At 39.3% G+C, this 72,089-nt stretch overlaps 1 pseudogene; it reads right to left on the bottom strand.

The window, feature by feature from the left end:
* Positions 1-16,059: 16,059 nt before the first annotated feature.
* On the bottom strand, positions 16,060-34,770 carry LOC118988976 (NEDD8-activating enzyme E1 regulatory subunit-like; annotated as a pseudogene).
* Positions 34,771-72,089: the final 37,319 nt, after the last annotated feature.

Below are 72,089 nucleotides of genomic sequence, written 5' to 3'. Positions count from 1 at the left end.
TGAGGCAGAGATTAAGTGAGCATGCTTTCAGATCTGTCATGTGCCATTGCATCTGCCAGGTTATTTATTTTTCAGTGCCTATCCTACAATGAATCAAAATCATCTTTAGGAGTATCCTTACTGAGTAACATTGAACAAAGCCAGAGATACTGGCCACCAATATGATTTAATTCTCTGGACAGTAAAGATATCTTAACTATTTCTTCATAGTTATAATTGCATAACTAAATGTTCCTTCATAATTAGAACTGCACAATTACTATTTGGTACATTTTGTGGTGATTCTTTATTAATAATTTAGTAAATGAGATTCTTCATGTATATAACAAATCCTTCTCCCTTCTGTCTTTATTTCAGAATTTAAAACTAAGATGGAGATACAGAGCTATCTTAAAATGTATCTTTTCCCTAAAATAATCCCAGGAATGGAGAGGAGAAATGCACACTCTCCCTAAGCACTGAACCCTTAGATTGGTGAATGAGAGGACTGCTTCACAGAAGTACATGTATCGGGGTTGCCACCATGCCTGTGCAGACTGCACGGCACACTTCCCAGGGCGCCATTCACAGGCAGCTCTCTGTGCCTCCTGAAGTACTGTGTGTGCATCCTGTACAAATGTATCCAGGGTCCCTAGGTTCTCCCCCCTTCTGCTAAGCCAATCACTTAGATGGTGAACACTGTATACAAGGATTTTGGTACATAATCTGGGAGCAAACACAGGGGTAAAAAAAAATCCATTTTAATGGCATAGAGGCTTTAGTTGGAAAGTCAGATGGACCTGGGATTAAGTTTTAGTTCTGCTGCTTACTAGCTCTGTAAATTTAGGCATACTATTTTAACTCTTTGAGGCCATCTACTCATCTGTAGAATAGAAATAATAATAATCATTTCTTACTACCATGGGGGAGGATAAAATATGATTATGTAGCAGTTTTCACAGTTCTTTGCTCAGAGTAAGCATGGATAAGTTCACCATCATCATTATTTATTTTTTATTTATTTTATAACCTCACCTAGGGATATGCTTTCATTGCTTTTAGAGAGAAAGGGAAAGAAGAAGGAAGAAAGAAAAACATCCATGGGGAAAGGAAATATCAATTGGTTGCCTCCCCATACACGCCCAGACTGGTGATTCCATGCACCTAGACAAAGGAATGAGCCCGTGACCTAGGTATGTGTCCTGACAGGGAATTGAACCTGCAACTGTTTGGTTATGGGAGAATGCTCCAATCAACTGAACCACTCAGCCACGGCATCATCATTTATGTGAGCAACTTTTGGAGGTTTCGATCTCCATTTCATTCATTCATTCATTCACTCATTCATTCATTCAACAACTTTGTAGACGATCCTACTGGAGGCAAGTCACTTGCAATGGGGAGTATGAAGACAAAAAGGACAGAAATGGTCCTGTATGGATAGGACCCCGAACAGGAGTGATCAGACATCATAACTCTCCACGGAGTTGAAAGTCCTCATTTTAATTTAATGGCCACAAAACTGAGAAGGAGTAAATCCATTTCAACTGGGATTAACAATATGGGGAGTTAACTAAAAACGAGTTTTAAAAGATAGATTATGTTTTAACATTGACGACTGGACAAAGAAGCAGGCATTCTAAATGCAGAAAAGAGATACAATATAGAAATGGAGATCACAACTATTTCTTCAGACTTTAGAATAGTAATATTCTATCTTCTATTCAGACCACAAAATGTCTAATCCAAAGGTTTTTAAATCTGTCCTGTTTCCATGTGGACTCTCATGAATGAGCGCTTTATGGCAGACACAGTTTTCAGGGAACTGTGGGCTCGGTGGGCTCCATTGCATAGTGGTTGGGGACTGTAGTGAGGACCATGGAACCCTGCAGCCCAGACACTTCCCAGCTCTGGCATGTGATAGCAGCGACCTCTCGTCTCTGAAACTTAGTGTCTTCATCAATAAAACAAAGGTAATGACGTTATCTACTTAACTGTATGAACACAAGAAAATCTAGAGAGTTTTAGCACAGTGCTGACTTTTACTAAGCTAAGTATTCAATAAAAGGTAGCGATTGTTACATAGAAACCACATATAAATACATAAAATCCCTAAATATGAAATGCTTATAGTCTTTACATGTTTATTGTAGACATTTTTAATTTTCTAAAATAAAACAACAACCTGTTCTTTTCTTTTTTGAGTCTCCCTCTAGACACCAAAAAGCACTGTGTTTTCAGTATCACACCACATGACCTTTTTTGAACGAGATACTCAATGCATTATATTTTCAAGAACTGCATTTACTCTCCTCCCTGTATAACCTTCTGGAAAACGGGGATAGTTTGTGAGTGAAGACAGTTGGGACGTCATTTTGTCCCTTGATCTCACCTTGTTCACTCCCTCACTCCGCCCATCTTCTTTCTACAGACTTGAATGTACAAACAAACATGTTAATAGGTAAGAGATGAAGTGTGAGTGTCTAAGCTCATTTTTATCTCATAAATACAATGCTCAATATATTCAATTTTGAGTGCAAACACAGAAAAATATCAGAAAGGTAAGTGGATTTTTTTTTATTTTTCATTTTCTCTTTGACCGAGCATGAAATTCTGTCTTGCGGGGGGAAAAAAAGGAAGCCTCTGCTAGAAAGAACATGAGCAGCTGAGTTCTACACAAGGTAACATGGAAACATAGGGGCTGACATCAATGGTTGGCACTTGAGTGGATAGATATAAAAACAAGGCCCCCAAATGCTAATGTATGATACAGTCCAATGGGGTACAGCAGAGCTTGGTGAGCAGTGAAAAGTTGAATGGAATTGCATAAAAGGCAGCAGAACATCACAGAGAAGTTAATTTCCCTTCGAATCTGATGTTCCAGGCTGGAGACCCCTAAAGCACCTCCACTGAACTCCACATCACCCCAAATAGCCATGTCCACTCTTCATTTGGCAGTTCCTAAAATTCATATCTTAAACGACTCTATAAAATGAGAAATTTTTCTTTAACTGTAAAAGGGAAGAGAATTTCCTACTCTAGCATTTTGAATTTTGAATCATAGCATTTGAAAGAAAAAAAGAGCAAAAAGAAAGTTAAATCTATAATTAATTTAGTCCTACAAAAAGGAAAAGTTAGAAGCCAAAAACAATTTAATTTTGTTATCTGTATCTATATTAACCAAATACTATTTGCTTCCCATTGTTACAATAAAAAATAGCATTTCTGTTTCTATCTAATGGTTGTGCTCCACAAACAGAACTGAAAGTCAGGAATCCTGAGGCTGAATCTTACTTCAGTCACTTTCTGTGCGACTGGGTATAAATTATGTAACCTCAGTGGGTCAGCTTTCTGTGAACATAAGGTAGCTGAATTGGGCAACTGCTATGTGTCCTAGAAATCTAACATCTAATGATGGTCTCTTCCTTGTGGATTTATTTCATCTGTCCCTACCCACTTTTTTCTATTACAATGAATAGCACACGATAGTTAAACAGGAATAAGAAATTGTTTTTACCAGTAATTTTCAAAGTAGGGGTCACAGATGATACTCCTTGAAAAGGGGTTCTTTAAATATATTTTCATTCTAATTATTATGCATATTATAATTGTCAGTATATATTTTATTAAGATGTAATTGATATATAAAATTATATTAGTTTCAGGTGAACAAAATAAGGACTAGATATGCACATATATTATGAAATGATCACCAATGTAAGTCTAATTAGCATCATAACAGTTACAATTTTCTTGTGAAAAATAAAAAATACTTTTATAATTATTTAATTTCTATAATTATACAAATATATAATATAATCCAAACAAAGACATTTAAGTATTTTCATCTTAATGATGTATGATAGTTTAATATATGGAATTACATGACAATTTTTTAAAAACATATATATTTTTAAACCTCCTTATTTATCTACCTACCATCTTTAGCCCCTATATATACATGTAATGCACAGTACAGACTATTAACTTTATAGATAAACACCTTTTTTATTATTTGGAAGATCATTATGTAACCAAGTCTAGTCATTTATAACTGTGTCTCTATTACACCATTGGGAACAAGTTACTACCTAAAGATTCAGCAAATTATTTCAATTTTGCTGATAAATATAAGTGGCTGTCCCATAAGTTAATTTGTCATGAATGTAAAAAATGACAATTGCTGAATATGCCTTTATGTTGATTCTTTAACCAGTTACATAGCCAAGCTCGTAAAAATTCTGATTTGAAAGCTGTTGTCATACCACATAGTTTAGTTTTTTCAGCTAGTGCTTCCAAACTTGGAGAGCACATTTTTGTGTTTGAGAAACACTGGTGTATAATATCTGTTATACGAGCTGAAAAAAAACTATAACGTAAATATAATAGTTCTTTCTAAGTATCAATAGTTTTTCCTAAAGTGTTCCTATTTAAATAATTAAGGAAAGATAGCTTATCCTAAATAATTGTACAAGAATAAAAAAAAACTAATGATGAGGATATATGTTTAACATAAACAATGAAAAGTAAATAGAAAATTAGAAAGTATATGCTACTTCTGCCCTGGCTGGTGTGGCTCAGTGGAATGAGCACGGGCTGCCGACCAAGTGGTCACCAGTTCGATTCCCAGTCGGGGCACATGCCTGGGTTGCGGGCCAGATCCCCAGCAGGGGCCACGTGAGAGGCAACCACACATTGATGTTTCTCTCCCTCTCTTTCTCCCTCCCTTTCTTCTCTTTAAAAATAAAAAAATAAAATCTTTTTTAAAAAGTATATGCTACTTCTGAAAAGAGGGAAAAACTGCATATATTTGTTCAGTTATAAAGGTCATGGTACTTACCCATAAGTCAACACTAATTCTATCTTCATTGTTTTTGAGTAACTCTATGTTGGTTTTTGGATCCTATTAACAATGTACCCTCCTGGTCTCCAGAATAACAATTGCTGTCATATGTGATATCGTATCATTTCTGTAATATCCATATAATAATCAAATATTTCTTCTTATAGTTCCTGATTTCTCTGTCCCTTTCAGGTGTCCCAGAAACTGAATGGAACTGCCCAAGTTATCTAATGAACCTGATTCTCTTCCAAATATCCCAGCAGGCTGCCCTTTTCCCAGAATGCCATCCAGATGGCCTTCAACCCACATGAATCTACTAGAAACACAATAACATTCTTAAAGTCCTTGTCCCATCAACTCCCTCTTCTTATGTTCTGTTTATTTTCTCTGATCTCACTAGCTGAATTCAGATGAGATATAGGGAAAACTCTGTAAAAATCCCAGGCTTATAGGGGACCTTTCACTATTTTTGTGTTTGTGTGTTTCTGCGGGCTTCTCTCTCAGAAATAATGAAGGAAGAAGAAAACAGATACTTTCCCCTCGTGTAAAAAATTACCCTTCCAATGCCCACGATGACCCTTCAACTTGAAAAGGCATGTAAGAAAAAACAAACCACAGCATAATGAAGATTCAGCAGAGAGAGTTGTCACCCATTGGAATAAGAAAAAACAAAACCAGTGTTTAGACCAATATCTTTAGTCCTCAGATTAGTCCTGACCAAAATGAGTACAGGTGGATTTTTTGATGGCTCAAAATTCTTTCCAGAGCTGTATTTCTCTAAGTTGAAGAATATTTCTGACTGGGAAGACTTATTAAAGGTCAGTACTTTGGGAATCATATTTACTAATAGCTATAATTCTCTAGGGCATTCATTTCTTTGCACCAGGAGAGTTCGGGAAGGAAGAAGTTCACCTTGAGGTTCCTAGAGATGACCTCTGTCCTTTTTCCTCACATCCTGCATTCACACCCCTTAGTGGCAAGTGCGTAGTACTACAAGGGAAGTCCAAGGAGGCAGGTGCAAAAAAGGTCAAAAACTTCCTCACAATTCTGAGAGCCCAAACTTAGACTGGATCCAAAATCACCATCATGCAGATGGGCTGGCTTTTGTCACTTGTTTTTAAAAATGTTCCTGAGCATAAAAACCAGCAATCAACAATTTCTTACTTTGGCCTAAGTACTGTGGGTGTTCTTCCAGTCCATTTGTTGACACAGAGTTTCCATGTTAATAATAGCTAATTATTTGGCAAAAACAATGAACAACCTATTTTCTCCTAAATCTCATATAATTGAAGGGGCTTAGAAAAGATGATTCTCACACGGCAGTGGTTACTTTTTTTCTCTAATGAGTTACACAGATTCAGAGCAAGACTATTCGATCAAAATCTGAAGACATTCTTTTGTAGCATCTTAGCCTTCAAATGTTTTAAGAAAGAGATATAGCCTGTTTTCTGTTTTTCCTTTAAAAAGCATAGCAGATACAAAGTTATAAATTGATACATTGGGAGAATACTTTATTTTATACTTAACATGTCAGAAGTACACTGTTTAGGAGATGTTTGCAATTTGCCTTGGTAAGCAACTTCGCCTTCATTTTCTTGTAGTACCTCCATTTCTTTACCTTGGCGGAGGAGGGTGGGAGGGAGGCCCAAGGCAAAAGTTATCTGCAAAATGTTTAACTAAATGAATATCGTCATCCACGCCTTTTTTAATGCCATAGGAATTTCAAGCCAAATAAGTTATGAAGTAGTTTTAAATATAAGGCAAGTTCAGAATCTATTAAATGGGGGCTACTAGAAGCCAATGATTCCCTGGAGATAACATCTAGAAAAGCAGAAAAACCAGGTGAGCAACGCCAGAAACCAACTGCAAGGACAAAAGACCCTCAGCCCCACCACTGACCAAGCAATGGAGACCATGACCCTGAAGGAAGTCTGATGAATATTTGCCTGAACCCTCCCCTGAGACCTGCCCTAAGATTCTTGCCTTCAAGAAAGGGAGAAAAGCCTCAAGACTAAGGATCCAGCGCAGTGGTCTTCCTCCGGGGAGCAGCCGTTTCCTTTCCTTTCTCTCACCCTCCACCCCGGCTCCACCTGTTTCTTCACAGGCAGGCATCTCCTAGACTCTAAGGCACTGGGCAGTGGCAGCTTGTCCCAGGTTAATCCCCTGCACCTGTCTGTACCCAAGGTCCCTTCTTCTCTGACTTCTCAGTGAGCTAAGGCAGCCCAGCCCAGGCTTTCCTTTTGCTTCTTCTATGCTAAGTCCCTCTGTGTCCCATTATCCCCAACGTTAATGAATGTGTCTTCACAGTCAAAAAAAAAAGAAAAGAAAAAGAAAAAGAAAAGGAAAAGGAAAAGGGACAAAAGAAGCAGCAGTAGATGCTGACCCTGAGTCCAAGCGCCCCTTCTCATGACCCGGCACCAGTCTTTTGTTTTTTTTTTTTGTTTTTTTTTAATATAATTTTTATTTAATTCTTGTTCAAGTACAGGTTTCTGTCTTATAATCCCAACCCTGCCCGCCCCCCACCCCATGCTCCCCGCCTCCCTCCCCTTTCCACCCCCCACCCTTAGTTATTGTCCATGTGTCTTTTATACTTGTTTATGTGAGTCCATTCCCTTTTCCCCTATGATTCTCTCCCCTCTCCCCTCTGGGCCCTGACAGCCTGTCTTTTGACTCTGCTCTGCCACTTCCCTCAGAGTCCACGCTGCCCTTTTTCTCACCAGGGAGAATGACTTGTTCCCATTCCAGGACGGCCGGCTTTATGAGCCTGGGCATGATTCATAAGCGCAGTTTTCTTTGAATGCTGCCATCCTTCTGTCACCCCATATTCTCTGCTGGGCTTTCTTGTCTCACTGTCCTGGTGTGTGACATATCCGTGCTACTATCCACACTCTTACTCACTCTATGTTGACTCTTCTAATAATCTTACTTTTAAAGGAAACTTGGTATCATATTAAAGTGGAAAACCACTATTTCTCTGATACGGTAGTCTCAATGTTTTGGTTCACACGTCTCATCAATAAAATTTTTAGTATGTACATATGTATTGTTTTATTTATAACAACATATATGTATTACTACACAAGGATATAATTCATATTACAACAACCAGAAAAATATAAAGGATCAGTTAAGAAAGGAATAGAAGTTCAAATATTATCTTCTTGTACTGACTTAGATCATCCTGTCTAATTCCTAGATTATGCACGTCCAACTTTGGTGCCCATGAAAACATAACTAAAAAATGTTTAAATCTATATATTAAAATCTTCGAGAGTACCACCAGTAGTGTGAATATCACCCTTTTCCATTTGCAGAGGGAACCATCAGCATAAGAAAGAGATTTTCCTTGTTCTCAAAGAATACGTCCGTCCTTTCACTTTCAAACCCTTAACTTACTGGATGATTCTTTTCAACTTTTGAATCAGGAGAAGAGTGACCCTCACGGAGTTGGAGTGTTCCTCCTATTCTTGCATCTTCCAAATCGCTCATGCTGACAGCCACAGACACAGATGTTATCGCCGCTGTGCCAGACAGGTCTATCTTCAACAATTGCATAAAGCAAGGATTCCCCGCCTCCAAAGGATAGTGACTGTTTCCAGCGCTTCCACAACCAGAGAAGAAGCTATGGATGCTGAGATCCAGAGAAAAGCCTACAAAGTGAAGTCTTTTTCAATTTATAGAACTGATACATTTGGTGTAGGCATTTGGAGTTTTTTTTGGGGGGGGCATGGTTTGTTCTTTACTTGCTTTTTGCATTTTGAAAATCGTAGAAGGGGCACATCAGAAACAATTAGGAAATATTATTGATGACTAATCCAAGCACTTGGGTTTGTTCTGATAAGAAAACTAAGGGTGAAGTTGACTGATCTAAAATCACACACTGAAGCCAGGTTTCAAAAACCAAGTTTATTTGTATTTAAAACTTCAGATTCTTCTCAAATACATAATGGTGCCTCTTTGCTTATTCCAAAATAATCCTATAGATGTTTTACAAAGCTTCCTTGTATGTTATCTTACTAAATGGTTTGCTTCAGAATTTCATATATTGCATGAAGAATATTATATATAAAAAGTGCTATTTAATAAAATCACAATATCAAAAAACAGCAACTGCTTTCATTTTTTTATGTTCTCTTTTGGTTCAGTGTCATTCACATAAAATTAACTAAAACACAGTTATTAAAGACAAAGTTTGTATTCAGATTTCTTGACTTAATATCACATGCCTTCCATATTCCTATAACATCAACAAACTGATGGTTTTAATGTTTGGATAATCTACAGATTTCATGAATTATGATGTGGTTCTATCACTAAGCATTTAGATTATTTGCAAGATCATTTTGGTACATGAAGCTTTCTTTTTCTTTTAATTATTTCCTGATGGTAAAATCTCAGAAAGAGATTCTGTAACTCTTGACCTACGACTTTCTCAGTGCAGTACCCACCACACTGCTCCCAGAGCGCCCTGCCAATCTCACTACAACACTCCAGCATGAAGAACTCCCTTGTCTTCCTTCCTTCCTTCCTTCCTTCCTTCCTTCCCCGGCCCCATACCTTTCCTCACCCCCTTTTTCTCTGCCTCCCTACCCACTCCCCCTTCCCTCTTTTTCTTTTCCTTTCTCTAACTTAAGAGAAGTAAAAGTGTTACTTTTATGTGTAAGGCACTTCTTCTTTACTAAGAAGGATCAACAACATTCTATATATGTACTTCTTAATGTGTCTCTCCTTTGTGAATGTGAGTTGTGGCTCTATGTCATTTTCTCATTCACCGTTTGATGGGATCAGGCCTTCCTTACTGAATGCATCTGTAATGTTTTTGTTAGACGTTATCATTCATTGATGTATGACCTTGGACAAGTTATTTTAGCTCTCCTATTACTGGATTTCTAATCTGTAAAATGAGAATAAGCATATCATGAAGTCATTGGGACATTAAATTGAATCAATATATTCCAAATTCACACAGCATTTTCTGTTCTCAACAAACACAGTATATTTTATCTAAAATATTCAATATATTGCTTACTTGTGAAAGCAACTCTTTAGTCTGTTTGGCTCTCTATTAATTTTTGGTTTTTTCTATATACTTATTAATTTAACTTGCCAGAGTACATAATTTTGCACATGTTTCATCCTTGGTAGAAATATCCTGATTTAATAGACTACTTTATAGACTGTTGAGAAACTTCAGGATTATAGAATTTCAGGTCCAGCAACAAGCTATCAGGATTGTATGCGGAGATCTTGGAGTTCTACAGGGCTGGCCATCTACCCATAGTGTCACCAGGGGCACTGACAGTTACAGGCCAAGTTCAAGACATGGGCTTCTATGCAAGAGTCATTTTAGTTGGCCCCCCACAGGCCTTCGAAAGAATGGTTATATGCTGTTTTACAAAATATTTCTTAAACACTCCCTATGTATACATTAATGAAGCATAAAGAAAAAAAGGATGAATTCTGTATTTTTATTTCTTCCTGAATTTACCCAGAAAGATTTCCTGAATCTTGTGTTTCATGCATGTCTACCCTCACAGTGAGAAATACAGAGGTTGTGCAGGTTTAGAGGATGGGGTTAGGAAAATGCTGAATTCACTTGGAAATATGAGACTGAGGGCCAGAAAGATATATTGAGTAAGCAGTTGTAAAGATTGGCCTGGAGGTCAGGAGTGTAGACGAGAACCACAGACAGTAGCAAAGTCGCAAGAATGAGTGGGATCAAGCTGGGAAGCTGTGTGGTGAAAGAAAAGAAAAGGACCTAGAATGGAGCCCAGCGAAGACAGATGCATAGAAGATGTGTCTGCAAAGAGGCTGAGGAGGAGTCGAGGTAAGTGGGGAAGCAGCAATAAATCGTCAAAGATTGCTAGGGAAAAGAGAACGTTTTAAGAAAGAAGAAATAGCTAACAGCCGCAAATCATTGTAAGAGGTCTAAACAACACTGGAATTACAAGTGGCCTTTAGATCTATAAAAATGAAGAGAATTTGTGGCCATGACAAGAATGCTTTCAGCAGAGTGGTGAAGACATGGAGAAGGCTGAGGAACAAGTGGTAATTAAGGAAACGGAGCAGACAGAGACAACTGGCCTTAGAATTTTTGTTCTGAGAGCTGGCAGGTACATGGAGTAGGAGCGGAAGGAGGCATGGGATAGAAGGAGGGGTTTTTTTGTCTGATTTCTCTGTGTGTGTGTTTGTGCGTGCAGATTTATAAAAATCTTTCAATGCGTAGTAAACATCTATATCTATATTTAAAGAGACATTAACATCTTCTGATTTTGGAAAGCTCAAAAAGCTGAAACACACTAAAAAATGTTAGATAAAAACATACAGGACTCTCATAATCAAAAGAGATTTTACAAAGTCATGCACTCAAGTTTCTGGGCCCCAGTATGTAAAAAGAACAGATTTGTTGTCAGATATGCCCAAGGACTAATTTGAGGTTACTACTTATGCGCCTTTGGATAATTTACTTACACCAAGTCAGACTCAATTTATTAATCTCTATAAAAGGGATAATATAATTTTTCTAGTAGATGCGTGTGCTGAGCAAATAAAAATATTGGCCACTTTACTGTTCACGGACCGTGAGCCTGGCCTGTGCATCTCAGAGACATCCGTTATTGGCAGTACAGAGAGGTGCATGTATATGACACAGGCGTGGAGTTTGAGTGGGTATTATTAACCCTGGTAGGGACCCTACAATTCACTTTTTTGAAACAGCCCCAGATGTCACCTTACCTTTAACCATGGCCTGTGTGTCTCGGTTGGGACGCACAAATGCAGCCCAGTGAGTCCCATGAAAACCTTCCTGGCCTAATCCTTCCAAGTCATGTAAAGAAACTCACTTTATCTTTGACACTTTGCACAAATTTTTAAATAAATAATCTTTGTGTTTCTTACCTTTTGGTAGAGAAAACTCAAAATCCATATTATATAATGACTTATGAGCTACACCGAGTTATGACAGACTTTTATACAAATTATCACTTGGCAATGGTATGGCTCAACATCACATAGTGGCATCTTCTACCTATGAAGGGGGTAGCAGAAAGGGGCAAAGAGGGGTTTGCCAAGCCTTTCACAAGGGTGCACACCAGAGACATCCTGCGCTTTCTTATGTGGTTTCCTCTGGGTGGATTCTTCTAACCCTAATAACACAACACAGTTCAGATCTTAGGTATCGTCATTCCTATGGGACTTCTGTTATTATCACCCTCACTGTTGACTTTAAAAACCATAACCATTGCTGATAACCATTAGATATTCCTGCTTTTATTCTGTTCTCCCTTCTCTTCCTCTTTCCTGTCTACTATTTACTTTTATCTCCATTGAATTTGTCAATTATGGCAGAAATGGTTAACCTTCTATAAGCACCTTTCTGCTTACATAGACATATCTCTGGAGTCACTAATGTTCCAACAATTGTCTGACAGCTGGGATTGTACTACAGTATCAAAGGTAATAGCTTTAATGTATAGAGCACTTGCCATGTGCTCAGCGGTGTCCAGCCATGTGATATGAAAAACAGAGGCATTTATTGAAGAAGATACAAGGTACAAGAAACACTGTACATAGGACAATGATGCGTCAGTCCCCTTCAAAGTAGGCACCTTGGGACCCCACACAGTTCTCCCAATTGCCATCAGCCAGCCCATCATATTTTCCTGAATCTCATCAACAGTCTGCAATCTCTTCCCTTTCAAAGGCACCTTCAGTTTAGGAAGAAGCCAGAAATCACAAGGCGCCACATCTGAGCTATAGAGGGGCTGAGTCACCTGGGTGATTTGATATTTTGCCAAAAATTCTGCATGTGGCGTAATGCACAAGCGGGCACATTGTTATGATGAGTAGGCACGACTGCCCATCACCAGCTGCCCACAGCCGAGGCCTTCTGCATCGTCCAAATAGTTTCCACAAAGGAACCTTCAAGCTTAATGCAAAATATGATGCAGATTCATCGCCCTCCCCACACAGTCATTTTGAATGCGACAGCCACACAGTACAACTGCTCACTCAACAGCATTTACTACCCGTGATGACTAGTACAAACGAAGTCATCATTGTTCACATATTCCAATTCTGGCCCATTCTCCTTGGCTACCAGGTTACATTGATGTCACACAAACTGTTCTTTTATATTAACAATGGCTAGACTATAACATGTATTCATCTGCACCGAAACCCTATGAGTTAGATGCCATGATTATCTTACCCTATCGATGAGGCCAATGAACTGTAGCCTGATTAACTCAATTAGTTACTATCCCTAAGTCACCCAGTTAATAAGTCACTGAATACTGTTAAGCAGTTCATAATGTACTTGATGATTTTCCTGCCTCTGATGTATAACCATTTATTTGAATTCTGAAATAATCACTCTCTGAGTTAGCAATCCTCATTATCATCATCTCAACTATTGCTCTTATTAACTTGGGCGGGCTTCCTTAAATGCACATGTCGTACACTCAGAAAACCACCACTGAACCTGCCCTCGAGGCATCCGTAGCCATTTTCCTGAAATCTACCACCCTTTGCACATACCAGAGTATGTCCCTCACAGTGAATGACTCCATAGGTATCCAGCGCTGCTTTTCAAACAATAAATTGACACATGCTAATAATTTGGTTATGATGTCCTTGAATTCATTGGATAATACATATAATGAGCTGATAGAAACCACACAAATTAGAGGCCTTGATAGAGAAGCTCAGAAGTATTCAGGCAAATAATACAGAACAACGACGGGAGAAGATGGTTAAGAACACTAGATCTCTTTTTAAGCATTTACTATTTCTCTACTGAAAATAGAAAAAAATGGTGATTTCAGGATATTTGTAAATAAAAAGGAGCACAAACCTCAAACTCTCCTCAAATCAGAGCTGTGCCTGTTCCCCGGAGTTATGCTGGAGGATTAAGTTGAGCAATGCATACCAATAGCTCACATCCTGAGCATCAGCAAAGTTTTCTCGTTTCTGTTGCTTTAATTCATATCCCCTTCATTAGTGCTATGCAAAATTTCTGTGTTTCAAGTTGTTGTCCTTTGCCTGATTTTCTAAAAATGGGTTCATGTTTTGCTAATTGAATTATTTATTTGCTTTGGAATACATAAATACCACCATACGACTCAAACATCAAAATTTTAAAGGAAAATGGACCCATGGACAACAGTGAAGTTATTGCTGGGGGGAAGGGAGTATAAGGGGACTTAAATGGTAATGGAAAAAATACAATAAAGATTAGCCTTGGCTGGTGTGACTCAGTGGATTGAGTGCTGGCCTGCAAACCAAAGAGTCACCTGTTAGATTCCCATTTAGGGCACATGCCTGGGTAAGGGCCAGGTACCCAGTTGGGAGTGTGCAAGAGGCAACCAATTGATGTATCTCTCATACATCAACATTTCTCTCCCTCTCTTACTCACTCCTTTCCCCTCTAAAAATAAATAAATAAAATCTTTTTTAAAAAATCAAATCAAAAAATGTATAAAAACATATTCAGTAAAGGGTAGCCTATCCAATATTAGATGCGTGCCCATGACCCCAACAGGCTACTATTCTCCTTCGTTTCTTATTTATACTGACAGGGGAAGAGAGTGTGCACACACAACCCAAACACACACACACACACGTGTATATGAGTATGCATACATATATGTTTGTGTGTATATACATATATATATATATAAATTCTTCTCATCTTTGTATAAAAATCATTGCATACCATATGTCTATTTAATCCATTCTCACTGGTTTTCTTTTTCAAAAATTTCCTGGATATTCTTGTTGATTTTCATATGAATTATACAATCAACTTGTCTAGTTTGGGGAAAAAACAGACTTGGTATTTTTATCGAGATCATGTTAAATTTATAAGTAAACTCAGGGAGAATTAGCATCTTAATGATGTTCAGACTTTCTATCCAAGAACATGCTATGCCTTTCCATTTGTTCATCTAATCTCTTGTGGCCTTCAAAAGTATTTTTTAAAATTTTTGTGTAAGTCTTACATTTATACCTTCAAATTTCCTGTTTAGAAAGGTAAAAAGTATTGAAATCTGTATATTAATTTGTCCTAACAGATGAATGATTTTATTGTTGTAGTTAATTTTAGTTGTTTTTCTTCATCTGCAAAGCAATTGTATCATTTGCAAAGTAATGCTTCTGCTTTCTCATTTCCAATTTTGTTATTTTCATTTCTTCCTCGTCTTTTTGCACTGGCTAGTTTACCATGATTCTTTTCCTTATTTCGTTCTTTTTAAATGTATTGGGATGATATTGGTTCATAGGGTCATATAGTTTTCAGGCGCCTTTTCCTAATTTCTAACAAAACTAGGAATGCTTCTATCTTTTTCCCCAAAAAGCATGATGATGGGTTTGGGTTTCAGATGAATATGTATTTTATAGATTAAAAAATTAGAATAAATATTAAATTGTGTAACATGCCAGTTTAGTGTTTGTCAAAATGGTTATATATTTTTTCTTCTGTCAACATTATATTATTAGATATCCTAATACTAAACCAGCCTGGTAATATGGTATTATTCTTGTAATATGCTGCTGGATTCCAAATGCTAGGATTTATTTAGGAGTTTGGTACTGATCTTCTAGGCAGTCATTGATCTAGAACAGTGATTATCTAATCTCACTACATAATTCAATGAAACAAATCAATAACATAAGACACAATCAATAACAACAGACCAATACTGACCTACTCCCACCATGCGCCAACGCATTACACCAGAATCTGTGGAAGCGAAGCCTGCATATTCGGGGAAGCCAGTGTAAAGCCAGGGCTAGAAACATTGGCCTATCATTTCCGCTGTATAAATTCAAACTGTGTTGTTGCTGTTTTTTTTTTTATTTTTTTTATTTTAAGATTTTATTTATTTATCTTAGAGGGGAAGAGAAGGAGAGAGAGAGAGAGAGAGAGAGATATCAATGTATGGTTGCCTCTCATGTGTTCCCTGCTGGGAACTGGCCTGCAACCCAGGCATGTGCCCTGACTGGGAATCGAACTGCGAACGTGTGGTTCGCAAGCCTGCACTCAATCCACTGAGCTACACCAGCCAGGGCTGTTGTTGCTGTTTTAACAATGGTATTGTGTTCATTTTTTTTACAAATGAGAAAAATGTTTATTAAGCAAACAATGTAACAGTTCTCCCTTAGCAAAAGTTTACATATTTTATCACAACCTGAAGGCAATTAAAATTCTAATTAATACACTATATACGGTGCTTATTCTACAACTGAAAAGTTGCTTACATTTGTGACATGCCACAAAAATGTACGTATTATTAAAAATTACAAAGAGTTTGGTGATTATTATGATAACCTCTTGAGTGGCAGCTCCTCCTAAGAATGCAGCAATGGTGTGCAGCTCAGCAACTCTGTATCGGCAAAATTCGTGGACATAATCATCTTTCACCATTGCAGATAGTCCATATTCTTGAGGGAAGCTGGTGAGGCAAGACTTCAACTTTCCTCTATTTTCTTCAACTTGATAGGCCTATACCCCTGGATATCTACCATGTCATTTACGAAATCTATCCACCTCCCATAACATTAAGTAGAATATCACCTCATTATCTGGATTGTCCATGCTGGACATAATTTCATCCCTGCTAACTATATTCAAGCCATATTCTTCAGCTGAGGATCCACATCTTACCACTCAGAGAAACACAGAATTGCTGCAGAGTAATTTTAATTCTTTCTCTGGAATGGACTCTGGCGCCTGGACTACAGACTGCAGCAATTTGGCAACATGATTCCCCACAGCGGCAGCTTCTTCCTTTGCTTTTTCATGGTAATTTATTTTTGCAGTTTCATATATTTGGCAGAATCTGCAATCATGTCAGGAATTGTGCCTGGGAGAGGCAAATTTCCTTGACCCCCTTTGGCCACAAAATCCTTTAAGGCACGAGCTAAAATCTGAAATGACGGAATGGAGTCTGTTTGGCGATAGTTATGCGGAGATCATCATTAAGAACATCTTCTGCTTGGGATCTGAGTCGAATTTAGTGCTGCATTCACATTTTTAACAGCTTTTTCAAAATTCTCTTCGTCTTCTGGAGCCTCACTTTAATCCTTTAGCATTCCTTGTCTAATCAAATCTCAGAACTCTTCTTTTGTTTTATACATTTTAGGCATTTGTCCATTTGTTTCACTGTACCACTGCATTTACTATTTAGCTATAATCACACTCCATGGAGTGTGGCTATGGTCTTTTTTGTCCATAGGATCCAAATCATAAGACTGAAAATATTCTTGCAGTTCAGGAAAGGGCTTACCCAGTCTTAGACCCTCTAATGCATTAGCTGGATGAGATTCTATTACTGTATTTCTTCTACATGATCCTCCTATAACCAGTTAGTGTGTATGTCCCACAGATCAAAAGAGGGATATGGAAATTCCAGAGGACATCTGGACGTAGCAATGCACTTTCAGGAAGCTGAGTTGCAACCACACTCGTAAACCTACAGAAAAATGAGGGGTCACTGTCCACAAAGTTTTCTGGACTCTCAGCTGCTGGTCATCCTCGTGGTCCTTGAGCAGCGTCCCCGTGTGTGCCAAGGCCAGTCCCCTGCGGAGTACTGCCAAGACCTTCAGGAGCGTGCAGGCGCACTCTGCGTTCATTCCTTTAAAATATTTTGGCATTTTTCTTGCATCATTTTTGTTCCTTGTCTATTTTTCTAAATCATTAACTCCTGCTGTTCTTTATTTTTTATATTTTTTAGTTGTCCCTTCTAACATTAGATGATGAATTTTTCTAGTTTTTATTATTTATTTACAGAGGAATTTAAGATTGTGACTTTTCTTTGAACATCACCTTAGCTGTATCCTATCAACTGTAATAGGTATTGCGGTGTGGCCATCATTTGTTCTACATATTCTGAAATTTCATTTCAGTTTATATTTTCTCTTTGGCCCCAGAATGGAAAGATCTTCCTCCAGCAAGTAGGAAATTTTATTTTCTCGTTTTGTTCCGATTTTGATGTGAATTTTGTTGCTTTGTAATCACAAAATGTTTACTTTGCTATTTACACATCTGGAGACAATTGTAGTTTCCTTGGTTGCTTAGGATGTGATCTGGGTAGGGGTTCATGGTTATTGCAAAATAGTGCTTACCCTTATTTTTATAAAAGAAAAATGAATATACAACACATATATCCATATTTTGTCTTCTCTATACCTGTTTTTTTACACCATCTACTAATAAACTAGAAGAGGTAATATATTATTGTATTTCTATTTTTCTTTACATGGCCTATGTTTTATATATGTTGATGCTATGGTATTGGTGCACAGAAAATTATAACAATTACATCTTCATTGCAGTTTCATCCTTCAGCATTTCAAAAGACCCTTCTTCATCTTATTTATATAATGCCTTTGGCCCAAATGCCTTTTTGTTTGATATTAATACCGTGTTATCATCTACCTTTTCTGTTTACATTTATATGGCAGATCTTTGCCCATCCTTTTAATTTTTCTAAATCATTTTGATGCATACTCCCTTTCTCTGTTTCTGCCATAAGTAGAAATGCTGCTAATGTTCTCTCAGAAAGCATACTGGTTGTCCATACCTAATGGTGGTTCTCATCAGGGTTGAATTTGCCCTCCAGTGGAAATTTGGCTGTGTCTGGGGACAATTTTGATGATCAGAATCTGGGGGTGGGGTGGGGGGGGAGCTACTGACACCCAGTGGGAATAATCTCGGGGTGCAGATAAACATCCCACAGTGTACACAGGACAGCATCTGACCCCCACACCAACCCAGAGAATTTCCAGCCCAAATGTCCAAGGTGACGAGGTGGAGAAACCCTGACATATGAAATGGGTCTGCTCTGTGATCCAGATTGAAATTATTTGCATTTTAATATTGACTTTAGAAGACTTATTAAGTACATTATTTATATGATAAATATAGTTAGTCTTGGTTGTCATATCACTTTATGTTTCCTTGTACTTACTGTTTTTTAAGTCCTTCATATGTGATCTGTTTTCTTTTCTAGGTTTGTAGCCCTATTATTAAAGAACATGGTTTTTAATTTGTTTTAATAGTTACCTTCGCAGTTATATGTTTATATAGTACCTTTGGTCCTCTGATTTTGTGGGTGCTATCATAGTAGTTCCCCACCATGATCAGTGAAAATTAAATCATGCTCTCTCCTCCTTGGCATTCTAGCCTGTTCCCCTCCCACTTGATTTTGGCCAACCGTATTATATGTCTTGATGTTTACCTCTATACTACTAAGTGGCTATATTTCTACAAGTTGATTTATCAGTGGTATTAATTCATAGCTATTATAAAAATAATCCCACATTTTATTTTCAATCTGCTTTCCACTCCTAATTTTATCGGTTGCATAATTTTTACAATGATAACCTTGCTACCCAAAGCATAGGCTAGGGACCAGCAGCATCCACATCACCTGGGAGCTGGTCAGAAAGGTAGAACCTCAGGCTTCACCCAGACCTAATTTTTTGAAATTTGCATTTTAGCAAGGACCCTGGGTGAGCCAGCCTATAAAGTTCACATTTGGTCTGTCACTCTCCTTCTCAGGTTGGTTTTAGTCTTCGTTCTATCAGCTGCATGGAATATTCATTGCCAATCCTTCTGCTGTGTTCCCCCAGTTATCTCTTGTTTGGCTAAAGTTTATTTTCCAGTCATTTCCTCCAGAAGAGCTCATTGTAAGAAATACGTTGACTTCTCGTAGGTTTAAAATAATTGGTTTACGGTTTTTATGCTAGAAGGAAAGTGTAACTAGCTATAATATACTTCCTTCATAGTTTCTTTCTTTAGATATCTTGTACATTTAATGGCATTATCTCTGGGGATTGAAGATTGCTGCAGAGTAATTTGAGGACAGCCTGATTTTTAGTCCCTTAGATATGACGCAATCTTTTTGGCCTAGTGGCTCAAGTCCTAGAGCTCTGCTAGAATATTCTTGATAGTGACTGAAATGGGTCAAATTTCCTGGCACTGGAGCCCATTCAATAGGTAAGTTCATTCTTTTCTTTCAGAAAAAAATGCGTCAAGTTGTATTCCAAAACAGTGGATTCACTGCATTGGCACCGTGTTTTCTTCCACTAGGAATCCAAATAAACATATGGTGGAGCTCCTTTTCATGTCTTTGATTTCTATCATCTCCTTTCTGATCCTTTTGATCTCTTTCTTTATACCTGTGTCATTTCATTTGTCTTATTTTTATCCTGGGTGCCCTTGTCATCACCTCCACAGCGTCTGTTAGCTTCATGATGCTTTCCATCTCACTTTTTTGCCTGTATTTCATTATTTTTCTTCCTCCTCTTCCCTGAGTTATTCCACCTCACTTTACATGGCTCCAATCATTTCACAATTTCTTCCTGAATTCTTGCATTTCTGTATTGTTTTTTAAAGATATGATGTTTTAAAAGTAATGTCACTGCATTAATTTGCAATTCTGATCCGTTCCAAAAACATTGTTCTCATGAATGTGTTTTTCTCAATAAAGGATGATGCTCTTTTCCTCCTTTACAAATGTTCTCTTTTATAGATGCTCTATCCATTTTCTTGCAATGTTTATATCCGTGTCATATGAGTTGGGGTTATCCGGAAGAGCTGTTTGTGACAAGTTGTTGTACCTGTGGGGGAATCAGGTGTGCCCCAGGATGGCTACTTTTCACAAGGATCTCTTCTCAGATAATGCCAGGCTCCTTCCTGTCAGTGTGGCTTGTGTGCAAGTTTCTTCACACTACTCCTGCCTCCTTAGGGTTTGTGCACATGGTGAAGGCAGGCTCCGTCGCCTGTCCATTCAGTTCCACCTGGGAAACCTTTGCTGTTCAGGTATCCAGCCACCGTCCTTCAGGTGCTCCTCACTACAGGAAGTCCGTGTCACAGAGTTATAGCACCTACTGCTGTTTGTCCTCTCTCTTCCACGTCCTTGAAAATGGCTACTGTACAAACACGTTTCCTTTCAGCAGCCCTTGCGCACATTCTAGTCCGTGTTCCAGTTCAACGAAAAGTATCAGCCAGGTTTTTGCTTTCCTTCTCCATGTTGGTTTTTGAAGGTTTCCAAGAAGACAAAGAAAGAATGTTGAGTTTATGAACACATGTTCCCGGCAGAATCCTTCCCTTTCTGATTTTTAAGAACACTCTTTATTAGCATTAACACTTTATGTTTTTAAATATTTACCTGGATTTTTACATTTTGTTTTTTTCCATAAATAAAAATTTAATTTTCATACAAAAAAAAAACATTTAATTTTCATCTGTCTCCTCTCTTTGCTTTTATTCTAAAATGGCTTTCTCTATTCTGAGATCTAAGTTGGTAACATACTTTTATCTGGTTATTTCTTCTAAATTTATTTTTTACATATAACTTTTTAATTGATCATCAATGTATGGGCATATATTGTGTGAGGTAGAGAGATCTAAAATATTTTTGCCCCAAATAATTAATTTTGCAATGCAATTTTGTATTTATCCTTTCTCCATTAAATTGATATGCTCCCGTTAGCTATATAAAGTATTTTTACTGTTTAATTTCCATACTTATATTTTGCTACACTGAAATGTCTATTTCATCTTATATTATCATTGTCATTTTAATTATTGCAGTTTTATAAAGTGTTTAGTGCAACATTACCGTATCTCTTTCTCTTTTTTTCTTCCACAAATTACTTTGTTGTTGTTAAATTACAGTTGTCTGCATTTTCTCCCCACCACTCCCCACGCCAACCCCATCCAAACCCACCTCCCTCCCTTGCTTCCACCCTCCTCCTTGGTTTTGTCCATGTGTCCTTTATAGTAGTTCCCGAAAACCCTTCTCCCCATAGTCCCCTCCCCCCTCCCCTCTGGCTATTGTTAGATTGTTCTTAATTTCAATGTCTCTGGTTATATTCTGTTTGCTTTTTTCTTTTGTTGATTAGGTTACAGTTAAAGGTGAGATCATATGATATTTGTCCCTCATCTCCTGGCTTATTTTGCTTAGCATAATACTCTCCAGTTCCATCCATACTACCACAAAGGGTATAAGCTCCTTCTTTCTCTCTTTTTTCAAAATTAATTATCTTTATATGTTTAGGTTTCTTTCTAGAAAATAATTACCAGCTTGCAGATATTCATTCTCTCTACATATAGATATAGATAATCTCTTGTAATTCATTATTTGACACACAATGAGTACTTCCAAGAAAATATAGGTAGCAAGAGAAAAATCAGGTTACATTAAAAAAATTAAGGGTTAGGATTAAGAGTATGGAAATAAAATCAAGACAGTGAATACTTTAGAATTACTTCTCTCTTTACCTTCCTCTCTCCACTATATTTCACACAAATACCATTACACCTTTGGAGAAAAAATAATGTTTTCTTAATTTTAAAGTAAGTATAATTTTTAATCTCAGTATGTTTTCCACAACTAGTTACAGAATTCAAAAAAAAAATAAATTGTTCTAATAACTTAAATATCTGAAAAACCAGGGGGAAAATATCTTAAAGGATAAGTGAGTACATAAAAGAACTGTATGAAACACAGATTACAAATACATTAGGAAATATTTAATGCAACATAAGAAATTACCACCACATAAACAATAACAACAATCATAAAATAATAATAATTAGTAGCTGTAATATGTCATTGGCTACCATTTGCTGAGCACTACTGGCCTGCCCAGCACTGTAGATTTCATAACGCATTTCATTGAATTCTTCACAAAACCCAGGAGACAAGCACCTTTATTAGCTCAGTTCCATAAACAAGAAATGTAAAGCTTTGGGGGACTAAGAATGTGCCTTGGGTTAGCCTGGCATGGATGGGCAGGGAGAATCAAACCCAGATCTGCCTGATCCAAAGCCTACTGACTTAACCACGATGCTTATTTGAATGACTCAGGGAAGTGAGTATCTCAGGGAAAGGATTCCTGAAGGAAATGGTTTCCACGTGAAAACTGATCAGTAGGCCACAGTGGGGTTTTCCAGCAGTTCCCAGAACCCTACTGCATGCATGTGGTTGTCTTCAGTCACATACTAAACACTGGAAATCTTCCTCTCTTCTCCTTTCCTAGCACAGTGGATGTGCTTTGGAAAGTCTGGCCACCGTGGTCCTAAGAGTGCTACTCGTTATAAGGGTATACGAGGTGGAAGCAGTCAACTCACCAGGTTATGAAAAGGCAGAGGAGGGCACATTAGACAAGCCACCAGTCATTCACTTGACATTCCAGAGATATTTATTAAGAGCCCGCCTTGTCCCAGACACTCTTAGAGAGCTTGGGATTCATGAATAAAACAAACATCCCTGCCTTCTTGGAACCTGCATTTGAGTGAGGGGAGATTAAACAAAAAACACCACCAATAAACAGCAAATTCAGTAGATTCAAATGTAATAGAAGCTATGGAGAAAGGACAAGAGTAGGGAAGGCAGGAGAGTGGGGTGCGGAGCAGGCAGCAAGTGTGAGGGGAGGTCCTGTCAAAGCAGCTTCCACTGTGGAAAACTCACTCACATGCCTAGGGTTTTGGAAGTGGTACAAACACTTGCTCTGTTCTAGTCTGTTTTCCTATGACAATTGCTGAAGTCCTTACTGGTATCGATGTTATCATGGTCACCATCATCAAGATATTATTATTATTATTGACTCATTTAGTAAGCAATTATGACATGTCAGACACAAAAATGCAAACCATTTTAAAATATGATTTTATTTAGTTAGCAAGCATTTTATGGCGTCTCTCCGGGTGCCTTTCATTGGCACTTTTGTACGATATGTTTGGCCCATGACAGTGGGACACAGCAAGTCCCATGATCCTTCTCTTCATATTCCTCCTGGGACTTTGCACAAGACTAGACCCTCAAGCATAGCGTACACCAAGGACAGACACCTGGAACAGGTTTACTGACGATTGCAAAACAAATACAGATCCGTGGAGAACAGTGGAGAGGACCAAAAACAGTGGAGAGGACCAATCGAGGGCCGGGGCCTGTGTGCACAGCCCCAGGCAAGCCTGGGAAGCAGGGCCCCTAGGACTCAGCAGGAAACAAAAGCAGAAGCCATGCTGACCACCAGTTCTTTGCACTCCCACTGTCCTCCTGTTGCCATTTCCTTTTCTTTTCCCTCTTTCCCCGCCTCCCACCCCTTAGACAGCTCACTTGCCAGGGATGCTGCCTGAACTGCTCCGGAGCAGTCTGTGCTTGCTCATAATTGATAAATGGAGGTGTTTTCCAATAACCTTATAAATCACAGCATGCAAATGGTTACAGCCAGGATGGGGAAGAGTGAATCTGCTGGGTTAGAGAAGCCATAAGTATCTTGAAAATAAAGAATACCCCTTGCAAAATGACAAAGATAGTCTCTTTTAGTATAATTGTCTGCATAGGTATTAGCCATGAAATTACAGGAGGGAAAAAATAAACAAACACCAACAACAGGCATGCCTATTTTCCGAGAAGAAAAAGGCATGATGTATTCCAAAACAGTTTGTGATCACTAAATTACATAACCTGTTATGTTTTATCCCTAAATGGCTTATTTTTCACTGTCTCTTATCCTGTTTGGTGCTTTGAATTTTCTCAGAAGTAGGTGGAGTAAGATCTTAAATTAATTTTTATTACATAAGAGGAAAAAATCATATGCCAAAGCCAGAGGTCAAAATACAAAATTATTTAGCTATTTCTCACTATGAGATGGAAAGAGTTAACGTTAACTTTTTCAAATCTATGACTTCTATAATTGTTGAATCATTATTTTCAATTCAGCACTTCATATTCATGAGAGGGGCTTCTTTAATTTTGTGGGAAGCTTTGCTGAGTATTAAATATCCCCAAGACTCTTTACAGTCAGGAATTGTGGATTTTTATATACAGCATGCTATTGTTATAATTTAACCTAAAGAAAGCCAAATTAAAACTGATTTACTAAATAGGTTAAGGATAGCATGCTTATTCACGATTTCAACCCTATTTCATGCTTAGACAGGCAGATCTTAATTATACACAAAAGAATACAAATGTTATTAGCATGATAATAATTATTTAGAAGATGTCCTCTTTTAAAAAAAAATTAAACCAGTATTGTCATCCGTGCAGCTACATTTTTCAACAGAATGACAGCTTTGCTAGTCACAGATATGTTCAAAGTACATATACAATATTCAGAGCTGTACAGCAGACATGTTATCTGCATGAGCTCGGATATGCAGGGCCGGCAACGACTGCACACTAATCATTGTGTCCTACCCACGGTACTACATGCAAATACAATCCTTTGTGACATTTTGTCAAATATTTGGAGGATACTCCATACTCCTTATCACACCTCCACCCCCATGTCCTCATCAGCAATCAGGCCCCCAGAAATCAGTCCCACGCATGGTGCGGACTCCAGCTAGTCACCAGCACAACACCATGCCAAATTAGTGACAAGGAAATGAAAGATTTACATGTAAGTGGCTAACAGGCAGGGCGGGCACAGGCAAGGCAAACTCAAGTTTACATTTACCGCCTTGCCGGCTATGTACTGCAGAGGCAGCCCTGGGAAAAGCAACCTCACCTTGTATTTGTGGAGCAAGAAATACAAACATTACGTATAGTGCCCGGCATATGACATAATAAATAAAGCAATGTATAGGTCCTGCAATTGGAAAACCTGTATCATGGGTCGATACCGATTGTCAATGAGCCCATATATGATCAGGCTGAGAAAATGCAGAAATGTCTCAGGGTTAGAGTTGGCTACAGAACAAGCAATGCATTTTTGAACATTGATTTGCCAGAAGTGTATCTGTTGTCTGTTGCTCCAGGCTGGCATTTTTAATTATTTCTGGGACAAATGGATCAGTGATACACAGAAAATCTGTAAGGCTTCTTGTCAAATTAATAAAATAATAATGAAAGTAGTCATCTCAGACTGCAAACTGTCAAAAATCCTTGAGAGATCTCTAGTTATCTACACGGTTAAACAAACTAAAAGGCTCCTGCATGCTGTTTTAAATCCTAAATGCGGTGACATAAAATAGATTGTGTAGTGTCCATTGTATACAATGACACCTACTGTGACAAAACCCGAACAAGTTTAATGACCTTTTTAAATCTTATACCTAGAGTCCATAAAAGCATTGTAATTCAGTTGTAAAACACACTTTAATAATCAAAATGCAGCTGTTAAAATAGCATTGCTCATAATTCTAACTTGAGGCAATTTTTTTTGTTTTTAATGCAGAAGAGCAGACCACAGTTTAAAATTCCTATGAGGTCACTATTGGCCATTACAGTGTTTTTTTGCAACTTAATAATAGATGTTTTAAAGTTTAAGTGCAGCCTCAGGCACTCATAAGCATTTATTACAAATCGCTGGTTGCCTCCCTTATGCAGAGAGGAATAACATTTACATACAGTAGCACGGATTAATAAGATAAAAAATTTGAAAAAGCCGTCAGTCAGGGAGTGAAACTGGTGCTAATAAAGCCCACTATATTCTTTGGAAATATCAAGCCGTCTGTTCCAATATTTTGCCATTCCCCATGAGGTATACAAATCCAAATCAGATAAGTCTCAAGCAATGCCAAAGACATGCTGCTCGGCTCTCCAGTGGCACCCGGCTGAATCTTTTATTTATCTTCAGAGCAATTGTACATTCTAGTATACTAAAGACTGAAATAAACTGAACATCACTCATCAGAAAGTTTCATAAAACAGGGCCCTCTCCTTCCTTGTTTGCTAAACCATGATTAGTGAGAAAAATGCACTGCGAAGTATGTATCATGGTCAGGAAATATAATAGTAGGCATGGGACCTCTGTAAGCAAGGGCTAGTTAAACAGAACCACGTCTTGCTGGAGTTTCAAATGATGTTCGCATGAAATCAGACCTAGAGGAGAGAAAATGGCTTTAGGAAAGGGAGTCCACAAGCCTTGCCCACCCTCCGTTTTGGTGTGGCTCAGACCCAAAGGTGCAGGGGAAAGCGAAAGCAAAAAGAGCACACATAATCTCACACGATGATGAAACTGCAAAGATCCTTGTTATAACAAATCACTGTGTCACTCTCCCAAACTGCAGCATAACAAAACTGCACATAAAATCACTTCTGCCCCTCAGAACACTGCTAATTAAAAAGTACAACCGTTAGTTTCTGATTGGGGATGAGGCTGCCCGTTATTTGCAGCCCAAGTGAACATTGATAAAAGAAAATTTATTTATTTATACATAATTATTATTGTTACCCCACTGAACAGTGCTGGGAATTTAGAGAAATGAGACACCACAGTTCTAATTTTTCTTCAAGAAGTCTGCCATATTAACTCCATTGAATAATTACTGAAAAGTAATACACTCGTGTAATATTACCTTATGCAAAATTACATTAATCAAAAAGTGAGCCTGCTGCAATCAAGTAATTTGGGGGTGGGGAAGGCATACATGCATAGCATATTTTCCTCGGGACTTATTTTCCTTACAGCAGGGTATTTACTAATAGTTTTGTAGCAATGATCCCACGGAAAAAAAGGGGAGTAAATCAGAGGGCGAAAAATACAGCCCTCCTCTTACGTAGAGAAGGCCACATAAATGGCAAAGGCATGGCCAGTTACTATCTTGACAGCCTATTCCATGGCTCCAACTCTGTACACAATAAAATAAATCCCGCTTGACCTCTCCAAGGAGACAGACCATTGTTCCCCACACGAAGAAGTAAACGTAGATGCTTAATTACGCCCAGGCAGTTTTATAGAACATGGGGCTTATGGTACAAAATGAACAGTTTCCTGTTGTGGTAGGATTTCTTCAGAAATTAAGGAGAAGGGAAAAATGTATACATGGGGCAGATCATTCCAGGTGTGCATGCAACGTGGCAAATTAGTAAAGGTTCCTGTGCATACATAATGTCTCATAAATACCGGAGTCCTAACAGCCCTAATGCAAGTGCAATCATTTTTATAGCCTTTTGTCTTGTAAGTTTTGCAGAGAAGAGTAGAAGGGGCCTCTCAGATTAGGATCTAGCCCTGTGCGATCACAAGGGACGAAATAGCATATGTTAGAAATATGCATTTCATTTCTCTATTTCTAAGAGGCCTGGTGGCAGGGTGGCAGGCTGGGCTGCTGGTTACGGTGCTGCTGTATGGGTTGTTGTTTTCATTGTATTCTTCTCAGTGGCCATGGCTGTGAAGTGTGGTTTCTTCCACCAGCCTCTCCCAGGCTAGCTGTGAATAGTGCCCATTTTGAGATTAGGAGATTAGGTTATTCATCACTGGAGATGCTCCCTGCTGTGCCGCTACTATCAGAGCGCAGCCAAATCAAAACATCTCTGGAAGGCATTTCAGAATAATTGAATGCATCATAATTTCCCTATTAATACATATCTCATATTACAGATTATGCATGAAATGTTCACATTATCTGTTACTTTTTGTTAACGTCTTGCTCCTTGCCAGTAAATTTAATACACAGAGTGAATCAGCATGCTATGATGAAGGGATAGGTTACTGATAGCCATTTTTTTTTCAGGATTCGGTAGAAAATTAAAGTAAATCGATCATTTTATAGCCCCACTGGAATGGTTACAAGGGCATGTTGCTAAGCAAATGGTAATTTAAATGTACTGTGTAATTTTTCTATGCAATTTACTCAAGGCAGATTTTATTTTTCAGTTAATATCAGATGCTCTTTATCTGTTAGTGCATGATGTATCTGTGATAGACAAATTATTAATCTTTGTTTTAATCAAATGCTGCAGCTTGACAGCTGGTCATGTCGGCGCGGTAAGAGTTAAATCATGTACCTGGAAAAACATGAGTATTACTCATACCTGAAAAAGGATGATTAACTCAATATTCACTTCTATAAAAAGCATGCACTAAATTATAACAAAAAGTAATACACGCAAATCCTAATGAAATCAAATAAAAATGTCCATATCTCATAACAAAAAGGGGTATTCAGTGTTTTCAAATTGATTGCACATTTGCATTTCATGAAAGTTATCTGGCCACAAAAGATGTTCTTCTTTAATATTTTATGATTTTGACAACATTTTTAATGTAATGTGGAAGGGTATAACTGGAAATGTCATAAACATTTGAGGACAATCACGTTACCCATGGTAAAAACTGGCCTTCTTGGGAATATTCAATTAACAGACAATTATTTTTCTTTTTCTGTAAAAGAAAAGCACTTATTCTGTATACCAGAGTAGCTTTCATGTTATAATGAATCAAACATTTCATATTTTAAGACAAATAAGAATACATAAAAGAATCTCTGTTTGATGAAACCCATCATTTTTATGAAATTAAAAAAGGAAAAAAAGGAAGGCCCCATTTACCCTTCAGGTTGCTAAAGTCAAGGCAGGCCCCTCCTGCTGCTGGTGTACAAAATGTATTATTGTCATTAATGAAAAAGTTAATGGGCCATTTTCTTATAGATCAATTTACATTTTACAATTTGAGTATACAAATGATATGTACAACAGAGAGCTGATTATTTTTGCTCAAGGAAATAGTTTTAATGTGTTTTTATGGACATCAAATGTTGTGAATAATGATGCATCCACAGAATGCAAATAGGCTGACAGCTCTTGGGCTGTGATCAACAGTCCTTGGACAAAAGGTCTGCTGGGACAGTAATGTTCTGTGCAGGCCCTGAACAGTAAAAATGGGAAACAAGGAGGCCACCGGGCTATTTGAGAGGTACATAGGCAGATGGGATTTGAAGTATGTCACTCTCATGCAGACATTGGATAATATTCCCAGTATTAAGAGAAAAATGTGTTTAAAAGAGAATGTGTCTATATAGCCGTGAACTGCAGAAAGAAAGTTATTGCCCATTCTGGTTGATAAAATCAATTTCCTGAAATTAGATATGGCCCACCATATAAGAACTGCATTTTAATAACACATTTACACTACAGTCTCAGGTCACCTCTGGTTTACTAACTTCTATGCGTGGGGATGATTTTTTCTCACCACTTAAAGGTAGTCACTGCTACAGACAAGTAGGAATGTCTCCAGGAATACTACACAACAGAGTTCTCTGGAGGAGATGGGAAGAAAAACTTCTTGATTTGACATAAACTGATTCCCTTCTGCAAGAGGCATGGAGTAATGTCAGATCTGCTGTGAGACCACAAGCGCAGTCCCCAAACAGCCCATTCCTTCTTTCCGTCATTGCAGTTTGTGGAGAGGTGCCATCTCCACCTTACAGCCATACATTCTGCCCCGATACACCTGTACCTGTAAAGATAACTGAGTATCCTGGTGAGCGGCCAAAGCCACACATGCCTATCCATCCACTATCCCAGAATTGACCTCATCAATTTCTACCTGGGACTGGAGAGTTGCAACATACGAGCCCTATAGCCACTGACACACACACATGCATGCGTGCAGAATCAGGCTATGCAGGCAGAATGCTAAGCTATCTGGATGGAAATGAAAATTTCAGTCAATCATTTCCCATTGTCATCTACATATTTGGGAAAGAGGACTCAGCAACTTTCTTCCATCAATGACAATTCTCATTAAAAACAACAACAAGGAAAGATAGAAGTGAGGCTGAGTTACCTACTTTCTCAAAAACAAAAACAAAACAAAAAAAACTCTGGTTGATAACTTCCTAGGTAACTAAATGTGAGTTAACTTGAAAGAAATGCTTCTAAGTCCATGTAAATACAAAACAAAATGTCGAAATGTTTCCCCCAAATTTCTTAACCTGCTTCTTATGATTTTGGAAGAGAAAGGGGCCACAAGCAGAAGCAAGCATGGCCTTAATATAGCACCTGTGATAAGCTTATAGGGAAAATTAAAATAAAGTGGGAAAAATTCTATACCAGTTACATTTTTATTAAAATGTGGCAATTTCCCAAACCATCAACAATGTGGCAAGACCAGAAAGTATATTATGCCTTCTGTATATAATAAGAGACAGCTAAATGTAAAGATACACCTACCCACACGTGAATATGAATAAGAAGCCTAATAGAGATGGACAAATTGCTCTTCAGGGTGAAATATAGTGACGCAAGTGGAAATGCATTGCCCTGGGATTCCAGGATTATCAAATCTTTTTCATTTTTTAACAACACAAGAATTGACAAATTGGCAAGGCTTTTGTTCCAAGATTACTTTCTTATATATTTTTTTCGCCACCTCCTCCTCTGCCACCAAAAAGCTCATCTTGGAGTGTTGCTTTTTAGGCAATGATAAGAAAGTTCCCCGCCCTGCTTTCATCAGCATTGCCTGGAAAAGTGCGCAATAAAAACCACCACAGTCACCATGAAAAGGAACCCCACCTTTGAAACTTCCTTCCCCCTAACAGGGGCAGTTACAAGTCTCAGGAAAGGGGGACCCATATGCCTGCATTGAAGCCTAGATAACTGGAATTATTTGAAATTAGAAACACCAAGCACAAAAATAATTAAATTTGGAAAGGCGCCTAGAAAATGATGTAAGCTCCCGAAGTTACTTCAAGGAGACCGTCTTTCCCTCCCACCTCCATCCAAAACAAAGTTGCTTCTTTAATTCCTTCCTCTGGTCTAGAAATCAACATGCCTACATCCTCTTATATTTGAATTTATCTTCTCTGACAAAATCCAGCACCAATGCCTTTAGGTTCACACAGGAAATTAAATGGGTTGGGTCTGCCATCTTTAACCATTCTTCTAAGCATAAGTAAAAGCTTAGGAGAGTTAACTGACCTCATATGCACATAAACTAATTGTACAATAAAATTGTTTTTTTCCAAAAAACACTATGTATATAGTTTCTTCATATATATAAAAGACACGTAAGCATAAGGGTTTCCTGAAAATTTTTATTACACTACAACAGGTCATTTAGTTAGTGAATGCTTTTGTTATGTAGCTTAAACTAAATTAGTTTTAGTATAGTTGAGAACACTATTTTCAGTGTCATTTAGAATTTACTGAGTTTATTTCCTTCACCTGATTAGTATTTTGTCATAATTGAAAGGACAGCAGAAATAATTTGAATTTCAGCAAAACCTGCATTTTACCTTTTCATTCTGGATCTAAAAATCTCATGCTTTCTTCATAAAAAAGTCGATGTGGTCATCTCTCACGGAATCAGGCAAAACTCAGAAAAATCCAACACGTGTTAGAGTTTCCCTCAGAAGGGCAGAAAAGGGCGAGATCACGGTTCCACCCACCTGACCGCGCCCCTGTTTTACAGGAGTAACCAGGGTCTTTTCTCCCCATCACCAACGTTATAAAATTAACAGGATCAAAGAATTGTTAGAGCCACCTATTATCCCAACCCTACAAAATAACCGATATTATTTCTTTCACAACAGCATCCCGTTCCTAAGCATACATACATTCTCCATATTGTGGACAGCGTGGGCATTATACTTTTCTGCCTAACACTGTGGACTAGGCATTCTTCTTGCTTATCATAACTGAATGGTCTTCAAGGAGACTATCTCTTTAAATAAGTGAATAATTTTTCTACCAGAAGCAGGTCTATCAGTTTGTCTTTAGAGAGGAAGTTTTTACTCTCGGATAGAAAATACAGAAGTCACGTGAAAGCTCGATATCTTCCGCGCTGAGGTCAAGTACCAGGGCCGGCCAGCCTCCCTTCCTACCTAACGGAGGAGGCGCACTGAGGGGGCGCACTGAGGGGGCGCACTGAGGGTCCGAGCTCGGCACCGGCACTCTGATCTCACTCACGCTCCCACACTGTATCGTGCAACTCTACTAGGTTGCATGGATCCCCACCTCTATCTAACGGACAGAACGTCCACAAAGGGTTTCTCCAACAGAGAATCTGTTCCAAATTCCAAACTCTCCTTTTGAAGCTGTTCTCCAGGACACCGGAGCAGTTCAGCAGCCTAGGAGCAGTTTGTGATTCTGTAGCCAAATGAAAAATACTAAGAAAACATCTCGCAAAAATGGACCAAATCAATAAAGCAAATAAATGCTTCTCTTCAGCACTCAGCAGGTATAGCCTTATTTTCCACCATTCTACAGTATATCAGCAATCTATCTTGAAAAGTAAAAAGAATATTTTACCACAAATTGACTGCATTTAATAAAATGCAAGCTCTCCTGCCCAGACAGAGAAAATCTGAAATCAATAGTCAAATTCCCCATCTTCTTTTAAGTGAGAGAAACTCACATATAACTTCATTGTTGACCCATGAATTATCCCATGGTTCTTCATGCTGTGCCAAGAACACTGCCAATTCTTCACTTTTCAGGTAAAGAAGAGAGACAAAACACAGGAAGTAAATCAACAAATGACTGTCTTTTTTGGCAAACAGACAGATTAAAAAGAAAAAATAATTTCCTTGTTAAGAATATATTCAGGGCACTAATACTTGAAACATATCGTTAAAAAAGCAACTATCATTTTTTAAATCAAGGGGATTTCCTCTCAAATAAGTTTTCTGTGCACTTTCTCAAAAACAAAAACTCCCGACAAGCGTTGAATTAGTTAAAGGGGGAAAAAAAATAGAAGTTTAATACGGTGCTTCAACCACCGGGGTGGAGTACTTTCAAACTGGCACCAAGATGGACGCTTGGGAAAACACAACCTGTGGGCAATGTTTCATGATTCCAACCACCATGGTGATGTCTCTGCCAAGTCAGCTTGGGAAGAATGCTCCTGAAGGCCAGAGTTTCCTGGCCTGCTCAGTGGACGGGGATTTGCAAGTGAGGAAAGGTCCCAGGGCAAAATCTGTGGCACTTCGGTGCCCCCTTGTGTCCAATTGGGCACCAGCATGAACTACACCGGGTCTGTGTAGAAAGTGGTGCAGAAAGTGGAGCAGGAATTTCTTAAATTCCACCAGCGTGCAGGGTGGAGTGGAGAAGAATTGACATTTTCTACCTCAGTGTCTGTGAAACAGTCAGGTGCTGGTGCAATGAGAGATTTCCACGCCTCCGCTTTCTCACGCCCCTTCAGATGCACTCCACCTGAACCTCTTGGCTGAATTTCATCTGCAGATAAACCAGAACGGTTTTGCCTCTCCGGCTCCCAAATCCCCGTCAATAAGGAAAATCATTTTTGATTGTAAAGTGCTATGTTCTTATTACCAAGATATAGAAAAATTAGAGCTAATATTTAAAGTCTCTTTGACAGATCTTACTTGGCCTCAAATTCCTCCCAAAGTTTGAGCCTTGCCCGATTATTTTATACATTGTCATGACAAAAACTATTTTATTCCCCACCATGATTCTTTTTTTGTACATGTAAAATGACTGTGTAGAAAATTGGGTCACCGGTGGATGCAAGAATGTAACTACATTTATCAGCTCCATTCTCATTCACCTACACACACCTCAAAGCATTAAAAACCAATTCTACACGTAATAAAGCTTGGAAATTTTTCAAATTCCATGTTGGGTTGAGGGCAAAGGACAATTTCTCCCATCAATACAAATTTGCTTGTGATGTTTATCTCTGTAGATGGCTTGACTGCAGATCCAGGATTGGATTGCAGTTCTGTCCACAAGAATTACCAGGGAACCATCTACTCCTTCTCAGCACATTTATTCACACCGCTCTGAAGACATTCCAAAGTGGCAGTTACATGCTTTCTTTGAAAGCACTGTTGGAGGCTTCAACCTTCATATTGTATCAAAGGATGGGAGGATAATGGAGCCAGTGATAAATCAGAGAAACAAAAGGCAGGGAAAGTAAAGCAGGGTGAAGGGAAGCACATGAATGAAAAAGGGAGAGAGAAGAAAGTGAATCGGGCCACAGATCTTGGTGAGAAATGCTTGTTCTGTCTGAAGTGGAAATAGAGTACACTTGTGACCCCCTCTTTGCTCTTTTTATGGAAATCATTAGAAGTTCCTGTAGGAATTACGAGAATGCACGTATGGCTGCCTTTCAGCGTTGGTAACACAGTAGGTCTCATGGATGATGGACATTCCTCTGTTCACCTTCAAAGGCAGGTAGACCCCGGGGATCCCACCACCACCGCTGCTCCGTGAATCCCTCCTGTGAATACCCCCGTGCATTCCCAATAGGGCGGAGAGGAAAATCCTTTAGTGGTTCTTCAGGATAGTAAATTACTTTTGAAGAGTGCTTCCCTTGAACATTTCCATCCAAAAGAAAAGGAGAAAAAAAAAGCTACAGATTGAGGAAAGAGCAATAATGTTTCTTCTCTGATCTCAATCCCAGACTCCTTCATATCTTGCAACAAACAGCTTGTACGATTTCCATCATGATCTGCTGTGAACCCTTTGTTTGCTTGGCATGCTTTTCCTTCGGTCAGAATGGTTGGTACTTCTGTGCCCAGGACCCCCTCTTGTTACTTAAAAAGCCTCACTCGGAGGAGATTTTGAGTCCCTGGGAGAATAGGAAATTCCCTGCCACAAATAGGGAATGAATCTACCACCTTGACCTCCCTCATGGCACTTTGCAGCTCAGGGTTTGTCACCTTTTCTTGACCAGCGTTGTGTCTAGAATACTTGCAAGGTAAAGTCGAAAGTAATGTGTTCTGCTACTAGTGAAACACAAATGTTTGGGAGTGGTTTTCTTGACTGCATACATAAATGAGAGTAGCTTCGAGGTTATCCATGAAGTAGAAAACCTGTAAATTGCATTCCAAGTGTTTGTTTGGGAAGATGGGAGAGAAAGATGTGGAATTATATTTGGTGCTAGAACTCAACACCTATCCCCTTGACCAGGAGTCACGCTCAAGGATAACTACCAGGGAGAATATGAACCAGAAAAGTTCAACCATCTTTTCCTGTAAAAGAGAACTTCAGTACCACGTTGGCCTGGAAAAGAGACAGCGATCCTCAGTGACCTACACCTCAGGTGGAGAAGACTAGAAATACTCCAAGTGTCTGGGTTTAAATATCTCAAGTTGGACAACCTGCTAATGGTATCACCTACATTCTGCCTGGAAACCTCTTCCCCCAGACTGCCTCATCACCTATTCCCCTACTCCATTCAGCTCAAAAGCTGCCTCTGCAAAGGCGTTTCCTGACCACCCTGTCTAAAAGAACAATCCCAAACAGACACTCTCAGTCTTTGTTCGCTGTTTTCTCTTTCCCCACGGCACTTACTAACACTTGACACTGTACCATACTTGCTTATTGACTCGCTCATCCAATGGAACTTAAACTCCACCACGGCTTTGCCCAACATTATATCTCTAACAGAAGAGCATCTGCACAGTAAGACTACAGCGGAGTGGCCAACTGAATGAACTTGGGGTACATCCAAGTAAGTACCTCCACATGTAAACACGCCTTCTTTTAAAAGCTGGAGAATCTCTGCTACAATCAACTGTCATATTCTTCTCCAATTTGGAAATGATATACCTGACAGTAACCACAGCAGAAGCACTCAAAGCCCCAGGGTTAACAAAGCACAGTATTTTGATTTATGACTCTCAAACCTGATGGTGCATGTGTATCACCCAGAGAGCTTGTTCAAAATCAGATAGCTATCCTCTACCCCCAGAGAGTCTAGTTCAGGAAGTGGGTGCCAAAGAATGTGAATTTCTAACAAGTTCCCAGATAATGTTGATACTACTGGTTTGGGGACCACAGTTAAACATCGCTTATTCTCTAAAATTCAGCAGTCATGGCTGCAGATTGGTTAAGTGCTTTAAGAAACTAAAACACAGACACATTAGGGAGTACAATGCAAATCTTCCCTGCATTTCAGAAATAAAAAAGGGACTGTTTAGAAATGGCTTGTTTGCTGTGTGCCGACTTGGCGTGCACCAAGAGTTGGTCTCTCCTGAGTCATTAAGGGCACGTGAGTACAAAGGGTTGAGGAGAACCGATACAAAGCACGCAGAAGTCAAGATAAAAGTTTCATGAGCACAACCAGTTCTTGAATATAGTGACTCTCTCTCAAGAGTTGATTCAAAAGGAAATACTAGAGCCTGGTTTGCAGGTGGACAGGATGGAGAGGTCCTCCATTAGGCTGGTGACAACTTCGGAGTGGTCACAGGAAGCACAGTAGAGCCTGACAGTTAGTGGCGGGCAGCCAGGGGGCTCAGGGTCGCCAGGCCTCACCACACAGAGAGTGGCTGGAACACCACGCTACCAGTTATCTGGGTCAGCCATCTGTGGGGTCTGTTGCTTTTGAATGGTTCTCCGGAGCCTTTGGTTTTCATTTTTCATTTATACCAGTGAAAGAAAATAACTGAGTGTAATTTAATAGCTCATAAAAAGATAGGTCCTATGTTTGTTCCTGTGTCCATGACTCACATTCCATTGCATAACCACTGTGATGGATGCTCAGCAAGACTGACACAGGGCAAACTACCACCAAAATCCAAGGCCATGCATCTTCTTTTGGTGTGGCTGTCAAAGAAACGAAACCCAGACTCTCTGTATTAGTTGACTCGGAATACATCTCCCACATACGCAGGGTATATGACATACGCATGAACCGTATAGAAGCAGCAGGTGAACCAGGGAAAGCAAATTTCAATACTTTTGGTAGGTACCCGGGTTTTATCGAGTATTAACACTAATTCACTGTGCACACCTACAGTGAATATTTGGCTCTGTGTATTACTATGAATCTTTCAAAGGCCAAAGATTCTTTCCTTTATGATTAATATTTTCTTAAGAGCCAAGCCAGAAAACAGTATGTAGGATCAGTCTGCTACTTAGAACGACAAGGCCTCTCCTAAGTGAGTGTACTTGGGCTGGTTTTTCATGGCCGCGGCAACTCGCTCTCCACCTCCTTACATCCTTCCCATACGCCCCCCGCAGATAAAAGTGAGGCCTGTCTCTCGTGGCGACCAACACCCACCTGTCCCTCTCTTCCATTCTAAATGTGCTCCTTAGAGTTAGTTGAGGTTTGGTTAGATTTGACGCTGTCCTCATACACATGCTATTTTCTACCCCAAACCCTTTTAGAGCAAACCTTCCCCATTCTGAAACTTTATTTATTTCTGTTATCCCAGATGTATGTGCCAATCAGTTTAGCTCCTGCCAATTCTTGCTTATTAATAATGCTAACGAAAAAATTGAAATTCTACCAGATTTTAATCTCTTTTTTCATGCCTTTAATAATGAGTGGTAAAAGAGATGAATTCTGATATTGTCTCGGCAACTCAAAGGACTAGGTATGATCAGAAATTTGACTGGCTTTTGCCTACCTTCCCCGAACTCAAGAGGGCTATTCGTACCGCTAACTGCCACAGTATATGTACAGATAATTTGCATTTTCATTGTTCTTTATTTTATGTTATTAGTTATTCATGAGATGAATATCGCATCCAACAACTAATCTATAAAGCTTTTGCTTTAAATAACAATGTGCCGTTTTTGTTGTAGGAGGTGGGAGGCTGGATGGCCCATTTAAAAGTCTTGTACAAAGAACTGAAAAATGAATGACATGTGGGCTCTTCCTTGCCATATGTAAAATAGGGATCGCAAAGAGAGTGGCATTAGAGTTGGAAGAAACAGACTGTACTACATAGGTTTGTACATAGAAGGGCCATATTAGCCAGCTGGACCTACTGAGAAAGGTCCCTCACCAGCCAGCCACAGGGAAGAGAAGGTCAGGCTTAACCATACTATGTAATGAACCTATAAATGACTAATTATTCCTCTCACCAAACAGCACAATCTGCATGTGAAGCAAAACCAACACAGAAAGCATCTGAACTTTTTTTTTTCAGTTGGCTATAATCCAAGTTTCATACACATTGCTTTCTACTTTTCCCAATAAAGGCTCATGTCTATATTAACACGAATTGAAAAGAAAAAAATGCAAGAGATTCCATTTGCTTTCTTGGTTTCAGGAAAGAGGACATTAATTCTGTGAAAACCATTCACATTGGAATGTGAGGTCCCAGCTGTGTGAGGGATTCTGCAAGTGTGTGCAGACACCGTGGATGTGCATTAGCTGGGCATCCTCACCGATCTCAGTATGAAAGTTGATATAGGCAGCCCCTAGATAAGTTAGTTTTAAAAGCAGATCAATGATTTCATTTACCAAGAGGGGAGCATAGGGCCTTTACTCGAAGGATTTCACGGGAATCCCACTGTGGTTATCTAGGTAGGGGCTGCTCCACCTTGGAGGCAGTGAATTGCTAGGTCCTGACTTGCTTAGGAAGGAGGTAACTATCTCTCCTAGGGAATAAAAAAATCCATAAGGAGAACTCCATATTTTTTTCAATAATACAACTTTGAAACTCAAAAATCCTGATAGAAAGATACTGGCGACCGCAATATTGTGACCTAATCCAATAGAGAAAATAGAGAAAAATAGCAATCTAAGATTTTTGAAGAAGAGGAATACCTCTTTTTTCATTGTTTTTTCTCTCCCAGTATTTGGTATTTGGTAAGTGTTGAAGAACAAGAATGACAGTGACAACTAACATTCAGGGAGCTTCCTATGTGCCAGGCACAGTTCTAAGTACATCACAGTTTTAATTCATGTTAACCTCAAGAAACAAACAAAAAAAACCCAATCTGTCAGTGAGCTGCTGTCATCATCCCCACTTCATAGATGAGGAGACTGAAGCATAGGGAGATTGTGACACTTCAGCAAGGTGACGCGGTTAATAAATGGCAGTAAAGGATTCAGATTCAGCTCAACCTCTGAACTTTGATGCTAAACTGACCCTTGTCATACAGCACAATAATAGCACAATAGAACTGTCACATTTTGTTGGGAAGTTGAAGTCATACTGTTTCAGAGTGAAAAGAACAAAACTGAAAAGTCACATCTAAAACCTAGAAATGCCAAAAAATTACATAGATACACACATGCACACATACACTGGAATTTGTGGTGATTGTATAAATATAGTTTATGGTTATTACATTGTGACAACAATTAGTTTAAAATGACTGGTAGTCCTACTCTGGCCAGTTGCCTCAGTTGGTTGGAGCATCATCCCACACACCCAAAGGTTGTGGGTTTGATTCCTGGTCGAAACCCATAAGTGAGGGGACTGATCAATGTTTCTCTGTCACATTGATGCTTCTCTCTCTCTCTCTTTCTCCCTTCCTCTCTCTCTAAAATAAATAAACATATCCTCAGGTGAGGTTTTAAAAAAATGACTGATAGTCCCTAAGAATATTTCATTCTTCAAAACTTTAGAATTTATTTGGCCAATACATTACTTGGCCCAAATTCTAGACATTTCTCAGTTGCAAATACATAGCCAGTTGAGGAAAAGACTGGAAATGTGGTGTTTCTTTTGCCCATTCCTTTGCCCTTTCTTCTAGTCTCCAGCACTGCTGCCCTCCCTACACCCAGCTGCCTCCCTCTGACTTGCATCCCGTGGGCAGCGCCATGTGTCCCCCACACAGAAACTCACAGGTCACAGGCCCCACCCCACTCTGAGCTTTTAGACATGGTGTTTGAGCTCTGAAACAATTTTTTAAATCAAATTTAACTGAACATCTCATATCTCAAATCTATGAATAGAATTGTGGAGGCCCTCGTGTTTCTTTGCTCAGCCCCTTCCCCACCCCCAGCACACAAAATGTCTGAGAGCCAGAACAGATCCTAAGTCACTGCTTAGACCCAAACAAACACCCAATTGGGTGGTGGACGTTTGACAATAACATCTACGTGGGTATGGGAGGCGGGTCCCAAAGAAGAGCCTACATGTGGTTGATTCCAACCCAGAAAGTTCGGTCCTTCCTTTGTCCTGTTCTTCCAGCCCCTCAGCTGGGTCTTCTGCACTGACACACAGTTTACCCACCAAGGGGGCCAGCTGAGGACAACAAGGGACTACTCTCCACCCATCAGGAGGAGGGTGTCTTTGTTCTCCGAGATTAACCCCTTAGTGTCCTTTCTGTTATTCCTTCTGCTCCTCAAGTTGTGTGAGCTCTGCCCAAAATTTGGCTGTTACATTTCCTTTGGAAAGGCCAAAGTCCCATTTAAAAAAAATGGTGTGACTCCCATAGAGGTTCCACTTCATGGACAACAGAAACTTTCCAAGCTCAGCCCCTGAGGGAGGTTACTCTTCCTCCCTGAGGCCCTGTGCAGCTCAGACACACACCAGGGCCCGTGAGGAGGAAGACTAAAGGTCCTGCCCAGAAGCAGCAGAAGAAAATATTCCTTAGAAGGAACACTCATTTTTTTCCCTTGGAAAGAAACCTCTTGAAAATTTGTTAATTCTACTCAAATGCTTCAAAAGTTCTAAACTACTCCCTCATTATGTACTTTAGCTTTTAAAAAATTACACAGTTAGGTATGTTCATTGTAAGAAAATATAGAAAATACAGATTAAGAACAAAAAATGAGCTATAATCCCTCTAGATATTTTTCCATGGACATATGCTTACACAATGGAACAATAATATTTTATAGATTGCAATGTTATCGTAATCATCTTTTGATATCCTTTATAGATATCTACAGCATCATTTGTAGAGTTTGTAAGGAACATTCGCTAAGCAAATTCCCTATTGCCAAGCTTTTAGATCGCTTCCCAGCCTTCTCTGCATTAAGCATCACTTCAGTGACAGAGCAATGAGCACGTCAGAGGCGAGAAAGAGCTGTAGGTTCAGACGAGGGTCCCAATCCGAAATAGCCATGTAACTTGGACACTTGGACACTTGGATTTTATAAAATCCTCCCATGCCTCATTTCACCATCTGTTTCAGGGGAGAGTAATTGTAAGAACATAGCTCATCAGACTGTTCTGAGCCTTAAGGCAGAAAATATATGTAAAGTACTGAGCACTGTGCCTGGCTCATTTTGAGCAGCCAATAAAAGTTGGCTGTAATTAAATAACTCATCACATGATTACTTCTTTAGTACATATTCCTAGAAAGGAAATCAAAGGGTCATAGGCCCCAAACATTCTTGAGGATTTTTATTCACAGTGCTACTTGTCTTCCAACTTCCTGCCCCACAGTGAGTAAGAGTAGAAGTGAGAGCCTGCCTCCCCACATTCTCCTTCACTTTTAGTCATAGTCCTTTATTACATAAGTCAGCACAGGAGAAGGGGAAGGGCCCTGAGGTTGTAGACAAACGTTGTGAGGTCTAGTCCCAGCTTTGCTACCTACTTAGGAACCATGTGACCTTGAACTCTATTCTCTGACTCTTGGTATCCTCCTCTATTAAGAAGAGGGGATTAGAAAACAGGTAGGAGTATTCAGCCTAAAACACCATATAGTAGAGTAAATAAAATAAGTTATGGGATTCTTTTATCAGCTATACCTGATTTCACACATGGGATGTATTTAAGACCACCTGGGATGTGGCTCTAGCTACCCCTAGAACCTTTAGAAAGTGCGCTTCTAATTCAATTCAATTTAATATTTACTGAGCATTTAATACACCAAATACTGAGCAACACACTGAAGTTAGAGACAGAAACAACAATGGAAATAGGTATCATGTAAAAATATAATTGAGAGGGATTTCTCAGGAGGGCACTGTATTTAATACAATCTAATTAAAATTAGGACAAATTTGACAACCTAGTTTTATACTTTTAAATCCTATTGAAGTTTTTATCCAAGTTGCCTAACTGTCACCCCAAACTTATATGTAGGCAAGAAATTGAGGGATGGAGAGATATTCCTAAATAATCACAACATTTATGAAGAAGAAGGAGAAGAAAAGAAATAGAACAAGAAAAGCAAACCTAAGAACCTGTGCTTTCTTCTGTAGGTCAGAAAGTATGCCTCTGAGTTCTCTTCACATCTACATACTTGATGTGGCACCTGCCCGTGAGACCTACCTGACACTCTGTGGCTGGAGAGAAGGGGCAGGGGCAAGGAAAGATGCGCTGTGGGCCTGACCCGTGCATCCCCTTTCTCCACCAGCCAGGAAGGACCAGCCTCGCCCTTCCAGCTCCCACCTCATTCTCATTCCCAGCCCTCACAAGCTCCTCTTCTGTCTTAATCAGGTCTGATCTGCTTTCAGCAGACAATAACAGGAATAAAGAGCAGCAGAGACGTTGGCATGTGTGTGCTTTTTTTTTCCTCTCTTAATCTTCTATCAAAAAAAAAAAGGCTTCTCTCTTTTATAGGCTCCTATTGTTTTAGAAAAGAAAAAAATTAAGGCAGGAAGGACTGTGACCATAACAGACGACATCTCCTTATAGCAAAGCTACATATTTCATTATCGGCAGGACTGATCTTAATTTACAGTAGACATTGATGGTCCTGCATTTTATGTTGAAGTAATGGAAATGCTTCTTTCTGAAACTTGTAACAAAAAACATAAATAGTACATCTTTTAATGATTAAACACTGACTAATTCCATGGACGCTGTGAAGCACATGCTGAAGAGATGGATTATCTCTGAAACATAATTTCACTAAGCACTGCTATGTAATTTGTTAAGCATTTAGTAATAAGTATGTCTAATAAAATACAAAAAAATATTTAGAAAATGAACCATAATTTTAATATAATTTTAATTAATGGGAGTGCAATTGCAGTGGTTTAAATTACATTCCCAGTGGTAAGAAGCCTTTCAAACCTAATTTGTAAGCCAAGATGGTGGCTCGAATGACTGGCAGCAAAGTTTCTTCAACAGATTTCATGGGGCATGATCCAAAGATAATAGGTTCTCAGCCCAATGACAATCCAATTACAATGCCAATCAAAGCCAACTTCATGCACTCTAATTATCAGATTTAGCTGTCAGCTCAAATACAAACATAACACTTTTATTTAAATAAAAATTTAATTTAGGGGGGAAAAAAAGATGACTTCATGTGTGATTTATTGAGACTGCCAGAGCAATCTAACTTATTTCCCTGGTAATATAATAAAATCAGTCTTGTATTTTAAAAAAAGGGGGAAAACTTTTTCTTTCCCGGCCCTGTTCTCCTGTATCTGCTGTGCTATATTATTTAAGAGTTCATTTAAACCACAAAAATGTATAACCGAACATGGCAGTAGATATTTGCCAAGTAAAAGTGGGTTAAATAGTGTAGCAAGATTTCAAGGAGACAAAATTCCAAGTGAGTAAATGACAGTTCGTTTTTACTATTCGTCGGGAAAAATCATGTTTCAGCTAAAAGGCACAGACCTAGGCCTGAGCCTGAGCATGCCTGCTCTCTCTGACCTCTGTATTGAATCACAGTAGAAACACAGGTAAGACAGAAAGAAAGGTAAGGCCAAACTTACCTTTAAAATGATTTTAACAGACCCACGTTAAGTGACTTTTAGGCATTCGATATTCAAATTACAAATAGCAATAACCTACAGCATCAGTAATGGGTAGCAATCCTTCCTGAAGTCCTAATACTCTTATTTTTACTCTAGGTTTCCTTTTAGGATTAAGAGCAAAACATATCTCTCAGAGCAGCATCGCCCGATAGAAATGTGTGAAACATAAATATGAGTCACGCATGTCATCTGAAACTTTCCAGTGGCCACATTTAAAACACAGTAAGAAGAAAAGGAAAAGTAGTTTCAACAATGTATTTCACTTAACCTAGTATCTAAAATATTAATCTAATCAATTTCTCCATTATTAGTGAGATTTGACATTCTTTTTCTCACAGGAAGCTTGCAAAATGGGTGTGCACTTTACACTGACAGCACAGCTTAGTGCAGCCCTGTTTCATGGGCCCAGTGGCCCCGGGGGGTGAGTGGCTACTGTGCTGGGCGACGAAGTCTTAGAGTTTGGCCCCAGAGCCCAAGCATCAGCTGTTTACCCTGAGGGGAAAAATCGATATTTACTGATTTTCCAAAGAAACTAAAGTCTCCTCTAATATTTTATTTTCTTAAAGCTACCAAAAAAAAAAAAAAAAAAAAACCACATGGGGAGAGAGGTTTGGGAATTTTTTTTCTTTTCCAAAATGTATCTTGTGAACATATACACTCCTTTTACAATATGGGTTGGCATAAAATTAAGATATGCCTTAGGGTCCTTGAAAGGGCGTCAGGAGGATAACAAGAGGGGAACAATAATGGAGGCGCAGGGAACCTGGGATAAGCGTTGCCTCTAGTAGCTGTAAGTCCCTGGTTGCAGAAGGAATTCTCTGAAAACCTTTATCTGGGTCTCCCCTGTTCACTTAGGGGTGCCCTGGAAGTCTACATGTGGGGGCACATTTGCCCACTCTGATGCTCTCCCAGACCTTTGATGGCTTCTTACGCTTAGCCCGGAGGCCAAGATGGTACCCTGAATGCCCACCTACACACTTCCTAAATCCTTCTGCCGTTTAAAAGGTGCTTAAAATATCCAAATCTACCACAGAGTGTTGGATGAGAATCACAGCAGACTAAAACAAAGAGTTAATTTGCTTCATCCTATATCCTGGGAGCTGGGAGTCACTTGAATTGCACATGCAAATGGATTCAAACATATGCAAATCAGGTCTCTCCAGATAAACTGGTTGGGAAAAAAAAGCTTATAGTATTAGCAATATTCAGAGATTTTCTGGTGTTTGAAAGAAAATTATTTCCTTCTGCCCATCACAAATGTGAATAGTTTTCTCAGTCCTATCTGAATAAAACCAAAACTTACCAGACTTTAGGGAACAATTATTTTTTAAAAGATTGAACCATACATTAGTCATATCTAGACCACACTATTATTTAAGTTTTAATCATTACATCTTAAATGCAACTATCCCAGGAAAAAAGCTAAAAATTCCTCACCAAGGAACAAAAAAGTTCTCCAAATAAAGCTCTGTTTTAGGTCTGACAATAACATAATTAAAAGTGCTTCTAAGAACAGAAAGAGTTATGATATATTTCAGGAAGGTGGAGGTGACAGCATACATAGAGAGACTAGTTATTATTTTCAATACTAATGACATCTATCATGGTATTTTTGCATGTATTTTTCTACTCTACTTCCAGAATCAATCCATAGCCTTTTGGTGATTGATTTTGTTGCTCTGACAATGCCATGAGGTAACGTAACTGGTATCATCCGCCCTCATTTGGAAATACCTTCTCGAGTTCTAGTTCCAGACTCTGTGTCCCTTTTCACATTAAGCTCAGATCTAGCTGCCTCCTGCAGAACTACACCTGGACAGACCAAAGACAGCTCACCCTCACATGCCCCAAGTCAAGCACAGTCACTCCCCATAAACCTGTCCCTCAGGAGTCCCTCAGTTTTGGTCATTGGCACTGCCAATCTAACCTGGCAAACAGGAACATCAAGTCGTCCTCAAATCTTTTCTCGCTGGTTTTACCCTCAGACTTAAACAAACACCCAGTTAGATGCAGGGGCCTTTAAAAAGATCAGAACACAATTTTCCACAGCAACAAAGAGAATCACTACTAGGTAGGGATGTCCGGAACTCACAAGTCTCCCACCCATACCCTGAGGTTTACCTTCCCCTGGAGAACTTGCGGCTAACCACTGTTACCAAGGCTTTGCAGAGGGGCCCCCAATGTATGTTTAGCCCAACATGGAAACACAACTTCTTCTTCAATTCCCCAAAGCCTAGCTCAGACAAAGTGAAAACAAGACTCCATTAAGCAAGGATAATAGAAAGGAAATAGAAACAGAGAATAACAAGCAACTAGATTGTCTAGTGGATGAAATACAACTCAGTCATTTTAGTGTGTAGCCCTCTAGGGGTGGATAGTGTTTGCTTAGCTCCCAAATTGCTGCCGGTAGTAGGTGGTCTTTTCTGGTCCCTTAAGAGTAAACCAAAAGCTCCAGCACCATTGCCTCCTGCAAAGAGTTAGCCTGCAAAGAGGCAAACAGAGAGAGACTAGCCTCCTTCTAGCCTGGTTGAGGCCCTTCCTATGAAGTTCATTTCCATACATGAGGACCTCAATTTCCCAGATGTCTGTTAGGGAGACCACCACAGTCCACTACATCATAGAAGCCAGGGATTACCTTATGACCTCAAAAGAACTCGGCAATCAAAATCCAGCTCAATAAATCGAAGGTACATGACATGGACATACACAGTGGCAGAAGGTGCCATCTTCACCAAGTCCAGTACTTTTTACTGTCTCTCCACTCCCTCCTCTCCTTTCTAGCAGCACTCCAAAGTCCTGTTAGTCAGTCTTTTTTATGTTCTTTCATAATAAGTTCTATAAGGTTTTTTAAATGACATATGTAATTTATGTTCATCTTAAAAACCCCACACAATAATCAGAAATTTGAAGACAAACAAAAAATAAGGTATCTATAATCCTCGGATCTCCACCATCTGTTTTCTGAACGCATGCCGTGGCCCGTCAGCTCCTCTAATTCCAGACTCTGCCCGTGACATGCAGCCACGATATCGCCCCTGCATTACATTCACTCCACATGGATTAAACATAATTTGGTTCGGCGAGAAATTTTACTGATTAGTTCCCAAGTGTTAGAGACTATGGGACATTACTGGAAAAAATTCAGACCCTGTTTTCACGGAGCTCACAGTCATTTTAATGCAGGTTGCTCATTGCCTTTGGAATACACTCCAAAGGCCTCAAACCACCTCTTTGCTCCTTTTCATCAGCCATAGCTGGACCTTCTGCAAGTCCTCCAAGCACACCTCGGCTTTTAGGAACATTATTTCCTCTACCTGGATCTCTATATCCCCTACACACACACACACACACACACACTCCCATCCCCACCACCACTGCCACCACCACCACCACCCTGGAAAGGTAGTGAGCGCTCAGGAACTATATGTTAAATAAAATGAATAAAATATTACACGCTACTGGGTTCATCTGAAATCAAGAGATTTAAATATGTTCTGAGTACTTAGAATTTAAAATTACCCTTTGATGAGGACAGGGTAGAAGTGAAATATGTTTTTTAAAAGCTATATTCACAAAGGCTTTTTAACATCCTGTGCAACAAAAGGTGAAAGGCCTGTTGGAGGATGCAGGGTAAAAGGGAGGTCGTGATCTTTTGTTTAAATTACAGGAGGAAGTTCAGGGAAGTTTCATAATTTCACCCATGCACTTGCCTGGAAGAGGTGGGATTTCAGAAACTCGTGACCTAAAGGGAGTTTTTTGGAAGATGGTGCCAGAAAACGATTTCAAACAAAAAAGGAAGCTGTGTGAAAAAGTTGAGGTAAAAGGGGTATTTTTGGTTGAACAGCAAAGATGCCTAGAAAGAAAGGGGAAGAGAGACTGGAGCATGAAAGGCCTTGGAGAACGTTCAAAAAGCCTGCCACTTTAAGACTTTCTGCAAGTAAGTAGGAACATAGCATGCTAGGAGAGAAAAAGAAAAACCTTCACTGATGAATGAAGTCCTGCATTTGCTCAATTGTCTTAAAAGAATTCAAATTTCAGGCATGCCTGGACTTTGTTCCCAGTACTTCACTCCGGATTCATCCACTCCTCCCTGACCAGCTCCATTCTCCAGCTTTGTGTCTCCCTGGGCAGCTCACCTGCCACTTCACCATCTGCCTGGCCCCTTGACATTGCCAACACTGACCACTTGGAATTCTGATCTCCCTGGCTTGATGCCAGGGCTCGTTGTCTTACTCCCCTCTGTCGGGTAATCAAGAAGGTGTAAGTAGGAATTTTAAGGATATTTTTACCCTCATAGTCCAACCTCCTTAAGACAAGGGCTGGTCAGTAGAAAACAAAGTTTGGAAACCTAAGTCCTAATATGAAGCACAGGTACGACAAAATAACAAACCTACCAGGTAAGTATCTTCCCCCAAAAGGTTTATGTATGAAGGAGACATTAACTATTTTTGGATGAACAACATCACTGATCAAGGGTGATATGTTCTACATATTTTATGAAGAACCTAAGTCTTTCTTCCCACTGGGAAGGAGGGTCCCACTAACTTCATTGCTACTCCCTGTCTCATTACTTCACTTCTCTCCACCAGGGCCTCACACCACCTGATGGCTCCTCAATCTTCACCTTCGGTGCCTCTACTGGATCCTTTCTGCACCTACAAACAAGCGCTGGGGGCATTGCATTCTTTAAAATAAGCAAACAATTCAGCACACCTGCCCCTTTCGTGAACGCATCTCCATTTTCTCCACTAAAACTTCAGTGAAAAATAGTGCATAACCATTTCTTCAGCACTCTTTTCATTTATCTAAAATTTCATTCCTGTCCTCCCCCAAATTCTATGGAATAGGGACAGATCTGCCACCCCACCTGCCTCCCAGAAAGTTTTCATTGACTGCTCTCTGAAAGTCAGTGTATTAAAAAATGGCCTTAGCTTGTCTATCCCTTTTGATTATAAATACAATAATAGTATCTTCACCTCACAGGCTGTGCCCTTCCTTTCCAAGGTGGCTAACATATATCACTGCATCTACACAGCCCAGGCCACAGAATTGACCTTTGTTCTATTTCCAATGTGTCCACTGTGAGACCTTGGGACCTGGGTGGGGGTTGCCAGACTTAAGCCTCCCTAACTCATGTCACCTGTATGAGTGAACAACTTATATGCATAGTCTTTGCATAGTGCACCAGTTTTCCAAGAGGTGGCTAGATCCCCTGTATCCTAACTAATTTTCATTCACCCCTTCTATTTAACCCTTATGTATGGTCAATAAACCCTTCAAAATGATTGTTTGAGATCCCGAGCATCTCTACTACCAGGTGTTCGGTGTACTTCTGCTGCCATGTCTAGATTCATTTTAATTCCATATTTGGCCTGTTCGTGGCACTCTTAGAGCCTGGTTCCATGCCACTATATAGTCTCGGCTTCCTCCTTCCTGAGGCCTCATTCTATTGCTGAGGTCCAAAAATACTTTCAACAATGATCCCATCTGAATTGTACCATGCACAGCCTATCTCAATGCATTTACTTTCCAAAGCAAATAATTCTGGTGCCCCTGTCTCTGCTTATGAGAACTGGCTCAAAGTGCAGTCAATTTCCCATTCCTTTCCCTCCATATTTTCAAGCTCAGAGACTATCACCACATTCATCCACTCTCTTCCTACTGTTCTTACTTTCCTTGATAAAATTGAGATCCTCATTGCCTCTAGGCTATTGCTAGAGACTTTTACTGGACACCAATCCACACCAATCCCAACTTTTCCCTGTTATACTATCAATCTTTCTGAAGTGTATCTCCCATCACATTTTTCCCATACTCAATAACTTTTTGTGATGGCCCATTTAGAGCCTAATTAACTTGCCTGGCATTCAAACTCCTTCCCCCAAAGAAGCTACCTCATAGTTTCATTTCTCATGCTAAATGTACAAGAAAGTATCCAGCCATGTAATATGGAAAATAGAGACATATACTGAAGAAGATACAAGATACAGGAAACATGATACATAGGACAATGATGCCTCCATCCTCTTCAAAGTAGGCACCTTGGAACCTCACACAATCCTCCCAATCACCATCAGCTGCCCCATAGTATTTTTTTTTTTTTAATTCTCATCAATCATCGGCAATCTCTTCTTTTTCACAGGTGACTTGAGTTTAGGAAAAAGCCAGAAGTCGCAGGGCTCCAAATCTGGGCTATAGAGGGGCTGAGTCACCTGGGTGATCTGATGTTTTGCCAAAAAACTCTGCACGGGAGTGATACATGAGCAGGCATATTGTCATAATGAAGCTGCCAATTACTAGTTGCCCATAGATGAGGTTTTCTAGATCATCCAAATAATTTCAAATGAAGGAATGTTCAAGCTCAAAGCAAGAGTACATGCAGATTTGTTGCTCTACTCACTCAGTCATTCTGAATGCCAAGGCCACATAGGACACATTCTCACTCACTAGTTACTACCATTCCCCCTGTCTAGTACGGTGAAGTCATCATTGTTCACACATGGGAATTCCAGTCCATTCTCCTTGGCTGCCAGATTACATTGATGTGGATGTCGTGTAAACCATTCTCATTATCTTAACAATGGTTGGACTTTTTCTAGACAGATCTCATATGTCATGCTCTATCAATATAGTATTGCTAACCATTTTCCCAACATGCTTCATATTCCCATCTGTGAATGTTTGCACTGTTATCTCTGCCTGGAGAAAATCTCCACAAATAAAAATACTGCCTACCTTTAAAGGTCCTTTCCATAAAACCGCTCTAGATTGCCACAAGCAAAAGTGGTTCCTTCCTCTTTTAAACCCCTGTAACATTTGGTTTATTCCTCTCCTGTGGCCCTTATAATTCTTCCTGCATCCTATCTCTTTATATCCTCATTTTATCCATCTTAGAGGACTTTAATCGCCCTTATGGCAGGTGGGGTAGGCAAAATGACAAAATAAACCCCAAGATTCCTAGCCCTTAGGATACCCACCTTCTCCAAGTTATTCAATCAAGCATCAATCTAAGTACTACTGTGAAAAGATTTTTTGAATGGAATTAAGGCCCGATATCAGTGGACAGTAAGATAAAAACATTACCTGGGTGGGTCTGACCTAATCAGAGAGACCTTTTAAAAGCATACAGTGTTTTCTATCAGAAACAGAGTTGGAGAATCAGGAGTCCCAGCCAAGATGGAGGCATAGGTAGGTAGACTTTGCCTCTTCACACAACCAAAAGAACAACAATGACAAATTTAAAAACAAAAATAACCAGAACTGCCAGAAAATCAACTGAATGACAGTCCAACAAGCAAGGAGTTAAAGAAGAAACATTCATACAGACCAGTAGGAGGGGCAGAGATGGGCAGCTGGGCTGGAGAGGACTAACAGCAAGGCAGCGGCTGGCTGACTAAGTCAGATGAGGTGGCGGGTTGCAGCAGGGAGAAATAAGGCCTCAAAACCTCTGACTGAAAACACCTGTGGGGGTTGAGGCAGAAGGCATGGGAGAGTTCGTTGGAGAGACCCACAGGGTCCTAGAACATACACAAAACCACCCACCCTGGAATCAGCACCAGAAGGGCCCAAATTGCTTGTGGGTAATGGAGAAAGTGACTGAAAGCCCACTGAGAGCTGAACAAGTGGCATTGTTCTCTCTCAGACCCCTCCCCCACATGCAGCAACATGTGTTGCCATGCCCTGGCAAATACCTAAGGCTGTGCCCCTTACTACATAACAGGCAAGCTGAGACAAAGAAATATAGTCCAAATGAAAGAACAGACCAAAGCTCCAGAAAAAATACAACTAAGAGATGAAGAGATAGTCAACCTATCAGACTCGCAGTTCAAAATACTGGTAATCAGGATGCTCACAGAATTGATTAAGTATGGTCACAAAACAGAGGAAAAAGTGAAGGATATACAAAGTGAAATTAAAAAATATATATAAAGGGAACCAACAGTGAAGGGAAGGAAACTTGGACTCAGATCAACTATTTGGAGCAGAAGGAAGAAATAAACATTCAACCAAAACAGAATGAATAAACAAGAATTCAAAAAATGAGGAGAGGCTTAGGAATCTTCAGGACAACTTAAAACATTCCAACATATGAATTACAGGTGTGCCAAACGGAGAAGAGCAACAGCAAAAAACTGAATAAGAAAATTTATTTGAAAACATAATGAAGGAGAACTTCCCTAATCCAGCAAAGGAAATAGATTTCCAGGAAGTCCAGGAAGCTCAGAGAGTCCCAAAGAAGTTGGACTCAGGGAAGCACACACCAAGGCACATCATAATTACATTACCCAGGATTAAAGATGAAGAAAGAATCTTAAAATCAGTAAGAGGAAAGGAGACAGTTACCTACAAAAGAGTTTCCATAAGACTATCAGCTGATTTCTCAAAAGAAACCTTACAGGCAAGAAGAAGCTGGAAAGAAGTATTCGACGTCATGAAAGGCAAGGACCTACATCTAAGATTGCTCTATCCAGCAAAGCTTTCATTTAGAATGGAAGGACAGAAAAAGTGCTTCCTAGATAAGGTCAAGTTAAAGGAGTTCCTCATCACAAAGCCCTTATTATATGAAATGCTAACGGGACTTATCTAAGAAAAAGATGAAAAATACGAAGAGTAAAGTGACAACAAACTCACAACTATCAACAACCAAACCTAAAAAAAAACAAAAACAAAAACAAACTAAGCAAACAACTAGGACAAGAATAGATTCACAGAAATAGAGACCACTTGGAGGGTTATCAGCAGGAACGGGGAGAGGGGAGAATAGGAAAAAGGGAACAGGGGATAAGAAACATAAATTGTAGGTACAAAATAGACAAGGGGTGGCTAAGAATAGTATGGGGAATGGAGAAGCCAAAGAACTTATATGTATGACCCATGGACATGAACTAAGGGGAATGATGGGGCAGGAGGAAGCAGAGGGGAATAAAGGGGAGAAAAATGGGACAACTGTAATAGCATAATCAATAAAATATATTTTTAAAAAAGAAAAGGAGTTGGAGAATCAAAGTACAAGGAGTATTTGAGAAATAAGAAATTCTAATTGCTGGTTTTAAGAAAGAGGGTGCCACTTGGCAGGGAACACAGGGTGCTTCTAGGAGCTGTGAGCAAGGAAGTCAGCAAGACAATGATCGCCTCAGCTCTCCAACCACAAAGAAATGAATTCTTCCAAGAATGGCCTTTAAAGTGGAATCTTTCCCAGAGCCTCCAGACTAAAAAAATAAAAATTAAAAAAATAGCCCAAATGGCACCTTGATTTTATCCTACTGAAACCGAGCAGAGGATCCAGTCCCTCTGTGTTGAACTTCTGATGTACAGAAGCTAGTAAATGGGTGTTTATTTAAGCTGATAAATTTGTGAAAATTCATAAAACACTTTTTTTCTTCTTTTTAAGATTTTAATTTATTTATCTTTAGAAGGGAAGGGAAGGAGAGAGGGAGAGGAATATCAATGTATGGTTGCCTCTCATGCGCCCCCTGCTGGGAACTGGCCTGCAACCCAGGCATGTGCCCTGACTGGGAATCGAACCGTGATCCTTTGGTTGACAGGCCTGCACTCAGTTCACTGAGCTACACCAGCCAGGACATAAAACACTTTTTTCAAAAAAGCCCTGGCTGGTGTGGGTCAGTGGACTGAGCACTGACTCGTGAACAAAAGGGTCACTGGTTCGATTCCCAGTCAGGGCACATGCCTGGGTTGCAAGCCAGGTCCTCAGTTCGGGACATATGAGAGCCAACCACCCATCAATGTTAGCCTCCCTCTCCTTCTCCTGCTCCCTCTAAAAATAAATAAATAAAATCTTTTAAAAAATAAAATAAAATAAAAACAATAGAGCAGGAATACTATCTCACTTCTGTTACTCTATCCAGCAATGCCAATTGAGTGGCTTGTAGATAGGAGTGTATCAATACATATTAAACTTCCAATTGCATAGAAAATATTTGAGATGTAATCTCCTTGGCAAGAACAAATAGATAAGCAAATTAAAGACAAACAGGATAAGTTTTATGTCTTTAGTCAGAGAGAACTTGGGAAATTCTTAACTTATTAACTCTACTAAGATCATATTCTTGCCTAATACAACTTGAAAATCCTAGATATAAGTCCCTAGAACAAACTCAGTTCTTAAAATTGGTTTTGTTTTTAAAGAAACTTATTTCAATTAATGTACAATCATAGCCATCTGCTGAAAAACACTTCTAGTAGTGACATTACTGAACTGGCACCTTGTTCTATACCTGGGGTTGCAATCAAGACCCTTGTCACCTACATTTCCAAACTCAGAACTTCAGTTCTTAGATAAAATGACTAGTCCTTCCTTTTAGCACTACCACTCTCTTCCCATTCATGTTTGAAAATGATTTTCTCCTTTCTGGTCTCAAAATGTGACCAAACTTAAACATTGCTGACATTTACACATCAGATTAGTCCCCTTTATCTTCAAGCTGAATATTAAACCTAACGCTCTTTGCTCTACACCTGCCATAAAAGTCTGTGGAGAAATAAGGAGCTGCCCAACAGACCGAGGGAGATGCACCTTCAAGGCAAAGTTCTACACTCAAATAGTTCCAAGGCCCCTGGGGCCACTTAACACACTGCAGTTCAGCTTTCTCATTGGCTCAATGAATTGCTCACAACACTGACCTCTTAGATCTGTTGTCATATTCTAAAGAAAAATTATAAACAAAAGGCCTTTAAAAGTATAGTGGGCACAGCATTATAATTATCCAAAAAGAATCGCTGACCTTCCTGTTGGCCTCTATACTCTGGGCATGGTTTACAGTGAAACTGTGGAAAGGTTTATAAGCATCTAACACAGGCCATCCATAACTTTTGCCTTGGTACAGACAATTATTTATCCAATAAAACATAACCACAGCGGGGCCCAATCATTCAGTGTCTGAGAGGATTTGTTGGGGAAGAAGATATTACGCTCCATCAGATCAAAAATTCACTTTCAAAGAAGTGTCCAAACACAGACGTACACAATGGGTTCAGATTATTACCGACTATTGTGCCAAATAATACACATTTTCAAAACTACTATAGCGCCTATCATACACCTCACTTTGTACTCTTCCCACACATCGAAGGGACTGTAGTGTTTCTTAAAAAATGAGAGTAAGGAGGAAATAAAGGGGAAAGGGGGCATATAAGCCACCATTTCAAAATATGAAGACTATTGCAAACGTAGAAAAGCCCCCAAATCAAAAAGATAGGCACAGGTATTCTCTCATTCACATTGTGCACGTTATTTTTATTATTATTATTATTTTTATCTCAAGTCCCACCAGCTGAAAAGACACTGTCAGCCTTCACTCTAAATGCTCTGCATGTTGTTGTCTGTTTGTGGTGTTTTAAAAGGTCTGAACAAAGAGCTCGCCATATCGCAGGCAATTTGGAAAACCACCGAAGTTACAATAGATGGCGAGTATCGTTGCTTCTTCTGGTTTTACTCCATGAAAAGAAGTCAAGGCATCTCTCTTTCACGTCTATTTTGTTTTGTTTTTGTAATCACTTGTGCACGTGGTGTGTACATACAGGATGACAGAGGCTCGAGTTCATGACAATGATGATAAGATGAAAAGACTCAAAATTCTTAATGTTAAAAGGCTTGATTAGGATAAATACCTCAAATATCATACACAAATGTAAATAGCTGGCATTTATCAAAAGTTTATTTCTATTAATTAATGCTTTCCATTTTAGGGTTCCAAAGTGTACATTAAAAATAAAATCACTGTCCTACAATCACCAAGAGTGTTCTGGAAATGCTCATGTGATAACTTCGTTTGTGTTGTTTTCTATATCACCCCTACCAAACTGTATGTGTGTGTTCTATTTCTTCCCCCACCCCATCCCCCCCCCTCAATCATTCCCTCTCTTCCACTCAGACATACAGAGAAAACATCAGATTAACTGTAATGCCCCTAACTTTAGTTTGTTTTGATTCAAGACTAAAGGGCATTTCATCACCTATATCCCTTTATTCCTCCATTTTAGTATTTGAAAAGAAATTTCTTAAAATACTTGCTTATTATTTTATGAAAGCTTACACATCAGTACCTGCTTTTTCACTCTTTCTTTCCCATTTTATCAAGCTCAGTATTTTTTTCCCTTCTGCTTAGAAATGATCCCTTCAAAAAGTCAGCAAAATATTTTGGCTGTCTTCAGCAGCACTTTGGTCTTCTCTGTTACAAATTGTATAAACATTTTCCAGACAGGGGAATTTGAAGAGTTTAAATTATTTTTTAAATGATGTCTGTATTCTAGTACATTCACATTTGCAAGAGGAAGATGTAGGAAAGGAAAGCTACCACAGAACATAATGTGTCTGGAATCAGGGGACTATTGAGCTCTATGCAAATCTGGGAAGGAAAAATATCTTGCTCATACATTATCTACAGCAAGGATTCTGAGTTTCCCAGGCTGATGAAACAAATGCTCTCGTTGGATGTAGTCTGTCATTCACATTGAGCTCACATATTTTACTTCCTGAAACCACACAAATACTGATAAACTACTTCAGTGAGCCTTTAATCAAAATTTCGGCAGTATATGCAGTTGGCGACAGAAAGATCAGTCTGTGGAGCCTGAAACCCTTTCATCATCAAATATACAGAAATAATAATTATATTTATCTGTTTGGTTCAGGCTGCACACCAAGATTTGCCCTTGCCCTGAGGACACAGAAATCATCAGGCATTGTCATCGCTAAAGAAAAAAAAATCCTTAATAACTTAGAGGTTAAACAGTTCTCAACAGTTGTGAGGGCTGAGAAAAAAGAAATAAAAATAATGCACTACTTTTAGCATTTTCCCCCTGTGATGCTGTAATAATCGGGGTTGTGTCCTAACCAATTAGCACTTCTGATAATACCTCTGAAAGCACCAGAAGTATATAGTCTGACCAACAACAACAAAAATTGGCAAGGTGCGGTGGATTGTGCCATAAGTCTATCATCCATCTTTTTAGGAACTGTGTGTAAATATATTTCAATCTACCTGACTCCAAAAACAGTTGAAAAATTAAACCAAATGAACAGAAGAGTTGTGCTGAGAAAGCATTTTATGGTGGAAATAGTGGCATCTTAAGTTGGATTCCTACAAAAGCAAAAACTGAAACAAGGCTGTCGTTAACTGAGGTTATGTGCATGGATTGAAGGCGGGGACAGCGAGTTGTGGAAGGAGGGAAAGCAAGTGAGAGTTAGTTCTGAGCTGGTTATCACTGTGTACACCACAGGCTTACTCCAACTGTGGAGTCCCTCAGGAACCGAAAGGAAATGGACCTCAGGAACATATCACTGCGGAACTAGAAAGCTGGGACATTATCCTCTTATCCAGCTCTCCAGTGAGAGTTGCCCCAACCCTAAGAGCTCAGAGTCCCTTTTCTTTAAGTCTTCACCTAACCAAGGCTATCCCAGCTAAGGCTGGTGAAAGCCCTGAAGTGAAAAAGCTGAGAGAAGTTTGAGGTGGGGGGCAAACAGAATGCACAGGGATTGCTCACTGAGGCTAAGGGATCTAGGGAATGCAGGTGGGGCACTGATGTCATCTACTACATATGTCTTGCTCTAGAATAACTTGAAATTGTATCATGTTCCTCTTAAAAGGTAACTACAAGCTGTTAAGCCATGAAAGACATGGAGGAACCTTAAATGCATGTTACCAAGAGAAAGAAGCCAATCTGAAAAGGCTACATACTCTATAATTCCAGCTATATAACTTTCTGTAAAAGGCAAAAGTATGGAGACAGAAAAATGATAAGCGGTTGCCGAGGTCTGGGTGAGGTGGGTGGTGGTGATGAGTAGGCAAAGCACAGAGGGTTTTCGGACAGTGAAGATGCCCTGTATGATATTGTAAGGTTGGATGTGTGTCACTATATATTTGTTCAAACTCATAGAGTGTACAACACCAAGACTGAACTATAATGTAAACTGTGGACTTTGGGTTATATTTCAATGGAAGTTCATCAGTTGTAACAAATGTGCCACTCTGATGGGCGGTTGTTGATAACGGGGGAGGCTATTGCACATGGGAGGGCAAGAGGTGTAGAGGAAATCTCTGTTTTCCTCTCAATGTTGCTGAGTCTAAACCTGCTCTAAAAAATTAATCTTAAATTTTTTAAAGATTTTATCCATTATTTTTAGAGCGAGGGCAAAGGAGGGAGAAAAAGAGGGAGAGAAACATCAATGTGCAAGAGAAATATGGATCAGTTGCTTCTCTCACTCCTCAACCAGGGACCTGGCGTGGAACCCAGACATGTGCTCTGACTGGGAATTGAACCAGCAACCTTTAGGTGTAAGGGATGACACCCCACCCACTGAGCCACACCAGTCAGGAAAAATCTTAATTTTTTTAAAGAAAGTAAATATAAGAGAACTGAGCATAGCAATTAACACTACATGTTATTTATGGGGAATTACCTTTGCAAAACACACTGCATTCAGAGGAAGGTCTTTATTATTCCCTCCATCATTTGCCTCAAGACAAATGCTCCACTCTCTGGTCCTGGCTCCCTTTCCAGGTCCTGTTTGTCACATTTTCTTTTTTCCCTTCTCGTTTGCCTCAACAAGATCTTCTTCCTCCTTGGTTGTCTTCATCTTCCACAGTCTTCAAGAACTGTGGAACATACTCTTTACCCAGTTAAGAAATAAAAAGTAGCCATCGAAATAGCCATTAACAATATTTTGGGGTCACTTCATTATTTGGATATTAGCTATTAAAATAATAAGAAAGTCTGTCTGTCTTGTGACATTGAATATCAGAAAATATGAAAATTAAAATTCTTCTTTGTTCTATTTATAAAGAGGAAGGAAGGGGGAGGGGGAGGAATGGGGGAAAGAGATACTGAGAGGTTGAGAGAATGAGTAAGGAGAAGGAGAAGAAAGAAGAAAAGGAGGAGATGCTGAAAGAAAAAAGGGAGGGAGAGAGGGTAGGTCTTTGTGATTTTGTTTAAAATCTTTCCTGGTTCAGTTAGGCTGTACCCTCTGAGCCCATCACTTTGGGATATACTTGCCCATTTTGACACCCTCCCTGGGCAAACACTCCCACCGGCTTCATCATAATTATTGAACCGAGGGGGTCATTAGGGTCTCCTGTGAGAATTCACTACAATGTCTACAGTTGCCATATCTCTAATTTAAGAGGACACATACCTGCTTTAATTACAGAGCCCCTGAGAGATAACAAGATATATGTAACAGGACCAGATGAGAGTAAATTGTTGAAATTGTTTCCTGATAAACTGCGTTTAGCTCCAGAGGCTAAAGCTCACTAGTTCTTTCGTGTACAGCATCAAAGTGTCAACAGGAACATGGCTACTGGGAATAACTGAAGAGAAAATGCCCATACAGTAAACAAAGCCCACGCAGCATGGCAGTAGATGTCAGGGTCATTCCTGGCTGGTTCGGTCACTGTAACAGAACCTGGATATGGGGAAACTGCAGTGGAAGATCCCGGTGCAGACACTACCCAACATTGATGTCTCCCCTCAGTGAATATTGTCTAATGCACCAAATAACCATCCTTGGGACTTCGTCCTCAGTGTGTTTGCTACATTTGTTTTTGTTTATTTGTTTGTTTGGTTTATAGTCTTGTAAAAATTAACAAGTGCATTTTACTGGTTTTTGACCTGTGGCCTTTTATTAATGGATGAGAGAGAGGTTCAACGAAATGACACTACACGACTGGAACCTGCAAGACCATTCAAGGCATGTCCCCACTCAGCCTGCATCATCTCATCCCTAGAATAATATTGCTGCCACTTAGCAGGTGTTATTGTCACCAGCCCCTTTCACTAAGGGTCAGGAAAGGACTCAGTGGCTTCAGCCAAAAGAGTCTGCTTCATGCCCAGACAGTCTGCTGCAGTTCCAAGCACCCCTGCAAAGCAGCTCCCAAGACGAAGTAACTCAGAGATCTAAGCTATTTCTATCCTGAGCTCTGCTGTCTCAAGGTTTGCCTCGGAGGGAAAAGAGAGCTGGGGGGTTCACGCCCTGACTGCTAAAAGCACTGCCTGCAAGTGAAACAAGACAGTTCGTAGCCCACAGGCCCACACCAGTAATGTGGCATCGCCAGTGGGGAAAGGCCTGCTGTGATGTACGGAGGGGCACTCAGACATTCAGGAGCATTAAGTGTCTTTGCCACACTTCTCAACAGCATGCTCTTCATAGCCACAGCAAACTAATATTCCTCAAATACTACTGTAATCCTGTTGCAGCCTCAGCAAAAAGCCTAGAAACTTTTTCCCAGCACCTGGCATCTTTATTTGATAACATTTAGTCATTTTTCCCCCAATGTGACTACTTCTTCAAGAGGCCATACATAATTAAGACAATACGGGAGTGGGCAAAAGTAGGTTGACAAACAATACAAATAAATAATACAAGAATAAACTGTTCATATACTCACAGCTGTAAACCTATTTTTGCTAACCTCTATACTTTTCAAAGTGGTAATACTGGGGTCATGGGGACAGGTTATGGAGAAAAGATCATAAGGTCTTTCCAGGGAGGGACTGAACCTATATCTGTCTTCTTCTCCATCGACCCTCTATTACTATTCTTAAAATGTAACTGAATTGCATAGTTCTTCCTGTGGCTGGTTCTCGCTCCTAAAGCAAGTCTAGCCTCCTCTGCACTGGCACTGGCCTTCTTACGTCTCTTCCGCTTGTCTCCAACACTGCCCCCAACACTGCCCCCAACATACACGGTCACGTGTAACAGTGATGAGCACAGCAATAAACCTGGGATTTAGAATTTACAAGGCAGCCACCCACTCCTCTGTAAGTAGGTATAATTATTCCATTTTATAGATGAAGAAGGAGAATTTCAGAAACATTAAATGTTTCCCACTTCTGACTTTCAGTCCAGGGTGTTTTCACCATTCCCACTTCCATGGCAATCATAGCTACATGCTTTTCCTTGTTAATCACAGCCCTGCTCCCCTCATCCCCGCCTCCGAAGGTTTCCTCCCTGCTCCTCCTCCTAGACCTGGGTCACATTCTCTCTCCTCCAGAATATCTCTGTGACCACTTTGCACCAGAATGTTCTCCATCCCCCCACCCTAATTTTGTTTAGACGTATCATCTGTGTCATGATCATCACCCACCTACGCTCTGAGTCTTCTCTCTAAACAGATGGACACTCCTGTGGGGAGAAATTGTTTTACACCCATTTCCTCTGCCCCGATGGATCTAGCAGTGGGATTGGTGCATCGTTGCTGACTATGTCCATTATACTTGGAAGCAAGAAGAACACATGAGTGTCATTCATGCCACTGCGGAACTCACAGTCTAAATGGCACCTGGCTGACGTCGTTTTAGGCTCCCATGTTGCTATCCCACAGCTACGACAGAGTTCAAAGCCACTTTAATTTTAGATAGATCTTTAGAGTATTTTGTTTATGAATTCAAAGACTTTTATTAAGAATTAAACACCTATTTTTACTCTACGGAATATTCCATAAAGATTAAATAAATGAGGCAAGAATCTTTACCAGCAAATCTTTTAATAACTGAAATAGAAAAAGAATGAACCAAGACTTAGCCACTGTCAATTTAGTTCACCATAAAACTATAGGAAAGAGGGCAGGAAGACATTTTTATAGAATGCAGTGGTGGTCCTCAATGGCATCATCTTCAAATTGATGAATATAATTAATTCTATTTTAAATTTATTTTTCTCTACTTTGGGTACTGTATTCTATATAACTATCTATTATATAAAGTAGCATATATTTATTTTTGTAAAGGCTGCCCATAGTACAAGAGTCCTAAGTATGTTAAAGTTATCTCACCACTTTTTTTTTAAGTAATCACTTAATGATTCTTGTTATCCAGACCACGGATTAATCCTCTTTTGTCTTAGATGGTATGACTAGAGGAATTTTATAGTATTTCTCAAGCAAGTTGATTTTTTTCCAAAGTGCACAAGCTAAATATTTTTAAAAATTCAATTGCCTCCTATATTGAACTCACTTGCTCTATTACAACATATCGCAGCAGTAAGATGCAGACCCAAACACAATACTATGTTCCTCTAAATTGCCAGTGGGCTTTTGTGGGTGGTGAGGAAAGCACATGACATTCTAGTTAAATAGGGTGGTTGTAATTCTCCGTGCTTATCGTCAACATCTTCAAATCACACACTTCCGCAGCCCAGCATTCTCTTGGCTTACCCTCATAATTCTTTTTAACTTTACAGTGTGGGGAAGCCAGTGAATGGGCAAGGAGATAAAGATGTGGGTAAGTTTTCTAAGGGGTAGTCAGATATGTATTTAGATATGCAGAAACAGAATTTCACATTAGGCTCAAAAGAAGGGTAAGTAACATCCTGCCTTGTTTTTTCCCCTGAAAGGAAAGCTGGAAACAGTAAGTCAAAGTAGACCACAGTGAAGTTTAAAGTGTAGATGTTTTCAAATCACTCAGGGTATTTATGCTAATTGTACTGACAAAGAGTCTATGGTTATTTTGGTTCCTTTGCTAAGAATATTAAAAGATCTGGACTGACATAAAGGAGTATGTAAAAACGAAGTTTTATTACAGATGTCAAATATGTTAAAGAGTGATTCATGAGAGACTATTTTATTGAAGCAAGTAATAAGTTTAATTACAAATCTTTTCAAATCTTTTTTGCTCTCTTAACTCAATAAAGAATAGGAAGAAAGTTGTGGTTTATCTTCAAAGGGGAGGCAAAAATTATTCGTGGGACCAATATGGCAAAAAGTAATTTAATCCTCAGAAGTTTAAATATTTTTTAAAAAGGGAGAAAGAGAGAAAAGGATCAGCAAAACATGGCTGGAGCTGGTGGTGTATGATTACACCAAGCACTTTTTTTGTTGAGACAGGAAAAAGATTTATGTTCCAAGGCACAAGAATGTGTGTAGTGTGAATGATACTGAAAAGTAACTGAACAGAGGCTGATGTGGGAGATAAGGGAGCCAATGCTCACAGAGCCATGTGTTGGGCCAGAGACATGTGGAGGGAAGAATGTTAAATGCCTCTGCACAGGCACTGGAATGATCACAGGCGATTTTTTTTTATAAATGTACTCTTTACTTTTCCACTCTACACATCTGTGAGCTTTTTAAAAATTATAACATATGTACTTCCAAATTTATATACAAATTTCCTTGCATTATGAGATTTACTTTGAAAGAAATATGCTGGGAGAGGGGAAGCCCATGGCTTTAGGGGCCATTCGAAGAAGGACCTGGATTCCACGTGGAGCAGCAGGTATACCCTGCTCAGGCACGCGAGGCTGAGGCCCTCCCCTCCATTTCCAGATGAACGTGGTGCAGTTTTTGAGTTGCGTTTGATGATGAAGTGGTGGGCCTAGACACGGATAAAATATAATAGACGGTGCCCACTCTAATGGAAACCATGTCATTCATCCTTTCTCATTTTCCAAGCCAGATGTATTTTTCCCATCGTTTGAGTGCCCTGCGTTTCTATTCCTTAAGTTATACTAGTCATTTTGCACTCATTTTTTTCCCATTTCATAACTTTCTCCTCATTTGGGGGTTTCTCTACGTCTCCACACACAGTGTCTTTCAAAAGTGAATTAAGCAATTCTTAAATTAAGTTGCTCCCCCCCCCTTTTCTCATGCTGGTTTATAGCAAAGATAAATGAGCTGACTATTAAAAGAAGTATGTCCTAGCTGTCTGTTGTGTTCCCAGCTCTATGGGAAATGCAGGGGAAAACCCCCTCCTTACCCTCAACCTGCATACCAGTTGGACAATCAAGACAAAGAAGAAGGACTAAATGAGATCGGATTATGGATGTCAGCCAAGTATAATGAAGGGTTATTTGTGGAGCACAGGAAAATATGTGGAAAAGCAATTTGAGAAGAAATAATAGAATGTGGGTTTAATTCATCAGAGAAGGCTTCAAGGAGGAGATGGAGGTAATGCTAGGCTTTGAAATATGATACATGTGCAGATGGACAGAAACTAAAAGGTGAAGGAAGTTACCATTCATTGAGAACCTATCATGGGCCAAGTTGTATTAAGTCAACATGATTATACTAATTTAATTGTTGAGAGATATGGGACTGGGAGAGATTTAGAGAGATTTAGTGATAAGTTTCCCTGAGAGAAACCTCCATTAAATGGTATATCTTGGATTCAAATCCAGATCTGTCTAACCTCAATGTTTGAACACTCTTCACTATATGGGAAAAGGAAGAAGAAAGATAGGTTTGGGAGACAGATGATCTGCCCGACTGGCAAAGCAAAGTTCCTCAACATCATTTATACCAAGTCCTTTGTTTTACAGAGTGGGTCATCCAAAGAGAGGAGAAGATAAGGTTAGATCAGCAGAGTCTTGCACACAGGACAAAGGAACACAGTTGAGCTTTAGAGATTAGCATGGGGTATATTTAGATAGTTTGTATGCCATGGGCTGAGCATTTTTTCTGTGATACAGGGCTTTTGAATCAGTCTACACATAACCTTCACCTCCCAAAGGGTTTCCAAATGTTTGTTGTCTTTTGGTTTAAGGGGTCTCCAGAATTTCTGAGCATGGAAGAAACGGCCAAATGAAGGTGAGCTGCAAACAGAGGTGCTTTTGTAGCCCCAAGGCTAAGAAATGCAGAGAAATGCACAAAAAGCTGGTGACTAACATCCCCTTATATCCCAGCTTCCTGGCTAGGTTTGTAGTTGAAGAACAGGTAAGGAGACTGACTCATAGCCCACCGAGATCTGTTTCTGGCCCTGTTTATGGTAAATAGATATTCCTCCAACAAAGCGGACGGAATTACAATTTCTTCATGACCAGATTCTAGGGTACAGGAAAGGGCTCCAATAAAGACCTTTAGGAAAGAACTCCAGTCACTTCTAACATATTATGAGGAAAGAAAGGAGAATTTTATGAAGGTCATGATAAAAAAGTTGGAAGCATTTAATTCTGAAAATGCAAAATGTTACTGTAAGAGAGCAAACACTGGAACACAATTTTGTGAGACCTGGATTTCTGCCTATACCAGTTAGAGAAAGACCTTTCCTATAACATTAACTGCATTAAGAGTGTCTCCCTAACCAGAAATTTGAATGTCATTGCAAAGTTTATCTTCACCCAGATGTCTAAATCATAACCATTTAGTCAGCCATTTCCACGTAAACAATGTAAGAGTGTGGTCCTTTAACCTAAAACTCTGGAATCAAAGGATTCATTAAAAAATCATTACTATAACTCTTTTTTTTTTTTTTTTTTTTTGCCAAAGAAGACCTCATTGACTCCTGGTTTGTTTGTTTGTTTGCTTGTTTTCAGATTCTATTAACTAAATAAATTGTATTAAATCATGATCAATTTGAAATATTTTGTAAGTCAAATATATGTTTGTATGTGTATATGTTCATGTGTAAAACCTCTTTTAATGGTGCATGAACCANGATGTCTAAATCATAACCATTTAGTCAGCCATTTCCATGTAAACAATGTAAGAGTGTGCTTCTTTAACCTAAAACTCTGGAATCAAATGATTCATTAAAAAATCATTACTATAACTCTTTTTTTTTTTGCCGAAGAAGACCTTATTGACTCCTGGTTTGTTTGTTTGTTTGCTTGTTTTCAGATTCTATTAACTAAATAAATTGTATTAAATCATGATCAATTTGAAATATTTTGTAAGTCAAATATATGTTTGTATGTGTATATGTTCATGTGTAAAACCTCTTTTAATGGTGCATGAACCAATGAGACATGAGGGCAAAATAAAGAACTGCTGAGTCTCTGAAAGCACATTCAGTGTCTTGGAAAAATGAAGGTGGGCTACTCTCACACCACCACCACCACCACACAAAGACTAATATTAATTTGGGGAGAAGCTACTGTAGATCTGAAAAGTTGTTTTTAGTAAAACTGAAGGATTCTGCTTTCAGATTTCTTCAGAAGCATCTGTAACTTTTCATGCTACTTAAAAAAATTTGAAATGAAAAATTATAAGGCTGTATCACTGCATACTTTATGCAAAAAAGATGATATGGAATCTCAATCATTGAATGTTTAACTTAAAACACTCAAGGTTTTAAGTTAAAAATTAAATGATTTCTATGTACAGATATTTTTTCATGACTCTTGATCTTATTACCTTTTCTAGTAATTTGAACAACTACTAGTCCCAACCAAGTCAAGAGGAAGACATTTACCAAACATACGTGTATAGATATTTCTGTCTTAGTGCAGGACATCATGATCAAATCAGGAGTATCACATTAACTTGGCTCATTTAAATCAAAAGCAAGAAACTTGTCTTTTAAGTCAGCGTAGGAAGCCTTATCACAGATAAACCTGCAACTTCAGTTAATCTCCTGGAAACATTGCAAATAGCTTAAGAACCTCCATTACTATTTTGAGGCCCTGTAGAATTTTATAATATGGCAATAGAGAATTTACCAACCTCGATCTATGAATTTAGCATAGCAAAACACTATGGGAAAATCTTATATAGTTTTAGGAAGCAATCTACAAAGATATGTTTGCATGTAAACATAAAATAATATATAAACATATATATACACATATACACACAAACACACACACTAAAAAACCCATGTATAATTTTTGATTCCCCCCAAACTTCAGTGGTCCCTCAGTATCCAAGGGGGATTGTTTTAAAAATACTTCACTGATACCAAACTCAATAGATGCTCAATTCCTTTACATAAAATGGCATAGAAAAAGCATTTAGTCAGTGCTTTCCACAAGTGGATTCCCAACTGCTAATCAAAAAAAAAAATCCTCTACATATTGAAAAAAATTGCCCTAAGCAGTTCAAATCCACATTGTTCAAGGGTCAACTGTATATCTATGTATATCCTTTCTGGTTGTATTGCTCAACTGACCATTTCTTTTTAAAGAAATCAGTCAGATCGTCCCTCTATCGCTGACCACAGGTGGAACCTCCATTCTGGGTGAGCCCCAGTTCCTTTCAGGTTTCCATGTACATCTCAGGACTGCATTTCCAGGTGAGGCACTGGGCCTTAAAGTTCGTAAAACAGGGTACTCAATTCCCTCATATAAAACAGAATAGAGAAGACCATGTTCTTGATAAACTCAAGCAGTATTTATAGACAGATTATCATACGTCCAATACAGCATAACTAATTAAGTAGTCGACGTAGCCATGCATGTGATAGAATAGGAAACAAGCCTAGGAAATCTTCACAGAGGCTGTGACATTAGTTTTGTGCTTGCTCTTAAAGGATATCAAGATATTTTCTTAGATAAGAAGAGGAAGAAAAATGCTGAGAGCAAAGAAAAGGAGTAAGTGGACTCTAGGGAGAAAACATAACATGAAAGAAGAGCTCAGAGCCAGGCTGCAAAGCTGTGGCCTCCTAGCCAGGAGCGTCTTCCTCATCCCTTGTCTGGGTCTTCATAACCTGCCCCCACTCTCAGGACACACTGACCTTTTCCTTACTCTCTCACTCCTCCAGCCCAAAGAGCTTTCCATTCTCCACTCTCCACACGCAGCTCTCTCAGAGGGCCTATGCACCCTACCCCAAGAAATTTTGGGGGAAATCATACACTTCGAGGACAAATGTCACTAGGGAAGAAACTGTCTAACAAGAAAAAAAGTTCCCATTCTCCTGAATGTGTTCCTAGCTCCTCTTTAAAAAAATTATTTTACCCTTATGCCACAGCTGCAGGACAAGTAACTAAATCAACCGTATTTACATGCAAAAGCTGTGGCTTGCACTAAAACGTCTGCAATCCCAGCAATAAAAAACTTTCCAGGAAATTCTAATGAATTGATACAGTCATTCCACAAAAAAATTATTGAACAACTACTATATCCCTTAATAAAGTCTTGCCTTTTGCATGGATTGAATAATTAGATTAATTTTAGATGAATTATTGGAGTAGGGGGTACATGGTGGCCCTGATCATTTTTCTCATGCTAATTTGAATATTTTTTTAATGTAGCATCTCAAGGTACTGATATTCAATGGAACATACTTTGGAAAATGCTGATCAAGTCTGGACTCCTATCATTCATCTAATCATCTAGCCTCTACTTGGGTATCCCCAGGTAGAGCCCACATGATCAGAGGCAACTTACCTCATGGCCAGAGAGTGCTGATCATTACCGATGGAAGGTTGCTGTCACAGGCAGTGCTAGTTATTACTATTATTACCCCAAACCTGCCACCCCGATCCTCTTATCCTTTGTCCTACTCTGCCTTCTCCAAAAACTTGCTGAACTAGTAAAAATGAGACTTGGTATTATGATACCAAGGCAGACTAAATAAGATAGTCTGGAACAGTGAAGAAACCAGATGTTTTACATTCAGACTTTAGCTGGAATATCGATGTATTGCTTCACTTTACATTAAGACACTCAAAACTGATTTTTTTTAAAGACCACAGTTCTTTTAAAACATATTTTGCTACTTCCGCCAAGATGGAGGCATAGGTGGAAACACTGTGCCTTCTCCCACAACCAAGTTTGAATACAACAAAGGTTTGGAGAACAAAGACACAGCCAAAGGACAGAATATTGAATTATATGGAAGTCCGACAACAATGAACCTTTCAATCGGGATGGTAAGAGGGGTGGAGCCAGCAGCGGAGCAGGGTCCGGCAGGAAAGATCCCCTGACCCAGGCACACAGGCAGCACAGACCCAGTCAGGGTGCGGGGCAGACTGACCGTGGTCGCACATTCACGCACAGTGAGACGGACCATGCAGGCCCCAGCGGGCAAACCCAGTGGTAGAGGGCTGACGGCGGTGGCACACTTGCGTGCAGTGGGACGAAACATGCGGGCCCCGGTGATGGTGGCAGCTGCGGCACCTGTGGCGGCAGTGGCGGCGAGAGGCAGCAGATGGGACCACCATTGCTCCTCTTTGGCCCACCCCCACATACAGCGTCACAACCCAGTGACTGAGTTGCCCTGCTCTGGTGAACACCTCGGGCTCTGATCCTGATACGTAACAGGCACGAACAGTTCAAAAGATGGCACAGGAAGAACTCAAAGCCCCAGAGCCCATAACTCTAAGCAACCAAGAGATTGCCAACCTCTCAGATGCACAGTTCAAGACACTGTTTATCAGGATGCTCACAGAACTGGTTGATTATAGTCACAAATTAGAGAACCTGACCCTTTGGTTTGCAGGCTGGCACTCAATACACTGAGCCACACCAGCCAGGGCTGATTTATCTTTAAAATACATACTCTATGTCTTGTAGTAGCATTCCCCGTATATGTGCTCTGTCTGGGAGCAAACCACTGCTGCCTAAGAGTTCAGAATCTGTTTTTCACGAGTTAAGGGTGAGTGATCTCTGTCTAGCCTTAAAGATCGATCTCTAAGAATCCGGGACATACCTTCAGATTATGTTTCCTGAGAGGAAATCATGGTGTCACTTTTGGCCTCAAAACAGAGTCTTAACAAAAATATTTACATCATTAGAACTCAGGACAAACTGATACCTTTCCTGGGAGACTTGAGTTGAGCTATAGACATGAAGCTTGTACGAACAGCCCAAGAAATGAAACTTGCAGTTCCCAGAAATTGCTGGTCAGAGGGAATTTAGTGTGCACTTGAAGAGCATCTCAAGGGAGGAAAAAGGCACCCTTGTCTTGCAGTCTTCATCAGCATTTGCTCCTGAATCTTCCCAGTTTGTTCCTCCCTTAATAATCAAATAATTCCTCAACCTTTCGTGATTTTGCTGTGTATATCTTTTTGGATATCTAATTAACACTGTGATTTTTTTTCGTTCTACATATGTTGTGTAACAATTGATTCTGTCCTATCCTTACAAACATACTAAGCTTAATAATATATTTATGAAAATTACTTTGTATAGTCCTTATGCAATCAGCCATGCTGGGTATGATGGCCCAAGACGATGAAAACCCATTGACTTTTTGTAGCAAATTAGTCTACCACCTAATCGGTGAACCCTGCTAAGCTTTTGAATTATGACGAGAACCAGCAGCTCAGTTAGAACACTCAAATGAATTATATCAATTCATAAACTTGTTCATGTCCAGATTTCATTAGCCACACATTAACAGCATTTTATGTTTATTACTGCTCTGACATAATCTATAAATAACTAAAATGCTAATCATAGTGTTCTGCCGGGCATCATCATTTAATCATAAAGAGATACATTATTATAAACTATAATAGATAATAACAAGTCCAGGTCAATGGCCGCATATTAAAAGATCACAATTATATCCTATAAGGGTATGTACCTCATACATTTGGTGACACATAGGTTCATATCTAATCACTTGCAAATGTTTCCCCTCTGACATACTTATAGTACAAGGTGACACAATTAAGAAAATATGCTTGTAAAACAGTGCAATTCTTGAACATCAAAGTAAACAGAGAACAAGTAACAGTGGGAGAAAACACACTCTTGCCAATGCCAATTCAATTAACTCTTTACTGGTAGGTTTGTTTTTCAGCAGAAAGGGACTTCATGTGGCCAACATAAGACGGCTGAAAGAAGAGCGGGGAGAAAGATGTGCAGCTCATCAAAATGTAAGTAGAAAAGCTATTAAATAAAAGCTGAATTCAGTTGCAATTGAGTTAAAACTGTAAAACAAAGCCTAACTACTGATTAGGTCTTCTCCAAGTCCTATTAATGGTTTATTGCAAACTGGCAAACTGTAGCACAGGAACCTTATATTATGTTATAAAATAATTTCATGTAAGGCTAGTCACACTTCCTCTGAAGAGGTAAATAACTTTCAAACTCAGCAGAGCTACCGGTTCCGAACAGCCCTGCTACTATTGTTTGGGCCACGACGCTGTCATCGCTGTCATGTTTTGACTGGCTGATGACAGAGCACTGATCAAGTTGGGATGTTGATTTAACAAGATGACGGGGGTCATTACCTTTGTAGCGCGTGAGATTCCCATGTTTCTGCTTCAAGAAAATATCCTGATGAAATACCAGCTGAATAATTTCTAAAACAGATTATCAGCAGAAAGGGTTTTGAATGAGAATGGAGGCTGACCCAGAGTCCAAGAATTAATGACAGATTATTAAACTAAAGTATTTTACACTGAGAATTAGCCACTAATTTCAAGCCTTAGTTGCACAGGATGCTGAGATGGAGTCTGTCATTGCAAGCACTTGCACCTCAGAGCTCAGGGTGAATCGAGGGAGATAAAGAAAGGAATGTAAAACACTATGGAAACCAACCTCTGGAGACTTAATATTCTGATCAGCTCACCTCCGAACATCTGGCTCTTAAATGTTCAAGCACAAAAACAAGAGAGCTAATGAAAGCAGCACATATTATCTCTCCCATCAATGTACCTCACAAACACCTGCTAAAATTAAAACAAATTGAATCTTGATTGCTGATTAAGTACCCCTTCTTTAGCTAGATATTCTGTCATTATTTGCCCCGGCACACAATGCATAAACTGATGAATGGTGAGTGGGGGCTATCGCAGCAAAGGTGGATAAAAGGCGATTCCAAGGAGAAGAATATAAATGGTAGCAGATTAACTTTGTGTACTCCACCCCAGCAAAAAAATGTGAGTCTTCGCCCCCACCCAAGCATTAAAGTGGTAAAACTGCATTTGAAATAGAAAGGTGAGTCTGCATTATAATCCACCTCCTCCCTTCCAGCAAAGTTCATTGTCAGGCAGGCCTTGAGGCATTTAATTTACTCACCACAGCTTGGTGACTGAGTTTAAGAAGTACTCTTGACCTGTGTTACTGACTGCTTTTATTCAGTTTCTTAGCTGCTGCAAAGGTTCTTCTTTTTTTTTTGGATTTGTAAATGTTTTCAGACCCAAGCTGGTAATACCAAAAACAGAACCTTCCAAAACACATTTGGTTTGTCCATATCTGAAACAAATACTTGGACTGTTGTTTAAAAAATAAGTTACACAATTTCTTGCCTATAAACCAAGAGACTATTCAGCGTGCACCCTTCAGTTAAAATAAAAATACCCATTTGAGTTTTCATCACACATATATAAATACCTTCCTATGCGAACACTGATGACAGATGTATGGCTAATCCACCATGTTAACTCCATTTGAGAAATTGTGGTTTTGTTCAAACTTTATTAGCTAAACTGGAATTGATCCTGATATGTTTTAACTCAATATTTTACTTGGTTCAAGTAGATTTCCAGAATTCGTACAACTCAACAGCTCCCCTGTATTTGCAATACATTCACATAAATTTCCTGTTAAAACAACCAACTTGTATTTGTTTCAATGTCTTTTGA

This window comes from Sturnira hondurensis, unplaced genomic scaffold (genome assembly GCF_014824575.4).
Source record: "Sturnira hondurensis isolate 20B ecotype Veracruz unplaced genomic scaffold, ASM1482457v3 Scaffold0006413, whole genome shotgun sequence".
NCBI classification, from domain to species: Eukaryota; Metazoa; Chordata; class Mammalia; order Chiroptera; family Phyllostomidae; genus Sturnira; species Sturnira hondurensis.
Note: the sequence above shows the minus strand (reverse complement) of the source record. Positions and strands in the feature narration are given on the sequence as shown.